The sequence below is a fragment of the Miniopterus natalensis genome, chromosome 12 (assembly GCF_054644295.1).
Source record: "Miniopterus natalensis isolate mMinNat1 chromosome 12, mMinNat1.hap1, whole genome shotgun sequence".
In the NCBI taxonomy this organism is placed as follows: domain Eukaryota; kingdom Metazoa; phylum Chordata; class Mammalia; order Chiroptera; family Miniopteridae; genus Miniopterus; species Miniopterus natalensis.
In genome coordinates this window covers 60,013,148-60,085,236 of record NC_142092.1, presented here as the reverse complement: position 1 = coordinate 60,085,236, position 72,089 = coordinate 60,013,148, and positions in this window count along the sequence as shown.

The window sequence follows — 72,089 nt, the reverse complement described above, 5'->3', positions numbered from 1 at the left end:
TTTGATCTGTAACACTTTTCATAAGATTTTTAGTAGAGGTGTGTTTTTTCCTATGGCTCACCTTCAAGAAATTCAGAGCCTATCTAAACCCTATAAAAATACACGGTGTAAGAAATGAACTGGCCCCCTCTCCTTTGCCCTGGATGATGGCTAAACCCATTTTCCGTCTTCTTCGGGGGGCTGGGCTGAAGTATGCAGCGCACAGCCCAGTTCTCAGTTTGACAGAGGGACCTCTCCTCCTACACTGAGCACTCGTCCTCCAGGCAGCTAAGACACGTGGAAGAACTGCAATTTCGGGCACGCCGCCTTCCTGTGGTCATCCCCCATTCATTCTTTGGCCTACAGCACCTCACTTGTGGGGCTTGAACTCTGTGGTTTGGAATATGGCACTGTTAGTGCACACACGCGTGTTTTCTGTTGGAAACTCAAGTGGCAGTTCCCGATTGAACACAGACAGGGGAGGGGGGAGTGAAGGCAACTCTGGTTGCCGCACTTGAGAAGGATGGCCACTTAATTTTCTGATTTCTAGGGTCCCAGGGACCAGGAGGCAGCACAAAATCCCTTGTTACTTCTCTTCAATGGTCTGTTTCATAAAACAGAAGTTAGGCAGGTTTCTCTTGGTCCATCTCCATCTGCTTTAGTTAGTGGAAATCCCTCTTTGAGTCTGTGGTAGGCTGGTTACCAATCCTAGTTTTGGGTGATTTTCTGAGCCTTCATTTCATGTTTCTATCGGTATTTAGTAAAGAATTTAAAGAAGCTGTATCCAGGGCTTGAGAGCCAGATGCCATTTTAATGAGCATTTTTCGCTCATTGTTATAATTTTGCTTGTGCAATAAATTCCAGTCTTGCTACCACCGAAATCCAGTCCCATCATTACTTGCTGGGAGTGTTGGGAATGTTTCCCGACTCCTTGCTGCCTCCAGGCCAATCATTCTTCACCCCAAACACCAAGAGCGATCTTTCTAAAGCCAAACCTATTTAGTTGGTTGGTTCAGTCCAATTCCTCAGCTCAGCCATTCAAACACTCACTGAGCACCTACTTGGTACAACAGATGGTTGCCAGTTCCCCTGGGACTATGGGGACAAGGGACCCAGCCTAATGCTTCCTTCTTGGGCCACCAGGCCACACAGTTCATCTGAGAACATGCAGGACAAAGAAAGTTGGTCTTCAACTTCTTCAGTTCATCCCCTCAAGAATAGTATTATCAAGATCAGCTTCATAATTTGGGGTCCCATTACAAAATGAAAATGCAGGTCCCCTCGTTGAAAAATTATGAAGAATTTCAAAGTGGCATTCACCCAAGGGTGGGGCCCTTCTGAGGGTGGGGCTCTGAGTGACTGCACAGGCCACACACCCGTGAAGCCAGCCCTGGTGTTGTTCTTAGACTAACAATCAGTTATCAGGTGGCTGGAGCTGGGAAAGTTGAAAGAGATTATTGAGACCAAATCTGAGCCCTTCACTACTCACTTGGAGAGTTAGGTCTGAAGCTCAGATAGGACAAGAACTTGGCCAAGAGCAAGTAAGACAGTGGGTTTCTTGTCACTAGATTAGGTCACTTCTTTCTTCCATGCTGCCCACAAAGCTATCTGTCAGTCATTCAACTGCACAGACACAGGGGAAAGACCTAGGACATGCCAAGCCCTGAGCTCTAGTATTATCTCCATTTCCTCATAGCACAGAGGCTGTGCAGTTTAAGGACAAAGTGTCCCAGATTTGGAGCCCTTATCCCACCAAAAACCTGCATGGAACAGGGCTTTAGTTCCCTCTTTTGCAATAGGAAGGCATTTAACCAGCTGGTCTTGAAGGTACCTCCCAGGCCCAAATGATGTGGAAGCTACAGGGAGGAAAGTATTCCTATGGAATACCAAGGGAACTCCACCCTCACCCAGGAGGTAGCCCTGGGCTAAGCAGTCCTTGGGTGAAATTAAACTCTGCTTTCAACTGAATTTGCCAGTTTTTCAGCCCAAAATAAATAATAATAGTAAGTATCACAACTACAAGCTGTTCCAAGCCAACCTGCCCTTAAACAGATAATAGGATTTGCATAAATTGGGTGCTGCTGAAGTTTAAATAATTCATCAACATGGCAGGCTCTTTTTAATAGCCAAACAGAACTGCCAGACTTCAAGAAAGGATCAATGGCAGCCCACGTCCCGGGGATGTGAGCTGCATGCTCAGGATGGCCGGGTGTGGGGTGAGGTCTGAAGACAGGACTCTCTGAGTCCTGGTTCTACATGGATTCAGACAAAGGGTGTGCTTCCCTTATTCCAAGGTACTGGTGTGTTCAGCAAAGCTTGTCGCAGAGTCAAGTGAAGGGAAACACCTGAGTCCCTTTGAAAAAAATACAAACGATCAGGGGAGATCTCAGATTCCACCAGACTCAGGAGAAATGAGCAGGGTAAAGCCCCGTGACAAATTGATGGGAGACAGAACCGGGGGAGTTTAAGCATAGAACATCTGCGTAATTGGAGACAATTTCATTGCCTTCAAATCTCTGAAGGGTTGTCATGCCGAGAGAACAGAATTGTTTTGGTAAGGCCCAAAGTAGGGGCCAACAGGAACCCCTGGGTAAGAGGTGGCAGGCTATCTGGAGATGCTGTCCCTCAATAGCTAGTGCTGCTTCAGGTATCAGTGTCACCCATCTAAAAGGTCACCAGGAACACACCTGTTGTCAAGTGAATTTGACTTCATGGCTCATTGCAATAAGGAAGAAAACATCCCAGGGGAACCATGAGGAATGCCAATGAGAGCGCGTGAGGATGACTTATTATAAGATTTGAGCCTCTGGTGGGTCATTTGAGAAGGGTTCAAGGACATAGGACATGGAATTCACTCGACTGGCTGCTCAGGAAGTAGGGGTAGTTCTACAACTGGGTACTTTATGTAAGATTTATATCTTACATAAAATGGAAAAACACAGCAAGGCTAAAGCTGAAACAGGTGAAGAACAGTCACTCATATCCGCTGAGCGTGAGGGCTGCCTGGCACTTTGAGATTAGGACAGTGACCTTGTTTGTGCCTCTGCCCGGATGAGATTATAAAGGGCTCTTGCTTTTTTTTTCACCTTATTACACTCTCATAGTGACCCCGCCTGATGCCCGTGTTCTGTGAGGATGCTTATGTCCAACAGAAAAGTGCCACGTCCCAATGGGAGGGCCAGGCCGGCCCCTAAGAGCCAGACCTAACCGTAAGTGGCAACCGGTTGGCAGGTATCAGAGGCTGCTCCTCTCTATCTCACAGTCACACAAGAAAATCAGTTTTGCAGATTGTCTCCTGTGCACTCTGACTCAGAAGGTTCGATGCTGACTTTGCTGCCTTCCCCTTAAACGTGTCCCTTCTCCAGAGCTCCCCGCCTTGCTAGGTGGGACCACCTCCCACACAGGGACCCAGGTGAGACTGTGGACATCATCCTAGCCCCTTCCCTCTTCTCATCTCCGCACCCAACAGTTAATCCCGTCACAAATCCTGTTGCTCTGCGTCAAGATTAAACTCAAAGTCCTAGAGGTCTCTTATCCTTGTTGGATCTTGACTGCCCAAGTCATGGTCCCGGGAGGAGACAGTGCAGATGGGAACAAGGGAGGTGATGGGAACAAGGGAGGTGATGGGAACAAGGGAGGTGATGGTGGAGCTTCTGCCCTCTTCCCCACTAGTGCCTTGGATGAGTCTGGACTTAGGCGAGAAGCCCAAGGAGGTGTTCAGGCTGAGTGGGACTTAGGGCGCAAGCAGCTGGGGCCTAGGGACCCTGTCTCTGTGTGTTGTACAGAATCAGAGGGAACTTTTCTTCCCCCATTCTCCCAAAGGCCGCCAAGTGCCTTGGCCACCCTCTTGGTGTGGGGTTGCCGAGGAAGCTGAAATCTCAAATGAGTCTGCGGGCTAAACTCAAGGTGCCAGCAGAACTAGTTTCCTTCGGTGGCTCCAGGGGAGAATTTATTATTTGCCTCCTTTCAACTTCTAGAGGTTGCAGCATTCCTTGGCTTCTGGGCACATCATTCCAACTTCTGCTTATATCATCACATCACTTTCTCCAGCCTTTGATGTTCTTGCCTCCCTCTTGTAAGAACCCTCTTGTTTACAGTTAGGGCCTAACAGATGAGGTCCCCACTGAAAATCCTTACCCTGATCCCATTGGCAAAGTCCCTTTTGCTACATAAGTAAGATTCACAGGTCCATAGGATTAGGACATGAACATCTTTGGGCTGGCCACCATTCAGCCTATCACATTCGGAAAAGCAAATTTTCTTCGTATTTTTCTTCCCACATCAGGGCTGACTCAGTGGGAAAAAAAAGAAATTGGTTTTAGTCCCTCATTGGCTTGTGTTCAGACCCCAGCTCAGACATCTCTTTGTTGGATGATCTGTGACATATCATTTCATCCTTCCTGGGTCTCAACTAGTCCATCTGTAAAATGGGTCATCATCCTACCTCACGGCTGCTATCAGGATAAATACAAATGTGTATTTTAAGGGTGGAGCCCCCAGTAGGTGCTCAGCAAATGTTACTTTGCTATTTTCTGGATGCAGTTCTATCCTTCCTCATCTGCCCACAAGTAATGTCCATGACTTGGGGCTTCTTTCTCTCTTGCACTCAAAGAGTCCACATTACTGTGATTTCACGCACCTATCCCCCCGTCTGTCTTTTATCTCCATGAAATCTTCCCCGGCACCATCCCCCAGCCAATGCCCATGGCAGCAAAGGCATATTTCCAGCCTTGGACCGAACAGAGCAGAGATGAGGGCAGCCACGGGACAACGGCCACACGAAGATCCACGCCAGGCCCCCCTCCCCCCGTCTGCTTTGAGGCCAGACATGAAAGGACTTTTTAGAGAGATGCAGAGAATTGTCATTAGAGCCTTTCTTCTCTTGATAATGATCCTGCCAGAACCAAAAGAAAGAAAAAAAAATTACAAAGTATGTTGTGCTATTCATTACAATACATGGGCTTCAGTGTATATATAATCATGAAAATCATTCTTCCACCAAAACTGCTACTGTCTTTGTGCTGGTTTTAATATTGTGTACTCTCTAAAATTTCCCTGTTGATGGTCTCAAAGGGAAAAAATCATAGAATTTTAGAGGAACCCAAAGCCATTTAATCTGTCCTCAAAAAGAAAAAAAAGCCAGTGCTAGTGACTCAGTCTCTACTTGCAGATGTCTAGTGACAGTAAGCTCACTATCGCCTTCCTCCCAAGTTCTTTTGTTGGGGCCTTGAAGAGATAAATAATCACACCCCTCTCCCCTCCTATTTTGAATCAATTATGAAAGAGACAGGCGAGTCAGCGGCGGATAATATATGAGCTTCATTTCTCACAAAGGAGGACTGGAGTAGGCAAATTGGACGTGAGACCAGAAGGGAGTTAATATCCTCCCTCAGCTCCAGGACGAGCTTACAGCAGAGGCGGGTCTCAGCAGCCTCCCACCCACCACGTCCTTGGGGTCCCTGCAGCCTCACACCCCAGAAGGGACAGGGATGTAGCACTGTGCTGCTCTCTCAGGACAGTGGTGTGGCTCTTGCTCCGCCCAGCACACAGGGACCAACAGATTCAGACGCTGCTGTAGGCCGTGGAACCAACAAGAGGGGAAAGCCCAGGGGGAGCTTTCTCCTTCAGACTGCTGAGAGGCGCTGTTGTGTGCACCCACAGTAACCCAGGAGGGAGAAGGGGTCCGCCCTAGGCTGTGGTTTGAACCAATCAGTTTGAATGCTTTTCTTGATTGACTGAAATCTGCTTCCATTCAAATCCACCCACTCTCCCCAGTTCTGGGCCATGCCAGTCCATAGGACAAGAAGCCAGGTACTGTACCCACCACCATGGGCTCCGTCGTCAGTAAACCTCAGCTCACACCTTGACTCTAGCACCGACTCATCAGGTCTCTGTGGACAAATTATGCTGTTTGTCTGAGTCTCCATTTCCTCATCTGTGAAATGGGTGTGATGACAGTCCCGCCTTCACAGGAGCTATGGCTATTCACCGAGATGGCCCAAATGAAGCAATTAGCCTGGAGTATGGTAATAGTGTTGTAAATACTCACTTCTGGTGTTTATTACTGCATGGAGTTAGTGTAAATAGCACAAAATATAATAAACAGAAGAGAGCTTAGCCCACCTGTGGGGCGCCTCCTGGTGGCTGCACCAGGGAATGCAAGAGGAAACAACAAGACCCAAACTTCACCCTTTACCAGCTACCCTGGGGGACATGTGGGAAAAGAGGACCATGCGGGAATTCCTGTGCTCATCCACTCACCTCCGTGGGACATGTTCATTCATTCATTCGATATTTTCCTCACTCCTTGCTCTCATTCAAGTCCTGTGCTAGGCCCTGAGGCCACAGAGTTAGTCAGACCCTGCTCAGGCCCTTGCAGAGCCCAGGGCTAGCCAAGGCTTCAGCACAGAGCTGCAGAAGAGAGCCCTTGGGACTCTGAGGAGGGAGAGCACTTCCAGATGGTGTTCTTGGGAAGGCTTCCTGGAGGAGCAGGAACTAGAACTGAGCTTTGAAGGCTGTCTAGAACTTGATGGGTGATGTATCAGTTAGGCCGCAGTAACTGCTGTGTAACGAACCACCCCAAAACCCAGTGGCTCAAAGCAATGAGCATGCACTGTTACTCAGGAGCCTGTGCCCTGCTGGGGGGCTCCGCTGGTCTGGGCTGGCATTTTCACATAGCTGGGTGTCGGCGGGCAGTCAGATGGTCCAGAATGGCCTCCACTGGGCCAAGAGCGGTAACTCGGCCCTTCTCCACCTTCTCCTATCCTCCAGCAAGATCATCTGGGGACAGTGTGCAGGGGAGCTCAGAGGAACAGAGTGCGAGCGAGCTGCAGTGCGCACGTGTGTTCCAGGACTCTGCTGTGTCACAGTCACTAACAGCCCGTTGGCCACCAGAAGTTACATGGCCAGGGCCAGGGCCAGGGCCAGGGTCAGGAGGGAGGACCCTGCTAAGCTACAGAGCACAGGGAAAGGAGAAGAACAGAGGCTTTTGATGCAATCAGTCCACACAGGGGGAGTGACGAGAACAGGGGGACGGCTGAACGAGTCACGAGGGGAGGGGACAAAGGAGCTCTTCCTCTCTACCTCAGCCACCACAACAGTGGCCATTTCCTGAGCATCCACCCTGTGCCAAGCACAGGGTCAGGCGTGCGGCACCATTATCTCATTTCTGCTGCACAACTGCCCTGCAGGCAGGTTTCCTATTTCACAGATGAGCCATCAAGGTGAAGGGATAGAAGAGCCAGGATTCAAACCCTGGTCTATAAGACACAAAACCCTGTATACTTTTTTACCTCCTCCTGTTACCTTTCACATCCATTAGGAAACAATCAGGGAATTAAAGGTTGAACCCAGATGGTGAAGAACCAGGAGTCTACCTGGATCCCCCTTTTGTAGGGGTGCATCCCTTTCTAGGGAGCCTCACTTTATTCCAGGGCTTGCTTTTCTCACCACCCCCAGCACCCTCCCTGCACTCGCCACCTTCACTGAGGCGGCCCTATTTGAGCTAATTAGTTTCCTGAGACTTAATGGGCTCTAAAGGGGAATAGAGCTCTCTCTCACCAGGTGTTTATTGCATCCCCAAGTTATCCCCCTGCACGCTCAGACTCATTTCCAAGTTCCATCTGGTTAATGGGCGCAGGTGAGCGGGAACAAGGTGCTGCGTGGCCTCCCCATGGGCCCCCACGCAGCCCCATCCACGCAGCACTCCAGCTGCTCCCAGTCCCCGGCAGCAAGAGGAATGAAATGAGGACCTTTCCAGACCAGCTTCATCCCCAAACAGGCCAAACCCATCCCTCACGCTTGTCCCTAGGCATCTTTGCAAAGGGCAGGATGGACGTGACATTCTTGAGTGCCTACTGTGCGCTAAGTGCCGCATCTACACTTACTCCCTCATCTCATCCGTTGAGCGAATCGGCAGAGTATGTTCACCCAACTAGGCTACCTGCTGGGGATCCCTTTTCACCTCCTTTTTCTCCCCTGAAGCTGGGGATAAAGGAGCATCCACCTCAAAGACTGTTGTGAGGGTTAAATTAGTTAAAACTTATGAAGTGCACAGAACAGTTCCTGGCTCATGATGAAGACTCAATAAACGTTTGCCACCAGTGTTACCATTTTTATTTCTATCACCCTCACAATTTTGTAAGACAGGCCCTTTCCTCAATTAGAACGAAGAAAATAGATTTGTAGGGTTAAAGCAATTTGCCCCGAATAACCTAACTTTACACATAACTAACAGTGAGGTTTAAATTTCCTCCGCCAGCAAAGCCCCTTGCCTGTCCCTGCAGCCACCCACCTCCCCTCTCTGAGGACAAGGTGAGCATACAGAACACGGTCATTAATGTGCCCCATCCAGCCTTCTGCAAGGCAGCGGCAAGGAGGGCTCCCAGGAGGTGGCCTCTGGAGGGTGGAGATGGCCACAGCCTGTGTTCCCTTCCCCTCGGCTCTCTTTGACCCCGGCAAGGCCACTCAGTGACCCCCAGTCCCAGGACATGACACACCCACCTGTCCTCAGTCTGGGTGAATAAAAGGTGACGCTCACCCTGGACCCCCGTCCCGGGCTGAGGTGGGAGCCGATCCTGCCGGGTGGATGAGGGGCCTGCTGAGTGGGCTTTCAAGGATGCAGCAGCTCACAGAGCACGGCGAGGAAGAGAGGGAGCCCCAAAGCAGCGAGTGCAAAGGACCAGAAATGTGAGAGATTTGGGCTTATCCCCAAGGGAGGTCAGGGATCTGGTTAGTTCAGGGGATAAAGTGATGAGAGCTGTGGAAATGGTGGACCATCTTAAAGGACCTGGAGTGTCAGGAAATGGCATTTGGGCTTCCTCCTGGGCTCAGCAGGGGGCCACGGGGCTTTTTAAGCAGATAAGGTGACAGAATCACAGCTGGGATTTAGAAAGCTCGGTCCATGGAGACTGATTTGAGGCTGCAGATAATAAGGGGAAATTCACTTTGGAGGGCCTATTATGGGTCAGGTAACAGATCGGGCACTACACACGTGTGTCCTGTTGAGCTTTCCCACTGCTGTTAGAACAGGAGTCTGCAAACTGCACAGACCATGGGCCAAATGCCCTCTGCTGCCTGTTTCTGTAAATAACATTTTTAACACAGTCACCATCCATTTATGTCTTGTCTATGGTTGCTTTCATACTATGATGGTGGAGCTGAGTGGTTGCAATAGGGAACGACTGGTCTGCAAATCCTAAAATATTTATTATCACAACCTTTAAAGAAAAAGTTTTCCAATACCTGTGTTATCAGGAACTACTATTATCCCCATTTTATGCATGAGGAAACTGAGGCTCTGGGGAGGTAGAGTGACTGACCCAAGGTCACACAGCTTATAAGTGGAAGCAGGGAGATGGCCAAGGAGGCTTGTGACAATGGTAATGTAAAACCAGGATGGTGGCCCCAGAATGCCCGACACCAAACCCATTGCAGCAGCCCTTTTGGCATCCTCCTGTCCCCATCTGTCTAGCCACCACTGCGGTCAGCCAAGGGGACTCAGGCGCCTCTTTGTCAGCCAGAGCCCTTGCTCTGGTCCCCAAACCAGCATCAAATGATTAATTTAAAACCTAATGCTTCCACCGTGTCCACCCGGCTGCCCCTTCTTTGGCTTATCGCATCCTGTTCAAATCCAAAATAAATTATTTCAGCTCTGCAGCCTTTGGATAAAGAAAAAAAAATGAAATTAAAAAATAAAAAGGGAAGAAGGAAAAGCTTTGAAGGGACAGCCTGCCGGCCTGCCTCCCTCACCCACAGTCCCGGCCTTTGTTCTAAGCCGGCACTGATAACCTCCAAGGGATGCTGTGCCCGGAGGCTGGAGGACAAGAGCCTCATGTCCTCTCAGACCCTGGTCCAGGCAACAGGACAGAGAGATGCAATGGTTTCAGGCACCGGGTGGTCCTCCATCTCCCTGCATTTTGACTTTGACAGAGCCCTGTCCTCTTCAGTAGACCAGAACCCCATGTTTTCAGGGGCGTAGGATTGCTGGGGAGAGGAATGAATGATACCAATTGATAATCCTTCATTTATTCCTTAAGGGTGTGTTATTTCCCTGCTGCACCTGCGCCAGGTACTGGGCTAGACACTTGGCGTGCAGAGAGGAGCAACCAAAAGGAACCCTGTTTGTGTGCCCATTCTCGTCAATCCATCAAACCCACTGCGCTTTACAGTTTGCAAAGCCCTTTCTCCACTCACACTATCTTGAGCTCTAGGTGCACAGTCCTTCTCTGCTCCTTCTGGCCCTAAATCCTGCCTTGGATGGCTGCCGTGTTGGGGGGCATGCCCTCCCCCATCCTCAACTGGGTGGACGAGCCTTCCTGGGCCTAAGGGTCTGTGAACAGAGCCTCCTGGCCCTCACACTGAGTCAGGAGGGGCCTCAGAGACCCCAGGAACATCCTCATCCATTCATCCAAACAATTCACGTCCACCCACCATCCGGCATGAGCAGGTCCCCATTCTCATCTAAAACCCACTTCGATGTACAATCCATCCCTCATATCGACCCCATGCTGTACATACATGTGCCCCCACCCTCCAAGCACCCAAAGCCACACGCCTCTTCCCTACAGTTCCTCCCCGACCTCCACTCCCGTGCCCCCTCGACGCGCCCCCGCACTTCTCAAGGCCTTGCTCCCACACCACCTAGGGTCTCACTGCAGGTCATCTCTCTGCCAAGACAGGCAAAACCAGGTCCTGTCACAAAGCAGTTTTGCCCAGCCCGCCAGACTTTTCACTCAGCTCCCAGATAGAAAACTAACAGGACTATCTTCCCAGCTAATGGGGGGGGGGGGGGGGCGATCTGCTGGGCTCAGTTGCTGCCAATATGCATTTAAATGGCCACATCTAGGAGGAAAATCTAAATGAGAGCTGAATGGAGGCTGGGACACAGGGGGAAATCTCGCTGTAATAACTGTGTGAGGCGAAGCAAATCAACAGAAAGCTGTACACTCGCTTGGGGAGAGAGAAGACTCGACTGTAACATGTGTGCTTAGAAACTTATTGGAATCTTTGCACTTTTAATATAATGGCATTAGTGTCACGGTTCCTTACGTATAGACTCACCCGCCACACGTAATGATCGGAGAGCTATTTCCCGGTGCGTGCGATGCCTGGATGTGGGTGCGGGGAGAGGCTATGTGCTCGGTGATCTCCTTGTGAATGTGGGCAATATCGGGCAGCCCTGAAATGCAGATGCAGAGATCATCTGAGGGCAGAGCAGACCTAGGTCAAAGCCAGGTGCCACCTCTTAGAAGCTAGGTGACCACGCTCCCATATCTCTGGGAACATCCACAAAATAGAGATGCATACCTCCCGGAGTTGGACTGAGGCTTCAAGAAGGTATATAAAAGTGCTTGGCAAATAATAAGCACTTAATAAATGTCCTTAATAGCCCTGGGTGTGACCCCTGCCTCTGATACTTACAAATGGAGTGGCCTTGAGGAAGCAGCCTACCTTAGTTTCCTCCTTGTAAGAGGGGATTTTGATGGCCGTCACCATGATGAGTGCACGCGAGGTGCTTAAAACAACGCCCACGCTTTGTATGCGCTCAGGTCATGTGAGTTTTATCAGCAGCAGCATCACCACCATAAGTCAAAGGTGCTGAAGTTTAGGAGAGGAGAAAGTCAAGTGTGGATCTGAAAAGGAGGAAGCCGGAGAGGTGGCAGGGGCCTGGGTACCACTGATGCGGCAGGTGAGAAAGCTTTGGGACAGAGCAGCTGCAAAGACTGAGTCAGAACAAGCGGATTTGGGGTGCTTTCTGGTCGCTGGCGTGGGCTGTCTGCCAGGTGCAACGCAAGGCAGCCGTTTCTGTAATCCTCAAAGGCCCTGCTGAACTCTGTGCCACGCCTGTACATATGTGTTTGCACTGGCAGGGACGACCAAGAAGAAGGCCCCACCCTCTTGGTGCATGACAGGAAGGCTTCTCCCAAAGATAAAGAAACAAAAGCAAATCCAAGAATAAAAATTTGTGAGAGACGAGACATCTAAGTCAGAGACGCTGGCAAAAATGTAAGCTCCCAGGGTATTGGCAGAAATCTTGAGTTGTCTGGACTGCTAAAAAGTATGGAATGAGCCAAATTTATCCAGATCCTAATTCCATCTCGTATCTGTGATATGAGTACATCTACAGAGAAGGAAAATATACCAAACTATTAAGATGTGGTCATATACTTATGGATTTTTTTTCTACTTTATTTTTCTCTAATGTTTCTAAATTGTCAGCAGCGAATATATTTTATAATCAGAAAAATATTCTGATTATAAAACTCCTTTCTTCATTCAGTTATAATGTCTAACATCCACTGAACACATTCCACGGGTGAGGCAGTGTTGTAAGAGCTTTGTGTGGTGCCAGGCTCTCTGGTATCTGTGCAGACACAGAGAGGAACAGGACTTCCTTGCGGGGAGCCTAGAGGGCACTGCGGGTAAATGTAGTCAGGGCTGTAGGTGCTATTCCTACTTGGGACCTTGGGCAACTTACCTCCCCACTCTACTCTCCAGTTTCCTCATCTATAAAAGGAAGCTGAAATAATACCTACTTGTGGGGCTATTGGGATGGCTGAATGAGTTAACACAAGTAAGGCACTTAAAAGAGTGCCTGGCACCTAATAAGTGCTCAATTAATGTTAACTGTTATTATTACAGTAGGCTATAACGGGACGCAAAGGAAGGCGGTCTTCGGAGAGGCGTTGAAGCCTTAGTTTAGGAGGAGCAGACCTTTCCTATAAGAAGCAGGGCAGCAGGAGCCAAGGCCCAGAGGCAGGAAAGCATGAAGCAGCGGGTGTCTTCACTCCCCACGGGCATTTAACCACAGAAGTGGGAGCAGCCTCCCCTGCTGACCCGTACAAACCTCCTTAATTTGTGGCCTCTGGGGTGGGACGGCACCTGAGACTCGCCAGGTTTTAGCTCTGTTTAGCGCTGGAAGAGCCCAAACTTCTGCTTCAAAGAGAAAAGGCATTTGAAAGGCTTATGAAAGGGCTTATGAGCCTTCTCGTACATCAAACACGTCTCACAAAGCAACATTTTGATGAGTTAAGTGCAAATGAATCAGAAACACAAGGATTAAATTTCCCTTGAAATACACATAGGTTTCAAGATTAAGGGGAAATTGCCTGGTAAAACGTGCTTTGGGTTAAACACCACAAAGCAGTTCGAGTAGGTTCCTGTCTCCCACTTCCCCTCTGTTATTAGTAGAAATAACAACAATAATAATAGTATCAAACTGTTTGATACATGTTTAGCTCACTTGAGGCCTATGTGGAGGGATCTAGGTCAGTGCATAAAAAATTGAAGTGTAGCCAGGCCGGTGTGGCTCAGCGGTTGAGCATCTACCTATGATCCAGATCACAGTTCAATTCCCGATAAGGGCACATGCCCGGGTTGCGGGCTCGATCCCCAGCAGGGGGCGTGCAGGAGGCAGCCGATCAATGACTCTCATCATTGATGTGTCAATCTCTCTCTCCCCCCCCTTCCTCTCTCTGAAATCAATAAAAATATATTTTAAAAAAATTAAAGTGTAATAATAGAAATAGAAACTCATGCAAGGAACCAAGAGGGCATGGCCAAGACTGGCAGTTGTCCATTAAACCAGCTCTGCTTCCCTCCGCCGCTCACAGCTGTGTGTCAGCCAGTGGAACATGGGCAGGAGCAGGCTGTGTCACCTCTAGGCCTGGCCCATAAAAAGCCCCATGTGTTGCGCTGTCCTCTCTCTCTCGCTGAGCACGCAACCGTGGAGGTCACATGTTGAAGACGGCAGTCTCTGTCAATCCCACGGCCAGAGGACTTGATGTGAGCACGAAATAAACTCCTATTGTGTGATGCCATTGAGGCCTCAGGACTTCTTGTTACAGCAGCTACAGCCACATGGTAGCATAGGAAGGAATTTGGATCACAAATCAGCACACCTTAGTTCTAGTCTTAGCCTCAGTCTGGGCAAGGCCCTTCCCACCCTCTGAGTCTCAGTTTTTCTGCTGATGAAATGAGGATATTAGATTAGAAGTCTAATCTAATAAGGTTAATTAGATTAGCTGTAATGTTTAGGAGTAAATGGTTCTAAAGGACCGATTTTAAACTGAATTCTATTTTAACCAACCAAGGTTTACTAAATACCTATTTGCCAGGCATGTGGGCTGCAGAGATAAGCCAGTCTAGGCACTTAGAATATCAGCTTGAAGATAAATGACTATAATATAAAATAGCAGACAGTAAATAGATAACAGATAGATGATATAGATGATAGATAGATAGATAGATAGATAGATAGATAGATAGATAGATAGATGATAGATAGATAGATAGATAGATAGATAGATAGATAGATAGATAGATAGATAGATGATAGATAGATAGATAGATATAGATAGATGATGATAGATAGATAGATGATAGATGATAGATAGATAGATAGATAGATAGATAGATAGATAGATAGATGATAGATAGATAGATAGATAGATAGATAGATAGATAGATAGATATAGATAGATGATGATAGATAGATAGATAGATAGATGATAGATAGATAGATAGATAGATAGATAGATAGATAGATAGATAGATAGATATAGATAGATAGATGATAGATAGATATAGATAGATGATGATAGATAGATAGATAGATAGATAGATGATAGATAGATAGATAGATAGATAGATAGATAGATAGATAGATAGATAGATAGATAGATGATAGATAGAAAGAAAGAACACAGTGGTATAAATGCAATGGTATAAATGAAGGCCACTAGAGACAATGACACTGGAACTAAACTTGGAGGAGAAAAGGCTACTGACAAGCTACCAAGGTAGGGGCCTATTCCAGACAGAGCCAGGGACTTCATGGCTGAAAGGGCTCTTATTTCACAGATGAAGAAACTAAGGCTCCAAAGGTTAATTAGACACATAGCTGATTAGTAGTAAACTTGGGCATCAATAACAAATTCCCTAAAGTTTCAGCCCATGGAGGCCGGCAGAGGGGTATCAGAAGGGGGCTGGGATTCCTGGAGCCAGTCCGTGGAAGGCACTTCTGCTCAGTAACATGAGCATATGATGAGTTGCAACTAGGAGAGGTCTTCTTTGTCTTCCACAGGTGAGTGTGTCCTGCCGGGGGTGTGGGTAGGTGCTGGCCCAGCATCGAGGGAACCTCTGGATTCTGGCAAAACCTTATTTTCTGGTTCAAATTGCCCTCTCTCTCTCTCTCTCTCTCTCTCTCTCTCTCTGTGTGTGTGTGTGTGTGTGTGTGTGTGCTCACACGTGTGTATCCATCTTTTGTCTTATTTATCACTGGTTTTCCAGCCATCATGTTTATTCCAAGGCGGGAAGGATGCATCAGGAAATCAGAGGCAGCTGCCATCAAGGCCACCACTGCGCAGAGGACCAATCCCTGCTTCTTCATATTGCTACTTTCTAGTTCAAATTCTGGGGTTAGTGTGAGCACTGGGGTCATGGGCCCATCACCTAGCTGCAAGGGAGACTGGGGAAGCAAGCATCCAGCAAGCCCAGCATCTGTCGTAGCATTCTATCTCGGCTCATAAGATAGGGGGCCCCCCAAAACAAAGAAAAGGGGGGCCAAAATCCATGGGTAGCCATAGCAGTTGGTAATGCTTTCAGCAGCAAGTTTCAGAATATCCAATGTTTTTAAGTGACTTAAACAATGAGAAAAATGTATTATTTCACATAACAAGATATCCAGAAGTAGGTGACTCAAGGCTTTGTCCAGAGGGTCAACCATAGCATCAAGAATTTCCCACCTTTCTGCTTTGTTATTCTCACTATATTAGCGTAGTCACCAGACTTGTCCCTTCATGCCTGCACACTCAAAGCATTGCATCCCCTTGGATTAGGTCATATACTCTGGTTGGGCGATTAAATAATTGCTCCAGTTCTTCTCTCCCTGTATTTACACCCTTGTACCTTTGTATGAAACTTTGTATTTTTCTTACCTAAAAGGCAGAGTCCATTTCCCCATCCTTCGTATCTAGGGTGAACTTGTGATTTATTTGGGCCAGTTGAATGTGGCCAAAGTGATGAGATGTTAGTTCTGAGCCTGGGCCCCAAGAAGCCATGTGTACTTCCACTCGTTAACCCGCCACAATTTCCATGAGGACGTGCCCAGGCTCTCCCAGTTGCTCCCGGTGGCAGCCGACTAACCAGCAGACATGTGAGTGTGCCCGCAAAGGCTGGAGGAAACACACAGCTGAGCTCCAACTAAACCGACAGTCCCAGGCCATGAGCTAAATAAGCGCTCACTGTATTAAGCCGCCGAGTTTGGAGAGGTTTGTTCCACAGCATTATTATGGTAATCTATAATTGATATACACATCCACGCTGCAAGGGAGGCTGGGAAAACACTATCTGGTCTTTTCAGCCTCAATAATGACAAAGAAAAGTGGCTACTGGATAGGCGACCAACAGCATCTGCCGCAGCAGCCAAGAGGAATGACAAGTGCCCACGAGGCCAGGGGAAGGGGGAGATGATGCCAAACGCTTCTGTATAATTCTTCAAAAGCGATCGGCCAGTGGGCGGAGGGTTAAGCGGGGAATGAGATCAAGGCAGCCAAGTCCTTACGCAGCCAAGATTTATCAGGTCTTCCTGCCGGAGTTGTGATGATAAATACATCAGGGACTGTATTATCAGCAAGACAATTGCAAAATCAGGGGACGACTCACTGTAATACAGAATTCATGAACCTCTGGAAATAATGTGTATTAAGGCACTTCTCCCAGGTTCCTTCAGCAAGTTTGAACGTTGACATTCTAACACACGGTCCATCTTTGAGCCGAGTCCCCCAAGAGAGCTCACACAACTCATCCCCGAGCACAGTCCACACCAACCCTACAGCACAGAGTGGAATTAACCCCATCTTTGGCTGGGTCTTCCACAATTCCTTGTATGTGTGTTGCATTTTCTATTTCCCAATCATCTTAGTGATCTCTTGGAATCCTTCCCTCCACCATAGGAGGTTAATATCAATCCTAATCTCAGATGAGAACACTGAGGGCTGAGAGGCTGTGCTTTCCCGAGGTCACAAGCAAGGTGAAGAGAAAGCTCTACTCTTTCCACCTAGGAGCTCTACCCCAGATCTTCCTGTGTCTTTCTCCTTCACTTAATTCAGCTCCCTGCTCAAACGCCACCTCCTGAAGGAGAACTTCCTGAATCTCCCTTTCTAAATTGTCGCCCCCATGTCTCTCCCTTACTATCTCTTTTATTTTTATTAATAACTCTTATTACTACCTGACACGGCATCACATATTTCTCTGCTGATTTTTAGTAGGTTTCCTTAATTATAATGCAAGTTCTCTAAGAGTAAGAACTTTGTTATGCTCACAGAGATATTCCCAGGCCTATGGCAGTGACTGACACATAGTAGGCAGTTAACAAATATTTGTTGAAGAGATGAGTGGATAAATGAATGAATGAACGAATGAAGATAATAACCAGGTTGACCTATCAGTCCACACCTGTGGAAGCACAGAGTCCCCCACAGTCATCCTAACCCTGACCTCTTGCTTGTGCAGAATTTACTCTATGAATGAAACATCTTCCTTCCGCTCATGTTCTACCTTTATCCCAAATCACCAAGACCCAAGGAGAAACTCAAATCCTTCCACATTCCTCACCAGAAACGTTTCATGCACATGAAGCATTCTTGGGCATCAACTTTACTGATCACTTAGGGTGGAGAGTTAGAGAAGGAATTTATAGTATACGAATATAAACAACTTTGTATCAAACATCAGATATCACAGTTTTTAATATGTCCTTTGGTCTTACCATACCAAGGAATTTTCACCAGCGCTTCTCCCAATCCCCCATCGCTTTCACCACTTACAGTTCCCCTAGGTCCTCCAAGCAGGGTTTGAAGATATTGAAGTCTTATTCTATGAAAATGTCTTTCAATGATGAATTAGCACTGCTAGAGAGGCTCTGTCTATAAAACTTGTAAAAATAGAGAGAGGAATGAAAGCAAAAAAAAAAAATTCTCATAACTCAAGGAGCCTCAAGAATATGTTTGCAGACCCCAAAGTCTCATGATGACCCCAGTTTGAGAAATACTGGACTAAGCTGTTTGAACTGTTAATAACCAAAGGCCACCTTGTCATACAGATGAGGAAACTAAGACCAGAGAGGGGCATGGCTTGCTCCAGGTCACACAGCAATGCAGATTTGAACCTGGAGCTCCTGGACTTAGTTCTTCTTGATTCTACTTTCTCTTCTGAGTTATCTCCATAGCTAATCTACATAATCACACTCTCTGTGTAGAATTACAACCTTCTTCTACTTCCTTTTTGGCTGGGTGGCTTGGTTTATTTGAAGAAAGTGGTTATAAAATTTTCCTCTGCAAAAAAATTATATATTTTTTCCTGAGGAATTTAATTCCCCAAACTCATTAATGTAGCAGGTTTCCAATGCCTTTCAAGAATCGATAGTCTCATCCCGCCAGGCATGGCTCTGTGGTTGAGCATCGACCTAGGATCCAGGAGATCACGGTTCGAATCCTGTTCAGGGCTCATACCCGGGTTGTGAGCTCGATTCTTAATCAGAGCCGTGCAGGAGGCTGCCGATCAATGACTCTCCCATCACTGATGTTTCTATGTCTCTCTCTCTTCTTTCCTCTCTCTGAAATCAATAAATATATATTTTTTAAAAAAATCGATAGTCTCTTCTTGCCGTTGAAGAAAAACAGCAGACTGGTACAAGAAGAGATGTTTCCATCTATCTCTTTCTGGCAGGTAACAGACAAGACTTTCACCAAGAGAAGCTTCCCTTGATATGATGCATGACCCTCCCAACCTAAACCTTCCCACAGCTAAACAAATGTCTTCACTCTCACGTTAGTCACCCATTTATTACTTTGACAAGTATTAATTGAGCACTTATTGTGTGCCAAAGTCCCTCTGAATCAGGAAACTGAGTCTCAGAGAGAGATAGTGACTTGCCCAAGGTCACAGATCCAGGAAGTGGCAGAGCCTAGACATAATTAGAATAAAGTGACTCCTTTTATTTGAATTCTCCAGGTTCTTGGAAGCAGTTTAGAGCAAAGATCCCATGCAAAACTAGTCAATGGATCTGAAGGGAGACATACCCTTTAAAATAATAAACAAGAAACCATTTATAAGGAAAGAAAAATCGAAGGGCAAGAAAGTAATGAATCAACATTGCAAGTCGGCACGAAAAGAAAAATTAGTTAATAAAAATGCAGTTGGATAAATAATAGGTTATTTCATCATGTAAATATATCCCAAAAATAACTTTATTGAAACGAAAACATCTATCCCAGTCTAAACTATTCATCACACTAACATATATGGAGAATCCTAACAAATTTATGAAAATGTTATGTTCCGTAATCTTCCTGATCCCATGCAAATAAATAGTTGTGCTTTGGCTGTCTCATTACGAAATGATTAATCACCATTGCCAAAAGCAGCCAAGAAGCTAATTTTGATTTCTCACATTGTGGGTGGCATTTGGGGGAGTCTCCAAGGACTGTATCTCTGAATATCAGACCTTCTGGAATGAAGAGCTCAGTATTCTGCTTCCCCCAATCTGGACCAACCTGGGAAAGAACCATCATTATCACTTTTAAACTGACTATAGCTTTTTCCAGCTAAAGAAATTCAAGAGCTTCTTATTGGACAGAATAAATCAGGAGAGGAAGGAAGGACAGAAACTCATATTCACTATAGTTCTTTTATTTTATTCTCCCAACACCCCAAGAGATGAACTATTATGACTAGCCACAAATGAGGAAACTGAGGCCCAAATTTCTCCAACCTAGGACAGTTGGTCGCCATACCCAGTGACTCAAATGTGGCTTTACTTGATTTCAAAGCCCTGTGCTCTTTGAATCTGTACACCATCAACTCCCCATAGAAATCTCATATTTTGGTTGTAAGAACCCTTTGGGCCTGGAGACAGAGGACAGGGCTTGAATCCCAGCTTGGCCTCTAATCCCAGAAGCGGTGTGCCCTTGGGCCTGGCTGCTAAATCTCAGGCCTTCTGTTTCCTCAACTGTAAAGCACAGGAGGGAGAAAGTGGAGAGCAGCCTGAATGATCTCAGCACCTTCCTCCAGCTCCAACATCCGAGTCTAACTGGGCTCTACCCGCCCTCTGCCCCCTGCCCCATACAGACCATCCTGGACCTCACAGGGGCGGCAATAAAACCACTTTCATCTGATTAAAATCCTGATTAACTACGGCGATAATTATAAAAAACTTCAAGTTTTACTTTAGAAATCCCTTTCCACTTTCCCATTTTTCAAGGAGTTTATTTTAGAAGAGAAGCTAGATCCTGTAAGAGAAAAAAAAAGTTTCTGGCTGAAACTGTGAATTTTGTAGCTGCAAGCTCTTTCAAAGGCAAGAAGACAGACTGTGAAATGGTGGTTGCTAAGGAGACAATTGTATTTAAATTATCAGCTCACAATAGGCCCAGCAAAGATATTGATTGGACGTGAGAGGGTAAAATTACGCTCTTCAAACTGGGGGGAAACTTGAGGGTCTGGCTGGAGGCTCACCCTCCCTGAGGTAGAGAAAGGCCCTGATTTTACTGTTTTTCTTTAATTGGAGATGCTAAAACCAGAAGAGAAGCTGCTTGCTTTACATTCGCCATCGTAGTCTCTCCCTCAAGTTAGCTGAAACTGAGAAGCAAGCACAAGGAAGGGAAGTTGTTGTGCTCGCTAAGCAACTAATGGTTCAGAGGGACCTTTTGCTAACAAGCCCGAGACCAGCACGTGGAAGAAACTAAGGGGAGAAATTCATACTACTTTCTAATAGGAGAGCTCTCTTCTAAGCGATTTCCTGTTTCAGCCCCGCAGCATGCCAGTGAGGTTAGTACGGTCATTTCCATTTTCCAGACAAGGAAACTGAAAGGATTAAATGAGTTGTTCAAGATCTCTTAAATAGCACGTGGCACAGCTGGGATTTGAACCCAGGCACCTGGCACCAGAATCCACGCTGCCATCTCTGCCTCAAGCTGCCTCTCCAAGGTTTTAAGCTCACGTTGGCATGAAAACCCTAGAGCCTATGGACAAGCTGCAGGAAAAGTGTCTTCAATTAAAAGTGTCCAGTAGAGATAGAAAGATATGTGTTTCTCAAGCCTAGAGAGAAAACCAGGATTATAGCATTTAAGGACTGGTGATCAATTTAGCACCTTATGTCTAGATGGGACTCCAGTCTCTTTCAACCTTGCAGGAAAGGAATCACGTTGTTATCTGCCATTTGACTTAGAGATTGTTTGATAGCTCAAGCAAGGAGAGGATTCAGCAGGCTCAGGGTAGCAGAGCAGGAATGGGCTGGGAACCAAGACTGCCAGCCACCTGCTTTCTGCTTCTCCCTGTGCCCTCTCTCAGCCAGGCTCCTCCACTTCTCCCCAGCCCAATGTGCCTGGCAGCTCCATGTCCTATAGGACTTATCTTCCAGTGCCCACTGTTGGTCCTCTTTGTTCAAATGGTCCTAAGAGAGTATTGGTCATAGGCCAGCCAATTAATGGACCAGAAGACCATAATTTGGTTCAAAACCTGTGAGGTCTTGAGTAGGGCTAAGGAATGGAGAGTAGGGATTGTGCCCACCCTGTGCTAGACTGTTATTAATCTATATGTTCAAGCATGTTAACACTTGCTTCTGTTGCTGCTACAGTAATGAGTTGAAACAAGATACCTGCAAGGTGACCTTAGATTTCATGTGTATATTTTTAAAAATCAGTTTAACTCCTTTCTGGCAATAAACAAACAAAAAAGGCATAAAAATAAAGGGGAGTAATCAGTTACCCCTCAAACCATCAATAAAGATCAAGCAAGCCAACAGATTCAATCTCGAGAAACAGAAAATTAGACCTATTTTGTGGTGTTTCATAGGTAACCAACAGAAGAACTCATTCTTTATGGTAGCAAATTGGGAAACAATTTATATGTTCATTAAAAGAAGATTGGTTAAAAATTTAAGATACATTCATATGAAAATGTGGTCTATTGGAAGAAACTGATGGGGACCGCTGGCCAGGGTATAAGTGAAAAAGTAAAAGTGCACAACAGTGCGTTTTAGGGAAAAGCACGGATTTATGAAAAAGCGTTGCTCGCGCAGAGTGCCTCTGAGGGCTGCAGAGGAAACAGTGCTGCTCTGTAGGTTTCACACCTGAGGGTCAGGGATGGGAAGGGGGAGCTTTATTTTTCACTGTTTCTATTATTTTTATCATTATCATGCATATCTCTTAAAATAAATTTTCCTCAATGGATTACAGATGATATAGAGATGCTAGAGACATATCCATGCATGCCATGTATATGCAGACATATATGTACGTGTGTACCCACTTGCACAGAGATAGCTATAGATGCGGGTTCGATACATCCCATGTGTTCCTAGAGTGTTCCTTCCCTTGTAGACCCCCCAGGAGGGCGGAGCATCCCTGGGTTTCCACTCTCATCTTCAGTCTTCCACTCAGATCTTCTGTCTGGTTGTGCGAAGCCCCTTGTGGTTTACAAGATCCTCCACATCTATCCGATCCTCGTAACAACCCTTTGAGAGGAGAAGCTTGGGTGTCATTTTCTCCGTTTTACAGAAAAGGAAACAGATGTGTCCTGGTGCAGCTGCGAGCCTAGAGAGTCTAAGGTCTCTAAATCCCAGCACCGTGCTCCTTCCACTGATCAGAGTACCTGCTTGGCAGGACCTTCATTTCACTCAGCCCTGGAGGCTCGGCCACCACCTGCCTCTCTCCTGCCCTCCCACAGCCCTGAGTCCCACCCCTGGGCTCCACGGACTCCCTACCCCAGCACGTAAGCAGATGGATGGCAACTGTGTCTATTTATTCCTCTGATGCCTCCCCCATTCCCAATGTGAGCCCCTCAGCCAATCACTTCCTACTCCCCTCTCTACCCCGTGCCCAGTGCCATGTCTGGCACCTAGAAAATGCTCAGTAGATATTTGTCAAATAAATGATTCAGGGAATGATCATTCCAGAGCCCGGTGGCTTCATATGATTTGAGTTACTGCATTTTTCCCTCCATCTAGAAAGAAAAGCTCCCAGACGACCCCTCAGCTCTGTTCAGATATTGTAAATAATTGATCATAAAGATGAAACACGCAAACTGGAAGGAGACCAGGGAACCTGTCAATATCGTGGGAATAAATTTCCATTCTCAGCGGCCCAGTGCCTGAGCTGGCTTCCCAAGGCCATTAAACTATCACCGCAGCTCAGGCATTAGTTGGAATAAAGTGTTTGTGTTTGTTTGTTATCATTTCTTAGTAAAACTAATTAAGGAACTAATTGATTGTTTTGTTGTTCTACTAATTAACTCCATATGGTGCCCATTTCCACAGAGATAGACTATGAGTTATGGGAAGGACTCTGATTCAACATCTCATTTCTGGGTTTGGGGACAATTCTTTAGAATTAAGTATCCTTTCCAATACCATTTCCCCTCATTGCCACAGCCATGTTCTTGGCCTTCTTGGCTCCTTAAGGATGGAGAGATGGGACAGCCAAGACCTGCCAGGAAAGCACTGGGTAGAGAAAAGAGCATCGGGCTGGAGCAGGTAGTAGAGAGAGCCCTGGCCTAAGATAATAATTATTATTATAGCAGAAGTTTCCACTTTTAGCACCTACTATGTACCTGGCTCCACGCTGGACATTGTACACACAGTACCCCAAGCCCTGTCAATTAGCGCCTACATTAGTGGTCCTATTTTGCAGGAGGAAACAAAACAAAACAAAAAAATGGAGTCCTCAGAGTCACTTGTGTAAGGTTAGTCAGCTAATTCATTTTTTTCATTCATTCAAATATTTATTCAACACCCCTATGAATGAGGCATTGTTTTAGCCTCCAGAAATAGCTCTGAGTCTGGGTCAAGCCTTTCCTTCACAAAACTTATTTTCTAAGGGGGAGATACATAATAAATAAGAAAACAAGATTACTTTTAATAATGACAAAAACAAGAAAGAAAATCAGACCAAGTGATAAGAGAGAATGGTGAGGGTGCAATTTTAAGTCAGGTGGGTGGGAAGGACCTCTGTGAACAGGTGGTATCTGAGCTGGAATCTACATGATTAGAAGGAACCAGCCGTGTGACTATTTCAGATGAGAACTTTCTGGACAAAGAAAATAGCAAGTAGAAAGCTGAGGCAGGAAGGGGCTTGCTGTGTCCCAGGAACCAGAGGAAGTCCAGGCTAAGGAAGGTGAGAGGCGGTGGGGGGGGGGGTGCTGAGGAGAGGTGAGGTCAGACAGGGGAGCAAAGCCAGGCCATGAGGCCCTTAGATGTCACAGGAGTGCCTAGATTCTCTTTCATGTGGATGATTCAGTCCATCTGACTCTAGAGCTCATCTTCTTCCCATAGCCCCTTGCTGCCCTCAGGTACAAACCTGAACAATCCCACGGACACATGCAAGGCACTCACCAAACATGGTCCTGAGAGAGTCCTTTGAAACTGACTTGCTCAGTGGCTCCTGACCTGTGACCCTCAGATTCTCAAGAATCAGAGAAATTAGTCTCTGGATGCCTGTTTTCCCGAATGGTGATGCCCTTTACCCAAAGCCAGGCCCCAAAGCTTAAAGTCAACCTTCTTTGAAGCCTAGGTCATAGTGTAGGTTAGTGTTCAATAAATATTCACTCTCCTCCCCCTCCCTACCAGTTGATGCTGGGCTGGGTCATGGGTCATGTGACTTGTTTTGGCCAAATGCTTGTTATTATAAGCTATTGAGATTTAGGGATGCTTGTTACACAGCATTATTGTAAGCAATAGCTTATTAGTACACCTACTATTTGCAAGCCCTTAACTAGATGCCCTGGTTTCTTTATCTATAATATGAGAAAATATGGCCAGGAAATTGCAGAAGGCCTCAACAAATTCTTAAAGGGACAAACATGCAATCTGTTGTGCCACTTCAGGTTCCAACAGTTGTTGAGACTTTCTGAGAATCAGGAATAATTAGCATGGGAAGGGGTTCTCTGCACCATCCTCTCCCCAAATGCTCAGGTCAAGCTCCAGCTCACCGCAAATGCAGCAGCCCACCCAATTTTCCCCCAATCCCCTCCCTGCCTTCTCCCCTCCAGTCCCTGTCTCTAACCTTTCCAGTTGTTTATTTCTCCTGAAGCTCCAGGATAATTGTTGCAGGAGAAGCAATCAGCTCAGCTTCAATAAGTCATAGAGACAGACAGGCAAGCTGGGGTATTAGGCTGTCAATTTTCAGGTCCTACCAAATGTTAGAACACTTTTGGTGAATTACAGGGAATAGAAAATCACTTTGGGTGCTCATTAGGCAGGAGGCAGGAGAGATGATGAATGCTTTGGAAAAGAACCCAGAAGCAGGCTTTCCTAGAGCCAAAAGCCCACCTTCCAGCATCTTCCAGGGATGGTTCCCTTAACCCTCACTCCTCTGGAGAAAGCCCAAGAAGCTCACCAGGTTTGGTGAATGGAGATGATTCCTTCAGGCCCTGGACAATTCACTGTGCATTTATAGAGCACCCACTACCTATGTTGGGTCCTAGGAATGAGCAAGACATACTTGCTATTCCATTGCTTGGTCCAGTAAGAGAGACTCACATAGAAATACTGTGGGGGAAAAGAGAACATAGGACTGTGGGAGTAAAGAGGAAAGAAAGACTGATTCTGACCAGCGGTGGGAGTGAGGGCACCTTACAGAAGAGGTGTCATTTGAGTGGGGTCTTCAAGAACATTAAAATACACTCTCACTCCATCATTAACAGTAATCGTAGTGATGGCTAACATATAGAATGCTGTTATGTTCAAGCCTTATACCTGTGTGTGTGTATATATATATATGAGACAGAGACCATATATATAATTACCTAGTAATTCACAATACTCATTAGATAGAGACTATTATTATCCTCATGTTATATATGAGGAAACTGAGTACAGAGAGGATAAGTACTTACCTAAAGAATTATCGCCAATAAGCATCCAAGTAGGGATGCACACAGGTAAAGCAGACCTGGGATAGTTCTCTAGCTTTTTAGGGGAGATGAGAGATGGTTGATGAACACAAGTACTGTCAGCCAAGAAGACCAGAGTTCACTTCCAGGCTCCACCACTTATGACTCAGGTAACTACTCAGGTGAATTTGGGGAGTTACTTAGACTTTCTGAGCCATAGGTTCTCAAGAGGAGTCAACATGGTCCCAGGTATCTAGGAGCAGCCTCCAGACATAGTGGCAGGTAGAAGTCAGAGCCAGAAAACTAGATCTGCATTCATCCCGTCACTCACAGCATTCATTGAACACCTGTCGTGGGCCTGGCACAGTTAAATGTTGTGGGGAGAAGCATAAATGAGTCCAAAGCCTGTTCTTATAGGAAATGCAGTGTGGTAGGGAGTACTTGTACATGTTAACCTATGTGCTTGATCCCGGACTCCGGGGCCACTGAATTCTTTCAGTGGGATCCCAAGGGTCTCTCCTCTCCTCTGCTCCTTAGACTGTACACAGAGAAATAAGTGTTCCTCAGTGGAATATAAAACAAAGATTGTTGTGAACACTGCCAAGTGCAATAAGAGATGCACACCAGCAGAGCTAGATTTTCTGACTACAGAGACCATGTAAAGGACAGAAGAATGAAGAGAGGGAGAGAAAAAGTTGGGAGGGGACCATGAGGACCAGAGAGGGTAGAGTTAAGGACTGTGTAAGAGTTGGGTTATACCAAGATGAGAGAGGTGCTGCTGTGAGAGGGAAAGAGCTCCCTGTCACAGGAGGCATGCAAGCAGTGGTCATCAGACCTTTTAGCCAACTGGCTGCAGAAGAGCAGATTAAAGCATTGAACTGGGGCAAAGCTTGGATCTACGAGGTCCGGGAACCATTTCAACCATTACTCCCCAGGGCTTGTGAACTGAGAGGAGGGAGGCTTAGCAGTCATGAGGATATTTGGGGTGTCCCCAAAAGCCTTGCATGTAGGTGGACCCCACTTTCCTCAGGCATCTAGCCATTACCATCTACCTGGACTAGAGGTGAATTCTGCCAGAGGTGCCCAGACCAACACTGAGCATAAACACCCCAGAAAGGCAGACTTTCTGCTCTTTAATCCCTTTTGAACTTGTCCTGCCTCCTTTGGTCTCCCATTTTAATGATTCCATTCGCTCCACTGCCCTTCCCCCACAGCCACCACGGTCAACCCCCACAGCAGGGAGCCCTTTAATTGGCAGCAACTTTGCCAAAGCTCAGCTGTGCGGGTGGAGAGGCATTTAGTGGTGTTTGTTCTGTAAGGCGGGAGAAGGGGGGGAGGCCTTTAAAACCAAGTAGCTCCAGTAGCTTGTTCAACACGATTTGAAGGTGATAAATCGGACCTGATTTTTTTTGTCATTTTTTTCTCCCGCTGGTTCTTCTGACAAGTGGCCACTGCTGAGATTGCTGGAGGGGACAGAATTACTTTTACCAACAGCTCCTGCCTCCCTGCGACCTCTCTCCCTTCACTTCTCCCTTCAGGGGCTGCCGCCACCCTCTACAAGGCCAGCCCCAGGGTGAGCGGTGCCAACAGAACCGGGGCAGCATCTCTGAGGATCCAGGTGCCCAGTCTGCTGAGTTCTGAAAAAAAAGACCTGGAAAGAAGGCAGGGCACATCCGTTCACTGGAACATGCCTGTGAGGCCCCAGGAACAGGCCCAGAAGCTCAGGCCCTGGGAATACCCTCCTTCATTCTCTCACTCTCTTGTCATGTGATTCATTCATTCCACAAGCATTTATTGAGCACCTGCTACGTGTCAGGGCACTATACTAGGGATACATAAATGAACAAAACTGACAAAAGTTACTGCCCTGGTGGATAAAGGGGAGACAGAGGCAATAAGCAATATATGAAATAAATCAGGAACTGATATATACTTAGAGGATGTTGAGTGCTATGGAAAAACAAAAAACTAAGCAAGAGTTAAAAAGGGATTGAGAGTGGGGAGACTGCAGTTTTCTATAGGTAAACAGGATAGCCCTTACTGAAGCAGTGCCTGCAAAGCAAAGCCCAGAGGCACTCACTCATTCTCCCAAAGCCTCATTCATTCATTCTTTCACTGCTCACTCATTCGGGTGTTCATGCACTCAATCACTCATTCTCCCATTCAACGATTCCTCCATTTACTCGCTCACTCTCCCATTTGCTTGCTTACTTGCTTACTCCCTCATTCAAACATTCATTCATGGGCTCACTCATCCAGCAGGTCTCAGACACCGAGCCCTTTCCATTTCCATCCAACCACGTGCCCCATGCGCCCTCTCTCCTGGACCTTTGCATCGGTGGTTCTCGTAGCCTGAAATGTTACTTCTGCTCACCTCCATCTGCAGCGCTGGGTTTACAATCAGCCCCTCCAGCAGGCATCTCTGACTTGCAGTCTGGGTAAGGGCCGCAGCTCAGGGTTTCCACACTCCAGGCCCCTCTCTCAGGGCCTTGTCACAGCAGCCGGTCCCTTAGCTCCTTGAATTTGGGGCAGTGTCTTATCCCTACACCTGGCATCATGCTTAGCACACAATAGTTATTCAGTAAATACTTGTAAAGTCAATCAATTGTCAGGAACCTTCTGGGCAGAGAATCAGAAGAATCGCTAGCCAACCAGGGACACACTGCAGGTCGGGAGGGGAGCACATCTGTGCTGAGCGCCAGGGGCTGGATAGACCTGAGTGAGCTCCACACCAACCCTATGGGGCCAACACTTTTAACTGCGCTTCATAGATGAAGACACTGAAGCACAAATAGGTCAAATGACCCGTCAAAGATCCCACGAGCAAAAGACGGCCCAGCTGGAATTTCCCCAAGTCTGCCTGTCTCCCAAATCCTGACCTTGCCATACTCCTGAGCTGCCTGCCTTCAGACAAGTAAAGTTCATCTGACCAGTTTGAGAATCAGCCTGGAGGTCTGAGGCCATATTCACAGGGTCCTGGGCCCCCACCTTAGCTAGCTGCTGCTGGCTGATATTTAGATTATTTTCCTGATTGTGCATTTAAATGGGGCCAGACCTCCCCAAGACCATGGAGCCCTGGCCTCGGACCTTCCAACTGGTAATTACTCTGCAACCACAGTGTGAGATCATCCATTAACCTAAGGCCAAAGTGCACCCCGCTAATCAGCCAGCTCTGATGCCATCAAGCAGCTGGGCTGATTGCAGACCTTAATCACGGAGGGATGGGCACAATCATACGGCTAGCCCTCCTCCAAGCCCGAGGGGGAAAGAAAGTTTTATTATAGTGGTGCTGACATTTGGCAGCCTCTGCAAAGAGAGGTTGCCATAGGCCATGTCACAGCCAAGACTCACTTAATAACCTTGCAAGACCAAAAGAAGGAGGAGCTGGTTGGGCCAGGCAGACAAGATGATGCAGGAGACAAAGATCAGGGGAAGAAAAGGAAGGGAAATGTTTGAGCGCCTCTGGCCCAAGCACTGCGCTGGGTGCTTCACTCTCATTGCCTTTAACCTCAAGTAATGTAGCAAGGGCGTTACTCATGAGCCCCATTTACAACAGGGAAGCTGAGATTCAAGGAAATTAAGAAAGTTTCCAAGGTCATACAGCTGGTAAGTGATAAAGCTAAGACTCAAAGGTAGGTTGAATTTTTCTGGCTCCAAAAATCGGTGCCCTTTCTACCATCTCGAGGTAATGAACTGTCAGCGCTGGCTGATTCCCTTGTATTAGGGATGGCAGCGGGTTGAGGTGTAAGTTGAGACTAATGTGCATGCCGATTCCAGACACATTTGCATTTGAAGAGAAGTGTGATTAACCTGAAGAGGAAGCTCAATGATAGTAGAATTTCAGGTGCTCTGTTAGATGACTGGGGAGCTCCATCAGCCAGGAGGACTCTTCAGGTCTCTCTGGGCCACTGCTTATAATAATCCGCACCCTCCTCATTTTCTTTAATCACTTTAGCCGTGAAAAAAACAGAAAGGAAAGCTTGAGACCCCGTATTCTTCTTTGGAGAATAAAAAATAAAAAAGAGGTATAAGTTTCTTGGGATCGAAGGTAAGAGACGTCCACCTTGGAGCAAGGTGGCCCAGTCTTGGGAAGGAGGCTTCAGCCTTGAAGAGAAGAGGGCATCTAGAGAGAGACAGTGTTTCATGGCCACCATGAGACAAGCCAGTAATGCCATTCCATTGCCCACACTGAGATGGTGGCCTGGGAACCTGAAAGTGGATGAAAGGACACCTACAAAGTGTCACCAGACAGGTGATCCCCACAGCTTGTCCATGGCTGAGGGGATTTCCTCTTCCCACAATCCCCCATATGTAATCCACACACCTGCCCCCTGGGTTCTCCACTCCTGTGCCCACTCCATGTCACATCACCCTATGTTATTACTGCGTTCATAGCACTTCTCTCTGAAATTACCTTCTTTTGTCTGTTCATTGATTGTCTTCTCATTAAAATGTTGGCAACCAGGAGGGTAGGATCTTGTCTGACTTGCTCACAGCCATAGATCCCAGTGGCTAGACCAGTCAGTACCTGGCACATAGGAAGTGCTTGGTAAATATTTTTTAATGAATAGTGCTGAAGTTAGGGTCACAGGATGGGTAAGGGATGGGGGTCCTCAGGGCAGAGAGCCTAGAGGCAGAATGAGTAGTGGGATCTGGTTAGTTGTCTAAAATGTTGGGTCTAGATTCTACATGTAAGGTACAAGGATATGGAAAACCACGTGACAACTCGTTCTAAAGGGTCATTCTTGACTAATCCTTCTGTACCTGTCCCTGTTCAATAATCTCTTCCTTCTAAAATATCTCATGTCTGCTCGTTCCTCTGCATCCCTTCCCCTGTGCCCATCTCGATTGGCCTCATCACTGACCCAGGCCTCTCTGCCTCCTCCTCTTCCACTCCCAGTGTGACCCCTTCCATGCAGTTCTCCACCATGCAGCCAGAGGTGCCCTCAGTTCTCATCAGCGATGCTCCAAAACCTTCAATGGCTCCAAATTACCTATGGGATCAAGTCCAAACTCCTCCATGTGTCCTCCAAAGTCCTCCAATATGTGGCCTTTCCCACCCCCCTAGAGTTTCCACTAGGATACTGCTCATCCCAAACATATCACAATAAGTCACCCGCCTCCTCAATGGACCTTCCATAAGCCAAGGAAACCCTGAGGTTAAGACTGCAGGATAGATCACAGAATCCATCCACTTACCAAATGTGATGCCCACAGTATCAGCAAGTATTGCCAAGCTCAAGGAGGAGGAGCTCTCTGCCCTGACTTCTCTTTCCTATCTTAGTTACAAATCCCATTAATTCAGGTCAACAGACATTCACTGAGCACCCACTTTGTGCCAGGTGCAGTAAGGAATCAGAGATGAACCAAATATGCTCCCTTAGAACCCAGAGTCTGGGGGAGGACTCATCCAAGACTGGATTTTGCCCATTTTTTTCCTGGACTCCTTGAACACCTGATGTATCAGAGGCCCGGCAAAAAACCAATGGCATACTCAAGCATGGTCACTGAGATGAGTTTAATAAAGTCTCTTATTTACAAAGGCAAGGGCAAGGCTAGGAACATCAGTAAGGACTAGTGCAGTATTTTAGAGTCACTGCTCCTAGGTCTGAGCTTAGCAAAAGTCTGTCTGGGGAGGGAGGAAAGGGAAGAAAATTCGTCTGATCTCTCTCTCCTCCTAAACTTTGATCCCCTGCTAGGGCCTCCCATTGAGGGAACCCAACAAGGATCCATAATGCAAAGGAGCCCACTGGTGTGGTCCCTAAGGGTTGGCCTTCCAAGAGGACAGAGGGAATCTGGAGGGGCACACCTGCCAGCTACAGAGAATTAGACATCACCCTGGGAAGGACATGACCTTCCCCCTTTCCACCCAGGAAATTCCCTCCTATGAGCCTGAGTTGTCATTTCCAGGAATGAGTCACAGAGGGGAGTTCAAGGCACAAAATGTTATTGTTGAAACACCTGAGCGTCTCCGAGGCCCATTGAAATTCCCTCCCACTCCCCAACTCTCCTGGTAGCATTGCAGGATTACTGCAGCTCATACTCAACTGTCTCCAAAAGATTAAACCGTCCCCTGGAAAAGGCCACTATTTCCCAAAGGAGGCAAGCCTGTTTATGCTCATTCCCTCAAGAAACTAACTTTTCAGAAAAAAAAATGTACAGGTTGATTTCTTCCCTGGCTTGGAAAGAAGCTGCTGTTTTTAGGGGGAAGGGAGGGAGGAAGTGGCAGTTGTGTGAATCTGAAGGACTTTTCTCTTTAACTAAAGCCACCCCCGAAGTTCTACTTGAGTGGGAATGTTGAGAAACCAACAAAAATAATAGCAACAATAATGACTGACATGCATTTACTAATCACTTACAGCTTGGCGCTCTGTTGTCAAGCACTGTAAACAAATTATCTGATTTGATTGTCATATCCTCATGTAGTAGCTATTAGTAACCCCTTTTTATAGATGAGGCAACTGAGGCACAGAAAGGTTGAGTGACCTACCAAAGGTCACACAACTAGCAAGAGGCAAAGTTGGGAGTGGACTCAAGTCCAGGTCTCTCTCAGCGTTTCTCAATGGGAGGCTATTTTGTTTCCCTGGAGGACATTTGAAAATGCCTAGAAACATTTTGATTGTCACATCTGGGGGGAAAGGGTACTAATGGCTTCTCATGGTAGAGCCCAGGGATATTTCTAAACATCCTACAATGCACTGGACAAACCCCCTGAACAAAATGTCCATAGTGCTGAGGTCAGAAACCCTTTTCTAGAGTCTCTCACTACCTACTATGCATCCATCCAATCACAGTGGCCCCTCAGCTGGGGAAAAGCTCGGGGGCCAAGATCACGCAATGCCTTGTTGAAAATGTTGGTCTTTGGTCTAAGAACATTGGGGAGACCCTGAAGAATTCTAAACAGGGAAGAGAAGTGGTGAATTTGAATTTCAAGAAGATAACTCTTACTGCTGTGGGGAGAGTGGATTGGAAGGCATGGCAGGAGACCAGCAGGCAGGCTGCTGAGGTAATCCAGATGACAAACTTGAACTTGAAGGACAGGATGATGGAGACAAGTAGGTGGATTAGTGATCTATTTGGAAGGAGGCAAACTCGACGGGACCGGGTGAAAAGAAGGAGGTATTAGAGATGACTGCCAGTGTTCTGGCCTGAGACACAAGTTTGATTTTATAGATCTTGTCTCTCTCTAGCTTTCCATAATGACCTCTCAAGCAAGCAACTGTGTGTTTCTGACCAAGGAACCATCATCTGCAAAGTTGCTGAGAAGAGGAGAGGTTGGGGTCTACCCTCAAGGCTGCCAGGTATGGTTGTGCAGGATGTCAGCGATGGGAATGGTGCCCCCTAGGGTTGAGAAGCCTACATGGCACCCTGCACTTTCCAGGATGTCAGGCTCTGTGGCCCCAGCTCTTGACTCTGGGTTGGCCATTACCTAGGAAGGCCCAAGCTTTGGGAACAAAACTGCCAGAAGTTAATTCAGTCCAAACAAGAGAAGACTCAAAGGAGCATGGAAAGCCACTACCTCTAGTTCTTCACAAGACTCCCTACAAATGGGGAGAGGAGATCAGAGGGGAACTAGGGTGGGAGTACAGTTAGAGCCCATGATTGAAACTGGGGGAAAGAAATATTTCAGCTTAGTAAAAGAACTATTTTTTTTAGTTGCCAAGCTTTATTCAGGTTGCAGTGGTTATAGATAACATATCTAGCCCTAATGCCACCCCACCCTACGCAGCCCCGAATAGGCTCAGCTCCCCTTTCCCTCCAATCTCATTTCTTGTCCTCCTGTTTCTTATCTGTCTTGTCATCCTTGGTGGCCTTGAGAGGCCAGGGAGCCCATGGCATTTGAATGGCCTCATTGTTGGGATCCACACCTGGAAGGCGCTGCAGGACACTCTGAGAAAGAGCAAATTGCCTATGCCATGCAGATGTCCCCACAGCGAGCAGAGTTTGGCCAGGCAGGATCAGCTGACACTGATACCAGTTCATGCGTGGGCACATCTGAGCCACCAAGGAGGAGGAAGATTATGACAAGATGCAGGACCCCTAAGTCCTTCAGAGAAAATGAACTATTTAACAATGAAAGCTGTTCAACCATTAAAATGGTCTACTTTGTAAAGGAATGAGGTCCTCATCACCAAGGGAACCCAAGCTCAGGCATAATAACCTTCAGTCAGAGGTGCTAACTGACTGAGCGATCCCAGCAGCTGTTGGGTAGGATGCTGACCAGACACCTTCAAAGACAGGTTCTGCTCTGAGAGTGTAGACAAGTTATGGTGATGTCTCCAGGTTGGCCGTTATGAAGCCCAAATGATTTCTCCAACAAACTCTTATCGTGTCTGCAGCAGCAGCTGAGAAAAATTACACCAACACTCCTGACCACATCACTTATTAAAAAACACTCCCTGCAGGGCAGGAAAAATCTTCCAGACATTTTTTTTGTAATGTACCAGCGATGTGCTCGCAGCTGCTGACAGAACTTCAATAAGTGAGCCCTCAATGTAAATGCGTTTCTGCTCTCTTCCCTCTAACAAGCATTTTCTTGGCTCCCACCCACCTAGACACCTTCTCTCCTTCCATCTGGGTAGGATCGGGCGAGAAAGATCAGGCATGAGTCAGGAAATGGTACAGGGATGGCCACGCACACACCATGAGGTGAGTCATAAACTGCCCTATGATTCTTACACGGGTTCTCTTCAACCCAGAACTTTCCTCTGAGCTCCAGACCACAGAGCCAACTCCCTGTGAAGCATCACCTCCGAGGTGTCCGATGGGCATCTCGGATTCATCAGGTCCTTAGCATAGCTCCCTGTGGCCTCCCACCCCCACCCAAATGTCCTCCTGCCCCAGAGTTCCACGTTTTGGGGAATGTCACCCAAGCCAGACACCTAAAGCTTCTGGAGTCTCTTTGACTCTTACCTTGTCTTCACTCCCCATGCCCACCTGCCCCTGCCTTGGTTTGGGTTCCCCTAGAAACAAACCTTGAAAAGAGTTTAAATACAAATTGTTTGTTTGGGAGGTGTAGGAAACCCAGGATAAAAGAGTGGGGAAGTGAGAGAGGGAAGGAAAGGAAATCAGCCAACCATGCATTTATCAAGCCATCTGTGCTGCGGGCAACTGAAGCGACATTCCACATGGACACTTGAGGAAACGGTGTAGACACAAGCCTCAGAGTCGCATCGTGTGTTGGTGGAGGGCATGCCTAGGGGGTGTTAATTCCCTGGCGCTTACATCTTGTCCTACCCACAGGCAGGCCCCAGCCTCAGAGAAAGCCTCCAGGCAAAGAGCTACAGATACTGCAGTTGGAAGTAGGCCAGGAAGTGGGGGGCCCCAGGGAGGCGGGCAGGGCCTCAGCCAGGTCAGCTATAACATCACCTTCTCTGGAGCCTATGGCCTAAATGACTCTCCAGTATTCTAGATCCTTCTTATTCTAGAGCCCTCCACCTCCATCCAGACTACCATCTGGCTTTCTCCAATCACTGAGTGGTCTCCCTGCCTCCAGCCTGGCACCCTACGAGCCTTCTCCAAACTGCAGTCTGACAGAGGTGACTTTCATAATGGGTACAGGGCAGACTTCCTGTCCCCCTTCCAGGTACACAACTTCAGTTGGAACACTTTGCGTCCCTGTACCTGGTTTTGCTTGGTTTTTGCTTTTTCAAGTGAAAACTTAGGCATGAAATGTGTACCTTCATCAAAGGATTATGGCAAAGATTACATGAGCTGATATATGTGAAGTGCTTAGAGCAGCACCTGGTACATAGTGATTGTCCAATAAATGTTAGCTATCAAGCTCTCTATAACAAAAATGTGATTGTGTGGCTCCTTCCAAGGCTTGCCTCTGAGAACTAGTCCCCGGGAAGGTAAGCTTTGATAATTGCTGGAAGATTCAGGGCCCAGAGAGTCCTAGTGATGGCCCTGAGGGAAACTTTGCACCCAAGGACTGAAGATGCTATCAGTGCCTTGGGAGCATTGGGATAAAGGAGCCACAAAAGTAGGAGGTGGCTCACCATGGGTGCTGAACCCAGGAACCAAGAAAATAGAGGATGCCTACAGCTAAGTCCTCCCGGTCAAGGGTGGGCTTGTGATCAGAAGGGTGCAATTAAAGAAGGAAAGTTGTCATGGCCCAGTGGCAGCCCCAGTCCTGCCAGTAGAGCAGAGTCTTCAGGATCAAAGTGATACAGGGTTAAAATCTGTCTCCAGCACCAACTCGCAGTGTTGTCTGTCCTTGGCCGGGTGACTTTCCCTCTCTGAACCTCAGTTTCCTGATCTATAAAATGAAAATAATACCACATACCTTATGGGCATGTTGGGAGCATTAAGTATTATCACATATATAAAAACCCAGGCATACAAGTAGGGTCTCAACAAAAGCTACATTCCGTCTTTCTCTCCACTCACAATTACTCTCCTGGTCCTGCTCTCTCTATGCGCACAATGGAAACTGTAGCACCGCCTCGGGGTATTTTGAGTGCCTCATCTCACATCCCCTCTTCCCATCTTTTTACTTCCATCATTGCTGCAGCAACGACCTGTGTGGCTGAAGGCTGACAACACCTCACATCTCCTGCACCATCCCCCTCTCAATATACACCCATGGCCTCCCGACAACTTCCTCCGAACCACTAAACTAAGGTCTGGTTCACAGCTATGTTGGTGTTATTTAAAATAAATAACTGTAGCTCAATTCCTCCCAGTAGTTAGGATTTTGAGCAGTATACTTGGTAGTTCACCTTATATGAAAGCACAAGGGGGCTGGAGTATGAATATACATAGACTCCTGGGCAATGACAAGTGGTTGATCAGGGCGTTAGAAGGAGCTCAATCAGACATTAGAGACAAAGAGTCATGGGGAAGGTGGAAGAGCATGTGAATGGATAGATAGATGATAGATAGATAGATGATAGATAGATAGATAGATAGATAGATAGATAGATAGATAGATAGATAGATAGATAGATAGATAGATGATAGATAGAGATAGATGATAGATAGATAGATAGATAGATAGATAGATAGATAGATAGATAGATAGATAGATAGATAGATAGATAGATAGATAGATGATAGATAGATAGATAGGTAGATAGATAGATGATAGATAGATAGATGATAGATAGATAGATAGATAGATAGATAGATAGATAGATAGATAGATAGATAGATAGAGATAGAGAGATAGATAATAGATAGATGATAGATAGAGAGAGAGATAATAGCTAGATAGATGATAGATAGAGAGAGAGAGATAATAGATAGATGATAGAGAGATAATGATGATAGATGATAGATAGATAGATAGATAGATGATAGATAGATAGATAGATGATAGATAGATAGATAGATAGATAGATAGATAGATAGATAGATAGATAGATAGATAGATAGATGATAGATAGATATAGATAGATAGATAGATAGATAGATAGATAGATAGATAGATAGATAGATAGATAGATAGATAGATGATAGATAGATAGAGATAGAGAGATAGATAATAGATAGATGATAGATAGAGAGATAATAGATAGATAGATGATAGAGAGAGAGATAATAGATAGATGATAGAGAGATAATGATGATAGATGATAGATAGATAGATAGATAGATAGATAGATAGATAGATAGATAGATAATAGATAGATAGATAGATAGATAGATAGATAGATAGATAGATAGATAGATAGATAGATAGATAGATATAGATAGATAGATGATAGATAGATGGATGGATGATAGGTGACAGATAAAGAAATTTGTTATAAGGAATTGGCTCATTAGCCTCCTGGAGGCTGAGAAGCCCGACGCTGTCACCTGCAAGCCGCAGGCCATGAAAGGCAGCAGTGCAGTTCCAGTCCGAGTCTGAAGGCCGGGGAACCAGGAGAAGCAATGGTGTCAAGCTCTAGCCCAAGTTCAAAGACCCAAGCACCAGGAGCACCAATGGGATTCATGCGTCGCATGTGGTCCTGCGCCCTCCACCACACGGCGTGTAGCTCCCAGCCTGGGAGCCGCAGGGACACCATGCGGCAGCTCAGCAGTCAGGCAAAGGTGAGTCCCCTTCCTCCACCTCTCCGATCCATTCGGGCCCTCAACTGATCGCTTGACGCCATCCACACTGCAGAGTGCCCTCTGCTTTCCTCAGTCTATTGATTCAAATGCTAATCTCTTCCAGAAACCCTCACAGGCACACCCAGAAATCATGTTTAGCCAGATACCTGGTCATCTGTGACCCAGTCAAGTTGACACAAAAAAATCAGCCACCACAACGCACAAACCTGGAAGTGTGAGGAAGTTAACAACCTCCAAGGCATCCTTTGGCCAACAGGGGACAGAAGCTAGAGCACAAATAGCCCCCTTCTGAGGGTCAAGCGAACAATTTTGAGGCACATTCTACATGACTCCTCAAGGATCCCCAGGAGAGCGGAGGCCTAGTTACTCAACGTACCAGCCAGGTCAGTCACACCCATGGACAGGCTTTCCTCACTTCACTGTTTCTACCCTGCCCTCTTCTATTCCCTGAGGTCATTTTCCAGAATAAGCAACCTCAGTGCACACTGGCTTGCGAAAATAACCTGACCTCTCTGAGCCTCAGTTTCCTCTCCTGTAAAGTGGGGATAATTTCCCTTTCCTCCCAAGGTTGCTGTGAGCATAAGTGCCAAGTGCTGAGCCTGGTGCCAAGAGCTGGCGAGGGCTCAGGCAGGTACTGGAAGAGTCGAAACGATGGACAAAGCACTGTTTGCCAACTTCTTTAATTAACTATTCAAATGGCTTGTTTTCACCTTGTCCCTGCTTCATCCTGCTTCAGTCCCACTAGGCGCCCTTTAAACAAACAACAATCGGTGTGTTTTTCTCTGGGGTGAGAACCAAGTCCAGGAGAGGGGCTAGCGTTCCTCTGCATTCATATTGGTTCTTGTTCATTTATTTATCAGCTCCTTTCCAAGAAGAACCCCCCTCCTCCTCCCTGCAATGAAGATTCAGTTGCAAATGCCACTCATGAAAAGGCCCAGCAGAGTTCCCTCAAAGCAGGCTCAGCAGTGACTCCTTCGTTTTAGGGTCACCTGACTGTGTCTCTTAGTTTGTTAGGAATGGGATTTGGCTTTTATTGGTTCTGGCACCCCTTTATCCAAAGCTTTGGGTGCTACATTCACAAAGGGCTCATAAATAATGCACTATGACCTGAAAACTCCAGGAGGGTAAATTAAAGATGAACATGAAAAGCCTGGATGCTCAGGCTGAGTTCAGCTGTGACCACAGCAGACGGTTCTGCTATACAGGATGGGCTCATGGTTACTTATCCGTGCTCTGCCTCGAAGGCCTGCCTCGCCTTCCCTGGGTCCTGCCCTGGAGGGTCCCCCGCATTGGCCTACTAACCTCTGCATTGCTCCAATTCTGACCATGACCCTCAGCAACCTTCAAAACTTACCCCTCCAAAGTCCCATTTCCTCTACAGTTTATCAGGAAGTTAAAATGAAACCTAAAAACAAATTCATGCAATACCAGGAATGAGGAATGATGCAATGCCACCCTTCCAAACCACACATTTGTGAGTTTTCCTAAAGGCTGTGCTTGCACAGAGGTGTCTGCAGACACCACTGAAGTTAGAGGGAGAAGAGTTATTGATATTATCAATCAGCAAGAGCAGTGATTCCTGGAACCCACAGGACAGGGACATAGGACAGGCCTGGTCTTGGTCTGGTCTCCTTGCTGTCATTGCCTGGCTGAATAACCCAGGGCCAAGGGCTTCCTTCCTCTGGTCTCAGTTTCCCATTCTACAGATGGGAGAACTGAGGCTCAGAGTGGAGAAGCTACTCTCCCAGGGTCACACAGTAAGTCAATAATAGAGCCACAGAAAGAACGAGAACCCCTTTCCCAGTGCAGCCCTCTTCCCCTGACTCTCGAATGCCCACCACCCAGGTGAGCCAGCGCAGGAAAGGAGGGGGGAACATATTTGCCGGTGATTTAAGGCAAGATGCTTCCAGGATGCCCTGCTCCCTCTGGGTAATTTATGGATGTGTGAACAGGATGATGGGCTCACTGCTTACACCGTGTAATTCAAGAAATGCTGCCGCCCCAGAAAGATGGGTGAGAGGTATAAAAATATGTACATTTGATGGAGCATATATATGTGTTTGTAAATACAGTCTGTTATTGCTCAGTGTTATTATATATCCATCATCTTTCTTTGGGTTATTGGAAACATAAAAATCTTAAAGCACTAAAAACACAAAGAACGATAAGTCACCCAGGAAAGTATATCTTCTCGGGGATGATTTTATGTCGGGAACAGTTTGTGCCTTCTGAAAATAAAGTCCTTGTACTGCCAGGGAGGGAAGAAGAAACAGAGGGCGGAGCTGGGAGATGGTCCCTACAAGCCCCCCGGCAAAAGCCCAGGGTGGTGGATGGTCGGTGGGTCAGGGGGAAAGGCAGTGGGCAGAGGGTCCAACCCAGCTGAGATTCCACCACTTGGGCAAGTTCTGACCTTGTGGCCCAGTTCTTTACTTATAAACAGGATCACAGTATCCACTGGCTCCACAAATATGAGATCCCTCCCCCTCAACCCACCCCATTCTGAGCAAGGGTCAAATGGAAGTACACAAGTAGAGACAGACTCACAGATAGAGAGCAGGCAGACAGCTCTGGGGGGATTGAGCAAAAAATAAAAAATAAATTAAATTAAATTAAAATAAGTGGATTTACCAAAAAAAAATAAAAAATGTGGCTGCACAAAAATGACTTTGATGTATCAGCCCCTCTCTCTCGCAGGCCAAGCATCCAAACCGTGAAGTGGAACCATAAACTAAATTCCAAGCAGCAGACATAGTCAATAACACAAACATGATTTTTAAGTGAAATTAATGATTTTTCGAATATAGATTTCCTCTCCATGCCCTTCCTTCCACGACTGGAGATTCATGCTTCTATGGGCACTTGGTAACGTTGCCGAGGCCTGGGGATCTGTTGTAAGTCAAATGTTAAGGAGGCCTGCAGGGGGTGCGAGGGTGGGGGGTGAGTGGCATGGGTCACCTGTGCAGGGGCCCCTTTCACAATCACGGTGGAGGACACGGAAGCGTGGAGGCCGAGAGCAGGGGCTAGAGTGATCAAACCCTGGCCTGCAGACCCACCGCTCCCCTCTGCCTCCACTCTGCTCACCTGAAGGGGGCTGGATGGGGTGCTCCTTCAGGACCCCAAAGGACTTCACTTCCAACGTGAAGTTGGATACACATTCTCTTTTGTTAACCTCCGAGTCTCCAGCATGTACAGTATCAGAAAAGGGGTGGGTCCACAGTAGAGGCTCAATAAACGTTTGTTTCATTCATTTCTTAATCTTCAGAAATTCACTGAAGTGACCCCAGAGGTAATAGGCTGATTGCATTCATGGCCCCAAATAATGGCCCCCCGTGTCCAGCCTTTGCAGTTGGTTCCCACTTGCACCCTGGACTCAGTCATGTGACTTGTCTCCACCAATGGGAGAGAAGCAGACACTTGAAAAGGCACTTGGACTTCACCTCTCTCTCACTTGGACCCTGCCACTGCCGTGGCTCAGCTGTTAGAGGGTGTGAGCAGCGGGTGGGGGAAAGATAAGCGCCCCAGCCCCAGCCACGCAGCCAGACAGCCCCCAGCTGCCCTGCCTGCTGACCCCAGCCAGGCAAGCAAGCTCAGCCCGTCAGCAGAGCCCGGCCCGCAGCAGCAGGACCTCCCAGCCAAAGCCATGGGAAATGCCAAATGCTTACCTGTCGTGCAGCAAATGCTAACTAATACACTAGGTTTTAAGTGATTTTATCTAAACATTAGCAGACCTGGGGAGAGCAGGCCAGCCAGGCCTCGGGGAGAGCAAATGAACTGTGCTCTGAGCTTGCAATGGTTTGGCTGTTTGCTCAGGTCTGCAGGCTCCTCCCTTCCCAGGCCACCCACACCCTCTATCTAGACAGGCTTCTTCTGCCCTCGATCCTTTAGCTTCCACCTGGACATAGGACCCGTCCCCACCACCCAGCCTCTGTCTGCACCTGGGTCTCTCAGCCTGGGCCCTGCTGCTAACGCCTGAGGCTGAATGGGTGCCACTGCATATATGTAACTATATGTGTAGGGGAGAGAGAGAGATGCTTAAGCCTCAGGACCATGATCGAACTAGATGGCTTAAGATTCTTAAGCTCTCTTCTGTGAGGGAAGCCCAGAGAGGACAAGTAATCTCGCCAAGTTCTTACTGCAAGTCTCAAACTCGGTTGTTATGACACGTCGCCCAAAGCTTTTCCCAATACATTATGTCGCATTTCCTCATGGTCCAAGCCCTGGGATCCCTGGGAATCGTGGGTGTGGCTTCAGTTAAAGCCAAGGCATTCATGCGAGAGAGCTCCATCGCCCCCTGAGTGTTCCTTCTTGGACATGCCTGGTCCTCACCAGCTGGAATGCGCCCAGCCAGTGTCAAATTATATACTGGATCTCCCTCACAGCTCTCAACATCAGGCCCGCTGGTGATAATAAACTCCATTCTGATGTGTCACCAGCTCAGAAGTTTTCTGCCACGATTTTCAGGACAAAATGAAAGATCCTGCAGGAGTAGGAGCTCCAAGGCTGTTTGGAGCAAACTGATTTCAAGGAGTTTATCAACAGAAGATGAAAAATGTAAATTACACAGTGAGCCTTACACCCTTTGGAAGACCAGGTGGGCTCATGCACACCCATGGGCTCAGGAAATGGAGAGGCTGCACTGAACCTGAGTCAGGGCAATCAACTTTCACGGGGTCCCTGCTGGGTGGCCAACTCTGACTGGCCACTGGGGTTACAAAAGCGACTCCGGCAGACTCTGGAAGAGGTGCTCACATTTACTGACCATGTGACCTTGGGAAAGGTCTCTGCCTATACTTCCTCATCTACAAAATCGAAATGATAACAGTATCTGTCTCTAGGGAGACTCTTCTTGTTATGAGGCTGAAACATGAAAATTCATGTTAAGTGTCTTGCCTTGGGCCTGGTACATAGAGTAGATGCTCAATAAATGCCAACTATCATTATGATTATTTTATAGAGGAACACTCCAGGCATGCACAAAGGTGGCATGAAAAGACAAAGAAGCAGGGAAGCTTTTCTGAAGGAGGATATGACAACTGAACTAGAGTAGGGGAAGAGAGTAAAAGGCATTCCAGCTAGAAGGCAAAAGCAAGGCTAAGAAGGCGTGGAAGATTTGCGTGGGTAAAAAAGAAAAAAAATGGGTTTATATGTTTGAAGAGTGAAGTTCAAAGTCATAGAAGCATGACAAAAAATACATCTGGAAATGCAAGAGGAGTCCAGAATATAAAAAACCTTACACTTCACATTAAGGATCTTAAAATTATTTTTTAGGCACCAAGGAGCCATAGAAGGATTTTGAGCCCCAAAATAACATCATTCATACACATTCATACTAAAGTGAGAGTGACTGATATGTCTTCAAATGTGTCCTGCCACTTTCCTAGCAGTATCTGCTACTTTACAAGGGCCAATTCCTTTGATGATAACAATAACAACTAATGCATAATATGTTTACAGTGTGAAAAAGACACCTTACTTTTAAACCTGTAACAACTCTAGGTCATAGGTTGATATCTTACTACCATCTTCCTCTTTCTGTTTTACAAATGAGAAAATTGGGGCACAGGAATACTAACTAACTAGCCCAACGTCATTTAAATAAGCAGTGGATTCAGAATTTTAAACTCAGGGACATTGGCTACCAAGCCTGTGGCCCCAATCATTACACTTCAGTGCTTCACAGAAAAAGTCAGTCTTTAATGATATACCTCAGGCAGAATAAAGAAAATGGACGTTTGATGATATGGTGGAAAGAATTTGGCTGGAATAAAGGAGACCTAAATTCCAGACCCAGCTCGACCTCTGAATCTCTGTGTGACATTGAGCAAGAGGCTTCCCCTCTCTGGGTCTCATTTCCCCACCTGATCAAAATCATTCTAGCTTTGCTATGCTCTGGTTCTGGAGCTTTCTTGGAGTGCAGAGAGTAAATGTCGTGATGTTAAATTATGCAAATAAGAGTCAATGCTCAAAGCTTGGGCAGGTTGATATAGTCTGGGATGGGGAGAAAGGGGGGTAGTCAGGATGGCTCTAGAGACCTAATATGAGGTTCAGTGTTGCAAGAAATGAGTAAACCAACCAGGGGAAATGCAAATATCTCCACCCCAATTCTAGCCTAGCTATGCAACAAACAACTTAGTTTCAGATAATACCAAAGCAGAGAGATCTCCTAGAGGTTATGTTACAAGTCAATGGTCTTCATACTTACTTTTAGCTATTTTTTAAATCTTGCATGGAATGCAATACACAAAGCTGATTTTTTAAAAGCAATGTTTTATTTGTGTGAATTTATTTTATAAATACAAGTTATAACCTTTACTTATTATAAAGTCAGTCGATAAGAACAAGGCTGTTTTGCTTAAATAAATTGGATGCTCAGGTTGATATAACACTGCAATTGTCATCTGTAACCCCTGACTTCACTTTTTTGTGTGTTTATCAAAAGAGCCTGATAATTTTCATTAGTTTTGGTTGTATAGTATCTTGAAAACAGTATTTACCCAGATGAGTAGCTACAAATGTGGACAGGTTAAAAAAAAAAAAAAAGTAAAGATGGCTTTGCAATCTTTGGCTATTCTTCAAAGTGATCCAGAGGCTTAAGAGGAAGCCAAAGATAGTATACAAAATATCCTACTCTGGATCATATCCACATGTAGAGTTCATTCATTCATCTGTTCATCCAACAGATACCCCATGAGTACCTACAGGAGATACAGCAGGGCGCAGAACAAAAGCACCCCTGCCCTCTTGAAGTTTAAAACTTCGGCATGTGAGCGACGGACAATCAATAAAATAAATAAGTGAAACCTGTAGTGTGGTCACTACACTGTGGTATAGTACAGGCACAGTGCTGTGGGAATAAATAAGCAGGAAGGGGTAGGGACTCTGGGATGGAGGGTAGTTCCATTTGAATTAGGTCAAGGTGGTGGCCTCACTTGGAAAGACTGAGCAAAAGTTTGAAGGAGTGAGGAAGCTCGCCTTGAGCCTGCGGGAGGGACATCCAGCCAGCGCCCCGCCCGGGCGAGAGGCCTGCTGGGCCAGCTGGAAACGAGGTGAGAAACAAGGAGGGTAAGATCACATTGGGCCTGGGAGGCCACTGTATTGACTTGGCCTTCCATATGTAATGAAAGGGAAGCCACTGGGGGTTTTTAGGCAGAGGGTACATTTTTAGACAGCACATTTTTACAGCATCACTTGGGATGCTGGGTTGGGAACAGAGTGTAGGCAATAAGGGTGAAAGGAGCGAGGAGAGGAGGTGTTTGCCATCGCCCAGGAGGGATGGTCAGTGGCTTAGACCACACGGCGGTGGAAACAGTGAGAAGGGATTGGATTCTGGACATGCTTTGAAAATAGAACTGATAGGCGTTCCTGAGCGATTGGATGTAGCTCATGAAAGAAAGAGGAGCCAAGGATGACTCCAAAGGGTTTGTTGGGCCCAAGCAACTGGTAGAGCGAAGCTGCCGCTCACCTCACCCGAGATGCGAAGCTAAGGAGGGAGTGGGTGTGGGGTGGCTGTGGATCAGGACTTCCGTGCGGGATGTGTTGCCTTCGAGATGCCGGTTAGAAATCTAAGTGAGGATGGACAGGTGAGTCTGGAGTCCAGAGAAGTGGTTCATCCTGGAAATACCCGGGGAGTTGTCTATTGAGAAGGTGCTTAGTGGGTGAGGGAGGGAGAATGGGATCAGCGAAGCAGTAGGTGTGGACAGGCAAGAGGTGTCAGGGCTGAGCCTGGGGCTCCCCAGCATCGGGAGGGCAGGGATTGAAAATGAACCAGCTAGGAGACTGAGAGGAGCAGGGGAGGGCTGGGGGAGCGGGGGTCGGGATGGCCAGATGCTGCAGAGACCAAGTGAGGCAAGTGCTGTCAGGAGGAGGGAGTATTCAGCTATGTCCAGCGCTAACAGGACGGGACTAAATGGAGGTGGCCTGAGGCTAGACTGCTGGCTTTAGCCAAGTAGCCGTCATGGGTCATGGGTGGCCTTGGTGAACTCATTTTGGATGGAGTGGTGGGAGCAGAAGCCCAGTCAGGTTATTGCAAGGGGGGCGCCGACGGGAGGGATCGGGGCAGTTATAAAGGCCCTTCTTGCCAGAATGTTTGTTATAAAGGAGAACAGAGAAATACAATGGCAGATAAAGGGGCAAGTGGAATTGGTTGTCTGTTGTCTGTTTTAACACAGGAGAGGTCTTGGCCTGTTTGCACATGGATGTCAGTGATCCAGGAAAGAAGGAACCTGCTGTGATATAGGCAAGGGGGTGGGAGGACCGTTGCTGAAGCCATGGCCTTGGAGTGTAGAGGAGGAGGGCTGTTCTCAGGAGTGGGGACCATGCCTCTGTCTCCTGATGGAAGGGCAGTAAGACATGAGCGCAGTGAGGCAGGGCAACTGTGGGTAATGGGAACCTGTGGAAATCCTCTTCTGATCGCTTTTATTGTCTCTGTGACATGGAAAATAGGCCATGAGGTGAGAGTGATGAAGGAGGAGGAGGTGTTGGAGGTTCAGGGAGCAGGGAGAAGGTGTGAGAAATATCATCTAGAAGAGAAGAGTGAATGGGCCAGGGAAATGGATGGTGGTTGCCAGGAGCATAGGGCCCCGTGGGAGATTCACGCTCGGGACTCTAAGGGAAGCAGTCAGCATAGCTTGGGGGCAGGCACGGGATAGGCAGAGTTAGTTACGAGCAGGTTCTGCCAAAAAAGCATGAAATGGACAAGAGGCAAGGGTGTGGACTCTGGAGACGAGATACCTGGTTACAAGTCCTTGACCCATCATTTATTAGCTGTGTGCCCTTGAGCCAGTTACCTAACCTCTCTGTGTTTCAGCTCTTTCATCAGGTTCTTAAGTAAAAGTTAAATGACCTAATATTCATGCAGTATTTGGAATAGTACCTGGCACATGAAAAGCTCTCAGTAAATGTTAGCTTTTATTATAATCAATACTATTTGAGGGAGCCAGCAAATGGGTTTCTCAGCCAGTGAAAATCCTCACTGTTTGTCAGAACATATTTGCGAAATGTATCTTGTAACATTAGGAGATATTAATATCATTTTAAAAATCTCATCCGGCCCATTTCTGTTGGAAACACTTCAGACTTCCCAGTCTAATTTCTCTCTTTTTTTTATGTTGAGACTAACCATTAAGTTTCCATTTCCCCACCGGCACTCTATCTGCTGTCAGCACTGTGACAACTAAAAAAGTCAGTCAAGAAGCACCCAAAATGTACAGTGACACAGTATCATCACCACAAGACAGGAAGCGAGCTGCACAACTGACTATCACAGTGTGAAGTCACGTACCTGAGACACACCTGAGCCTCACCTGGAATTCTCCTTGACCTTAAAATGCATTTTTTCTCAACTCTGCAATGCCACCGTGGTATCTACACTGACTTGCTTTCACACAAGCAGACATGCACAGGAGCAATTTTTTAAGAGACTTTTGCGCTACGATTTCACTAATGAAAGACCCATTTACAAATAGGTCCCAGCTTACTGACAGAGTAAAGGAGCTCCAGGGCAGGCTGGCGGTAGAGGGGAAACTTGCAAGGTCCTTTTCTAGTGCTTTTATCTCCTCAGCAGAAAAGGAAAGACGGTAATCGGCTGAGACGGAGGGTGGGGGAAAGGGGCAGGAGGAGACAAACACCCTCACTCACAGAAGCTGAGCACCGTAACACCCTGGATGTCTACCTCTGTGAAAGTTCAGAAAATGATGTGTTTGAATGTGTGTCACTTTGTACAGAGCTCAGGAGCACCCCCTCTGGAACCAGGTGTGTCTTGGGCATGTCAGGTAACCTCTCTCAGCCTCAGTTTCTTCATCTGAAAAATTGGGAATAATTATAGTACCTATTTTTAAGGTTTGAGAATTAAATGTGCAAAAATATGGGCAGCCTGTAGGACAGAATATGATAAAAATATTAGCTATCACTTACTGTTTTTTGAGAATTTAAATTACATTTCTGTTCTGAGTCAGGTTTCTGCAGCCTCTGAAACATCTTGGGACCAAGGGTTACCCTGACCCCCATGAAACAGGGATTCCTCTGATCCTCTATAAAACTAGAGTTCCTCTGCCCCCCATGTTCAGACCCAAATGGAATTTGCCACAGTGGCTCTGGGGAAGGAGAAATGAGCCCCAGGGGAGTGCAGCGGAAGGGTATTTCCCAGGGGCTCATTTAGAAACATCCAGGAAGGTCCAGTGGGCCAGCAAAGGGTAAAGGAAGGGAAAACACATTTGGGGGATTTATTCAGGGAGTAACATGGGCCATAAGCTCATGGACCAGCAGCAGCAGCATCACCTGGGAGACTGTTAGGAACGCAGATTCCCAGGCCCTGGCCCACACTTACTGAACCAGTCTCTGTATTTCAACTAGATCTCCAGGTAGCTCCCGTACATGTTAAAGTTTGAGAAGTGCCCGCTCGACTTGGTCCACCACATCATCACCTCATTTATTCTTTGCAACAGCTCTGCCCATTTTACAGATAAGGAATTCGGAGGCTTAGAAAAGTTAGCCCACTGCTCGGTGACAGTGCATGGCAAAGTGTGGGTCTAAGCCCAGATTGTCTGATGCCAAAGCCAGTGCCCTTTCCATGACCTTGAGCTGTGTGGCAGGACAGGAGGCTGCATGAGCTCAGTTTGGGAAGGGAAAGGAGAAAGGGGTAACCCCGGCCAGGAATCCCGTAGAACCTTCCCACGACACAGTACAGAAACCCAGCAGCACTACCTAAGTCACTCACTTTTTCCTTCAACAAACATTTTCCAAAAGCACCTACCCTATGCCGGAAACAGTGGCACAGAGAAGAATGTCACCATAGCTGGGCTTAAGATACTTAGATCTGACTGGGGAGCTGGACGCATGAGCCAACCATTCCCTGTCCGACGCCCTCCAACTCCCACCTCAATATCTTGCCAGTCCCTCACTTCTTTTCCTCTCCCCCCTGCCTTCTCGACCCCTTGTCCTGCCCTGTTCTCCCTTTGTTACAAGGACCCAACTGGACACCTCCAAAACAGAATAGCAACAATTGTCACCCGGATGATGGCTCTGCTGGGGACCAAAGCCAGCCACAAATGGTGACCCTAAGCCTCTCTATAAGCTGGATCTGTAAGCTGGATCTCTGGCGTTTCTGTTGGTGTCAGAAAGCTGAGCCTCTGACTCTTGGCACCTGAAGGATCACTGCCCGATTGAGTCCCTTCCAGCTGATTTTAACATTCTTTGGCTGAGACCTCCTGGCTCCCAGGAGGCAAACGGAGGCCTGTTCCCCATGCAAAGCCCCGCTAGCAGAAGCTCATGTGCAAATGAGCATGTTGAATGGCTTCAGACCCAGCCAACATCGGGCAAGGCTGGATTTTGAGTTTTAAAAGCAACAGCATCAGTTGGAGGGAAACAGGGTGGAAGGACCCAGAGGCTGGAATGAACGAGGTCAAGTTTACGGTGGCACTGGAAGTATTATGTTGGCAGCATGGCCCCGGGAGATAGCAGGAAAAATGACCCCAAAGATAGCACGTTCTGCCACAGAATTAAATGGAAAAAGCAGGTTACAAAGCAGAATGAGCCCCGTTAAAGTGACAGCAAGAACCTGTATACACACATGCACGCAAAACCGTCCGGGAGGAAATAAGTGCTCATCTGTGTAGACAGTGGTGGCTCGGCGCTGACTTAGAATGGAAGGGGCGGCTGCGCGACCAGGAGGGAGGGCGTCTCCCTGCCATCCACCGCCAGCAACTTGACATTAGCAATGAGTGGACGAGGCAGACACCTGCACGTGGACTTTCCCTTTGCTTCTCGCCCATTGCTTAAGAAAGTACCTATTTCTTTCCATACCTTCCTTCCTTGTGATTTTTATGACCTCCAACAGGATTATAAACTCCATCCCAACCAGCCCGAACCCCCAGCCTCATAGTTAGATCTCCTGCAGCTGCAGAGGCAAGACTGTTGGAGCCAGAAGGCGGCGGTGGGCTGTGTTGGAAAACAACTCTGCCACACAGTTTTGGCCAACGGAAAGAAAATACGACCCTGGGTACACGGACCTAAACTAAAAAACTTCCATTCTGCTCTAAATTTTTGGAGGAGTTTTTTTGATTCCTATCAAACTGGGACGTGCATCTCCCAGTATTTCTCGTTTTAGACTAGATTGAGACATCAGGCTCCTTTCTCTCCCAGGGTCCCTCAACATCACTGAGGTTGAAGAAAAAAAAAATGGCCTTGCTCCTGAAAGTGGTCTTCTTCCTTTCTGGGTTACCTTGGCCCCACAAGATGCCATCCCAGACAGGGGGAAGTGTCCCAGCGGTAAGACAGTAACAGTAAGAACAGCGTCATTCATGTAGTGCTTCCCAGTGTCCAGCACTGTTAGCATAAGTTATCTCAGTAAGTTCTCAAAGCTAAACTATTGTCATCCCCAATTTGCTGATGAGTAAACTGAGGCTCAGAAAAGATGAGCATCTTGCCCACCCAGCTACTCAGTGAAAGAACCAGAACTCAGTGCAGCTCTGCTGATGCCAGGGCCTGGTCATCTGCTCTGTGCCACCCACCCCCTTCCCAGATGTCAGCCCTAAAGCATTAACAGTGGTCCCCCTGGGTCACAGGGTGAGGGGCAAATTTGGTTTTCTTCTCTTGGCTTACATGTACTTCCTAGATATTCTACAATAAACATGTTAACTTTGAAATAAGGTTTAGAAAATGAATGTAGAATATTTTGTATAGAAAAGGAAAGTTGGACCCAGGCTTCCTCCAGAGAGAAAGGCTGTGGGCAAGGAACCTTCTCTTAGTTCTGGCCTTGAGCCCCCTTGCGCTGAGCTTGGAGAGGCACCCATGCCTGCAGCGGGTCCCCCCTCAGCCCCAAGGGGCTAAGAGCATTAATGAAAGTGACCCAAATAATCTCCTTCCTAAAGCACACAAATTGTTTATGTCTCAAATCCACAATCGGTTGCAAGAGTTAGCAACTTCTTTTAGATTCCCTGACAGTGTTCCTTGATGTGATCAGTGTCTCTCTAAGGAGGCTGCTTCTCGGGTAAGTTCTGCGGGCATTTTCCCTCTTCTGGGGAAGTCCTGGTCTGGCAGGTGACTGTGCTGTGTGTGCCTCACTCTCCCACTGCTGTTTTTTCATATCCTAGGCATCTGCCCAGGGAGGGGGGGAAGGAGGTACCCCTGGTGCTATGTGGTTGACACTGCACGAGACAAGGGCAGAGCAGGCAGAGCGTGCACTCGGTGACCACTTCACAGAGTCCCCACGTTGGTTCACCATGTCAGCAGGTAGGAGAAGTAGGTGGCCTTCAGGCCCTCAACCTTGCTGGCTACAGAATGCCTACAGTTCTCCAACTGTGGCCAGGAGATCAAAGATCCAGAAAGGACAAACCCACTGTCCAGTGGGAAAGCTGCCGTTGCCCTCAGCCCCTCTGGCATCAGAGTAAGTACCTCCCTGCCTGTGTTCTAGGCAGGAAGCTCCAAGAAAACCCGAGCAACTGAGTGTTCAGGTTTGCTGCAGGCCCAACTCCAGGCGGAGAGGTGAGTTCTAGGCAGCATCCGGGAGACAAAAACCCGAGCAGAGTTCTTTATGGCCCTTTAGTTGATAGGTTTTGGGGTTAAGCATTGCCCTCGGTGCTCTCTCAGATCACCCCACTACAGATGGGGTTTTACTCTACGCGATAAAACTATGCAATCACATGGCAACATATGGGTCTTTGTGCAGTCTCGTCCCCCCGCAGATCCGTGGCTGCCCAGCCAGCCTGCTATTTGCGTGTGTCAGTTTGCTACTCAGCGAAGGCAGATGGGACCTTTATGGGGATAAAAACCCATAAAGGAAAAAGAGGAATGTAGAAGAGGGTCACATGTCTTCACTCCAAGAATTTCATTTTTATTTTATCTTTTTATTGTTTTTCCTTTTTTGGGGGGGGGGGGAGACTGACTTACTGTTCACTTATCTATGCACTCATTCATTGATTCTTGTATGTGCCCTGACGGAAGATGAAACCCCGCAACCTTGACCTATTGGGATGGTGCTCTAACCAACCCCCTGGCCAGGCCACTCCAAGAATTTCAGGAGGACTTGGAGATCATCTGCTCCCACAGGCTCCACCCACTGCGGACCTCACCGACCACCACGCATGGAACGCCTTCCCCCTGAGCCCAAACCCGGCTCCCGAGTCCTGCTCAACATCACACGTCAGGCTGCGGCCACTGTCCAGCTGGAGCTGGCGTGCAAGACAAAACTTATTTGACATCCCCGATAAAATCCAAGTCTATCCTTTATACAGAGGGGAAAACCAGACTTAGATAAGGGGGCTGAGTTGGGCAGAATAATGCAGGGAGTCGTGACAGAGGCAGTTAGAAGCTAGGGCTATCTGACTCCCGTGCTTTCTCCTGCACCGGAATCAGTGTTCTCAAAACTGAGAATCAGGGTGAACAGAAGGTAAGGGGAAGGTGAAGTAAAGGATTGCCCACCGCAGGCTTGGCCTGGATTCAAATGTTACTTTGGGCAAGTGACTTCACTCTCTGGTCTTCAGTTTGTCCACCTGCAAAATGGGGCTAAGAATGCCCAGCTCAGAGAGCCACTGTGATGCACAAATGAGACGGTGCCTAGCACAGTGCCCAATGCCAAGTGGATGAACAGTATACACTACTTTTCTGCTTGCCAATATCAGGCTCCCAATGTCTGTCCCTTCCTTCCATGCCTCCTTTCCAGCCAAACCACCTCCTGTTCTCTTGATTGCCATCAGTGATAGATGAGGCTTCAGTTTCCATGGTTGCCCGGACCTGTTCATTGGACACATGACTTTCATTGCCTGTAGGTCTCCGCTCAGAGTTGGCAAATGCAGTCTGAAGCTACATTTCCAAGGCACCTGGGCTCTCTCCTCTCCAGAAGGTGCCTTGGGGATGCTCTCAGGCTCCCTTTGTCAATTCCCTGGTAAGGATGGTGATATTTTCAGGAAGCTCCACACCGAGTCAGTGTCAAGTGTCCACTGAGCAAATTATTACTTAAACTCCAAAGGCCTTCTCTGGCTCTTCCACTACCTTAAGAGCTCCCCAAGGGCAAAGCCTAGGTCTTATTCAGGTCTGGATCCCCTGTGTCTGCATCTCCTGGCATGTGGTCAGTGCTTGCGGTGCATTAGTGACCCAATTCTCCTCCCCTACTTGTACCCACACCCTTTATCTTGTGACTCTGCGGTGCTCTCTGACTATAGGCAGAGCATAACTCCCACCACAGGCCTGCCCATGTGATTTTTCATTTACCCTAAGGATGGGTATTAGTTATCTATTGCTACATAACAAATTACACCCAAACTTAGGAGCTTAAAGCAACACATATTTATCATCTCACAGTGTCTGTGGGTCAGAAATCTCAGCATGGCTTCACCAGGTCCTCTGCTTCCGGACCTCTCACGAGGCTGCAATGAAGGTGTCAGCTGGCCAGCATTCATTCAACTCAAGGCTCAACTGCAGAAGTCTCTGTTTCCAAGCTCATGTGGTTTGTTGGCAGCATTCAGTTCCATGCAGACTGCTGGCCAGAGGCTGCCCTCAGTTCCTTGCCATCTGGGCTACTTCAAAGTACATAAGCAAAGCAGATCATAGAGAGGATCTGCTAGCAAGAGAGAAGCAACAACTTCTTATAACCTAATCACAAAGCCTGTGGCCTTTGTTGTGTTCTATCAGTTAGAAGCGAACCACAAGCCCTGCCTGTCTCAGGGGAGGGCATGAATGCCAGGAGGTAAGGATCACTGAGGACCATCTTAGAAGTCTGCCTACCACACAATCTTTGCAGATGTTGTGAGTGAAGAAACGCATGTGCAATTGAGCTTGTTTTCTCTTGTACTTATGTCTCTTGCATGAGAACGACGTCCCCCAGGTAACTCGCTAGTCCCAGAAGGAGGACAAGAGACATACGGTGCACAGCTAAGATCCCCCTACCAACCACAGCCTGCGGCAGAGTCCCCAAAGTGTAGCCACATGAGTGAGCCCACCTGAGACGGGCAGAGTCACCGGTGAAGCACAATCCAGATCAATTGAACCTAGCAGAAGCCGCTGAGGTTTTGTGGCTGTTTGTGGTGTGGCAAAAGCTAATGGACAGTGTGAGCAATAATTATTAGTATAATATATAATAATTTATTTGGCCTCTCAGTTTCCTCATCTGTAGTAAAGGCATAATGATATTTATACATCACAGGGTCATTATGAAAACTAAATGAGTTAGTCTTTTCAAAATACTTAGAACAGTACCAGGTGCATAGTAAGCAAGCATAAGTGCTTGTGGAATTAAAATAAATCAATCAATAACAGCTCATTTGTTTGAGTGTTTACCAAAATGTTAAACACTTTATATGCATTATCTCATTTACTCATTACAACAGTCCTGTGAGGTTGGTACAATTATTGTCTTCATTTTACAAATGGGGTTTAGAAAGTATAGGAAATTTGCGCGGATCACACAGCTAGTGTATGAGGAAGCCAGGATTCATATTAATGATTGGCTAAATGAATTCTAAGATCCGAAAGCTAAGAAAGCAGTCAGTGATGATGGGGCTGGGAGTGTTCTGAGAGCTACAAGCAGGTGAACTGGGTTGTTTTAGGACTAAGGCTGCAGAAGTGGGGCAGGTATCGGGCATTCCTTTTTTTGTCCCTGTGTGCCCATGGGAGCCAAAGGGATGAGCCAAGGATGACATAACAGAGACATGTAACTAAGAGAATCCTTAAGGGGTATCATGAGAGTTTCAAATAAAAGCCAATTGGAAATGCGCATTGGATAGTTCATTGTGACACCAGGGGAAAGACCTACTATGTCAGTGGGGTAGAAGTTCAGAAAGGGATCAATGTAAGGAAGAAGTAGGTAAGAATTCCAGCTCCTAAACCATGAATAGAATGCCCAAGGAGGCCACGAGCTCCACCAGAGGTGTGCAAGCAGATTGCGGATTGCTGTAGAGATTTCGGCTCTGGGTGAGGAGCCACATTATGTACCCTGCAAGACCTCTTCCAGCTCGCGGAGTCTGAGCTTCCAAGAAAACTACTGCATCGATGGGTGCACAGCCAAGACACTGCTGACGGGGAACCGTCACCTGCTTCGTTTCTGATTCCATGGCAGGAAACAAAGACAATTTATAATGAAGCTCTGCTTTTTTCTTTCCAAAAATATAGGAGTGAAAATTTGATTCTAATCCCAAGCACTGAAAACACTCAAATTAATCTTCATTGCAGTCTTCCACAGACTGCTTGGATATCACTACCCCTCACCTGGATTGGTGATGGGCACAGACGCTGCCCAAGCTCCTACTTAGACCTGACCAAACCCTGCTCCTGACTTAACCTTCTTCCCTTTCCCTCCCTTCTCCAGGCTTCTCCAAAGCTCATTCCTTTTGCGATGGAAAGCTCAGTTTTCTTCCGGAAGCCCCTTCCTCCCCTCGTTTTCTGCTGGTGTCTCCATCTCCTTCTGGAGGCTCCTCAATGGCCATCGTCTCTGCTCTCTCCTTACATGTTGGTGACTCCTAAGACTCTGCCAGCCTTACTTTCTTACCAATCCTCACATGTCCATGAGTGATTTCAGCCACCCTGTGGGGTTTGGACCACTCGTGTGCCAGCAACACCTTGCTCTCATGCTCTAGCCCAGATCTCCCTTGAGCTGAAACCTATACGTCCAACTGCTACTAAGCATCTCCACTGAATGTCCTCCAGGCATCTCTGACTCAATCTTTGCAAAATTTCCTGTTTACCCAAATCAGTTCTTTTTGATGATATCATCTACCCACTCACCAAGCTGTGTGTCCTTGGATAACTTTCCTTCTCTGGCCTCAATTTTTCCACCTGTAGAATATGGAGGTTAGATTGGATTCTTTCCAAAGTCCCTTTCTTTCCATTCTGAAATCTTGTTACTCTAAGGCTTTAGGATTTTAAATGGTGCTATGTTTTATTGGTTTAGAAGACAATACAATGGCAGATAATAATAATAATAATAATATCTGTATTTTATTGAGCAATTACATGTGCTAGAAATTTCTGTAGTTACTACCTATGAGTCACTTCCATAAGGTGGCCCCAACCAACCATTATCTCAATTTTGAAGATAAAGGAAGTTATAAGATTTTGCCAAGACACACATCTGGGAAGTAGCTACACTAAGCTTCATACCACCATGATCTAGCTCACATTGTTGGGTTCTAGAGCTCAGTCAGAGTCTTGAGTTTGAGTCTTGGCTTCAGGTTTTGTTAACTCTGTGTCTTTTGGAAAATCTTCTTACCTTTTCTGGCTCAGCTTTCCTATCTTCCAAATGAGAATGCTAATAGCAGCTAATATTAACTGACTTGTAGACCTGTAGGATTAAATGAGATAATGCTTTGGATATAATCCTTGTTCCCCATGATGCTTAGCCTTCCCACCCAGGGAGAAATGTGGCTAGTCCCTGGCACTCACTGCTTAATGAAGGAGCTATCAGGTGGGAATGCAAAGAAAAGGCTGAAAAGATTTGGAGTTTTCCTAAGAAAGAGTCCAGGTCTCCATGTGTGCTAGAGTAGGAGTTGGGGGGTGGTGGCAAAAGTTCTAGGTTCAGGTATCTGAGAGTAAAGGGGACTTGGGCCACCAAGTTCAGCTCAGAAGACCCCTCTGTCAAAGTAACTGTCTCAGGTCTGGGCAGAAGGTCCTGATACCACCTCCCAGCATTCTTTGCTCCCATGAACTGGGGGATCAGAAGAAGAAACACGAAACTCACAGTAAGAAATATATTTTGCGACATGGTCCTGTGCATATAAAAACAGATATAACGAAAAACATAAGGTGCAAACAAAATATCCCCAAACTGAAAGCAACCCAAACACCCGTTAGCAAAAGAATGAATAAACTGTGGCCTAGTCATACAATGATACAGCGCACAGCAACAAAAACAAAAAACTACCGATCCACACAGTGTGAAACTCATACATTATGCTGAGCAAAGGAAGCCAGACACAGAAGAGCACGTGCTGGGTGCTTCCGTTTATATGAAGCTCAAAAAGGCGAAGCTAAGGGATCCTGATCAAAGTCAGCAGAGTAATTACCTGAGAGGGATTCTCACTGCGGAAAGACCAAAGGGATTCTAACTGGGGTGCTGGGAATAGCCTATGTCTTGAGATAGGGGGTGGTCACATGGAGCACACTTATGCAAACATCCGCCAAAGTGTAGCCTTGATGTTGATCCAGCAAGTGCACCTGACTAGATATACATCGCACCTCAATTGCAAAAATATTTTAAATACATCAGTACAGCAGCAAAAGGGAAATGGAGGCCTGGGCAGCTAGGTTAGCATGGTTCTTAGCACGAGTAAGGATTCAATATGCGTTTGGTAGATCTGATTAGCACCCAGTGGCTTTCAGGAACCCCAGGGTGTGCTTCTGGAAGCAGAGCCCCTCTCTCCCCTCTTTGGGCATCTCTGATTTTGGTTCCCCCTTCTAGTCCCGGGAGCCCGATGCCTCTCTTGGAACCCATCGGGAAGGCTGCTCTTCAGGTGCATTACCGCCGCCAGGACACGAACGGGCCTGAAAAGTTCCCGGCAGGACAGTGCTGGTCTGCTCTGCACCGTAAATCCTAATCTCTTGCCCCGAGATTGCGGTGACAAAGACGTATAACATTTTCCTATGCAATGGGCCTGAATTATCCCAGGGATAATGGAAAGGTATTTTTCATCTTTAGGGTGTTAATGAATATAAATGGGATTCCTAGCCCATTTCTCTGCTTTTTGTTCCCTGTGGGAAGAGAGCTCATGGGAGGAAAACTGGCAGAGGCGGAATCGGAGCGGAATGCCGCGCTCGACCCTCCCCACGGGGCACCCCAGGGGTGGGAGCGACTCAGCAACACCAGTGCCTTCCCTTCCTGCCCTTCCCTTGCTGCGCCTCCGAGCAGAAAGCAATTGATTTATCAAGTTACGGTACTTTTTAGCTACAAAGAATTGCTAACCAATAAACTTTTCCAAGTGAATCAGGACCCATGAAATCAATGCTTAAAACTCTTTCTTTTTTTTCAATTGCAGTTGACATTCAGTATTACATCACTTTCAGGTGTACAGCATAGTAGACATTTATATAATTTATGAAGTGATCCCCCTGAATAAGTCCAGTACCCACCTGGCACATGCATAGTTATTACAATATTATTGATATATCCCCTGTGCTGTACTTTATCTCTTCATGACTATTTTGTAACCGCCAATTTGTACTTTTTAATCCCTTCGCCTTTTTCACCCAGCCTCTCAACCTCCCTCCCATCTGGCAACCATCAGTCTGCTCTCTGTATCTATGAATGTGTTTCTGTTTTGTTTGTTTGTTTTTTAGATTCCACATGTAAGTGAAATCATATGGTTTCAACCTCTTTCCTAAGATGGGATACTTCCCTCTGTGCCCGTGGCTTTCTTCTGGGCAGTAGGAAAGGTGTCTTCTTGATCTGAATTGGCCCCCATCTCTCAGGGAAATAATTCTGCCACCTCCCCACCACTTGTGCTTTGTTCTGTGCTGGATTAATTAAGTACAGGACCCAGAAAGCTATCTTTCCCCTCGGGTCACTTACATGTCATTTGCTGTGCCTGGAATAGGTCTCTCTTCTCTGGTTGGCCAGGGAGTGTTGAGAGTGGCTGAAAAGGGGGCATCAGGAGGGATCCCTGTGACGAACTGTTCTGGCCTGACTCTATCAATGTCAGTATCCTAGTTTTGATATTTTATTAATGTATTACAAGATGGTGCCACTGGGGGGAAAGTGAGTGAAGGGTATACAGGATCTCTTGTAACTATTTCTTATAACTTCATGTGAACATGTGATTTTTTTAAATCTCCTTGGATAATCTAATATGCAATCAGGGTTCAGAATGCTCATTCCAGCCCAACACTGGCCAAGAGAAATTTCTGTGATGATGGAACTGTTTCTTATCTGCATTTTTAATATAGAAGCCGCTAGCCTTAATAGTCATGTAAAGTTATTAAGCTCTTGAAAGGTGACTAGCATGACTGAGGAACTAAATTGTAATGCTGATTAATGTAAAGTTAAACAGCTACACGTGGTATATGGGTTTGTTAGGACTGCCTTAACAAAGACCACAAATGGGGCTGCTTAAATAATAGAAATGTATTGTCTCACAGCTCTGGAGAAGTCCAAGATCAAGGTCTCAGTAGGGTTGCTTCCAGTGAGGGCTGTGAGAGAGAATCTGAACTTGGCAATACATTTTCAAATGGAGAACATCTAGAACAGAGGATTGGGAAAGATGAGCAGAGATAAAACAGGAAAGATCAGTTGAGGCTAGACCATTCCTAAATAATTAAGGGTTCATTTAGGAAGCTACTTGAAAAATGCCTTTTTTCCACAGTGCCATGGGCCATCCCTAGATCTAGATCCACGTGAGATTCACCATCACCATCATCATCTTTGTCATCATCAGCATTACAGTCATTAACACCATCACCATCACCTTCATCATATAAAATCATCATTGTCATTATCAATCAGCAGCAGCATCACCATTAGTGTCATTGTCAACACCATCATCAACATCATCATTGTTATTATCACCATAATCATCATCACACAGTTTCTTCTAAAGGGCTGTGTCTAAAAAGAGCACTGGGCTTGGGCTGGGCGGGGGGGGGGGGGGGGGGGGGGGGTCAGACACATACATTTGAGTCCCAACTTTGTCACTAACTGTCTGTGTATATGTGTATAGATTTCAGAAGTCATTTAGTCTCTATAAGCCTCAGTTTCCTCATCTGGATAATAATATGTGAAGCTTAAATTAAAATAATGAATGAGAAAATGTTCCATCAATACTAAGTAATAGGGATATTCTGTTCTTATTAATATTATTCTGTGTCTTCCCTGATCTACCTTGTGCCCAACTTCCCAGGAATATTACCCTAAAGTCAGACCTCAACTCCTGTGACACATTTACAATCTCAACTTCCCACTGTCCCAGTGTGGAATGAAAATACATTATTGAATCCTCCTAAGCTCTGTGACCTCAAGTGAGTTACCTTCCCTCTCTGAACCTGTTTCCTTGTATAGAAAATGAGATCATAAGGTTGTTGTGAGTTTTCAATGAGATACTAAATGTTAAGTGCTCAGCACGTGGAAGGTACTCCATGGATGTCCATGCTGTCTCCCTTTACTCCTTTAAGGGTGGCAGTAACATGGGACACGCAATGTACTGGGAAAACTATAACCTAAAGAGGGAAACTGACTTGTGCTGTTTGCTCAGGGAGGCCCTGGAGGAACTTAGACTGGGATACAGGTCTCCTGACTTCATACCAGGGAACTCTGAATTAGACCACAGCAATCCAAGAGGACAGCAATCTTAGATTTCCTCATTTGCATTGTTTGAATGAGCAAGAATTCCTGAAAGAAAGCTACCAGTACATACAGCTCTTAGGAAAGAGAAGGGCTCCCAAAAGCTAGAGAAATGGGAGGAGGAGAAATAGTGTTATCTACCCAAATACACATCTGAAAGCATCATTTCATCTGTACTTGCCCCGATTACAAATAGAACTTTCCTTTCCAAGGAAAGTTACTTCAATAGTCAGCCTAATGTCCTGTGGAAGGAATATGTGTCTTGCATGCATGAGTTGTTAGTGATTTTCCCACAAAGGCCAATTTGGGGATGCCAGACAGCGTGCACAGAAAAGTTAAAACAAAATGCTAAGCTAAACTGCTCTACACAAGGGAGCATGTTTCCATCCATTGGTGAGTGAATGGGTGGCTAGAGCACTGATTGCTGGTTAATCCTCTCAGGCAGAGAGGCAGGGTTCCAAGCCCACCATGTAAACTGTGCCTCTGGAAGGGCACATGGGGGACCAGTGCTGTGAGCAGAGAAGAGCACCAGTCTGGAAATGGGGAGGCCGGAATTCGAGCCCCAGATCTGTCAGCAGCTTACCCAGAACTTTTAAATCAATTCGGTTCCCCAATACATCATGCAAATAGCAAAAGAAGCTGTATAGGACAAAAATGGTCCCAATCACTGCTAACTGCTAATTGCTTTCATTCATTTATTGAGCTCCTACTCTGTGCCAGACACTGTGCTAGGGGCAGACCTGGTGCAGGCCCTCTCAACATGCAGAACCTATTAGAAGAAGCTGGGAGTAAACATTTAATTACATTTACTATAAAATATATATTTATATCACTTCAAATTGAATGGTGGTTACCAAAGTCTGGGGGTGGGGAAATAGGAAGAGATTGATAAAAGGGACACAAACTTCCATTTATAAGACAACTAAGGCCTGAGGATCTCAAGTATGTAACAGTGACTACAGTGAATACTATATTGTGTAACTGAAATTTGGTAAAAGAATAAAACCTAAGTGTTCTCACACATACGAAAAGGTAAATATGTGAGATGATGGATGTGCTAATTAACTCAACTGTGAGTCTATTTTCACAATGTATTTATATATCAAGCCATCATATTGTACACTTTTAAGATATTATAATTTTATTTGTCAGTTATACCTCAATAAACTGAAATATAAAAGTGTTAACCAGGCCAAAAGATTGGTGGGAGTCCACAGGGAGAAAAATGAGATGAGAATTTCTAAGTAGAGGGAATATAAGTTAGACCCTATGTTGAGCACTTTATTAATGTAATCACATTTTATTCTTGCAACAATCCTGTGAAGTTGACTTTACGGTTATCTTCAACTTACAAATGAAAAGCTGGGCAAAGATGGTTAGGCCAATCTGTCCCAAATCACGGGAAACGGAGACCTGAACCCAGGAATGTTGAACTCCAAAGCCGATTGTCTTGGTTGCTGCCTTCTGCTATCTCCCAGACCACTTAGATCGCCCTCCCACTCTGGTGGCCCTCACACGGAAATTCTCTCTGGAATTAGCTATTGTGATATTAACTTAACTCTGCGTAACAAGCAACCTCAGAATGCTGGTGGCTTATAACCCTTGCAGGACCTCTGGTCTAGGCTGGGCTTGACTGAATTCAAAGCTGAGGGGTGAATTCAAGTATCCTCTATATGCCTTCCTTCTGCAATCAGAGGCGACCCGGGGCATATTATTTACAAGAGTGGATTACAGGAGTGCTGTACTCCTGGAAGTAATATAATACTGAATGACAGAGAGAGAAGCGTCAATGTGAGAGAGAAACATGGATCAGTTGCCTTCGTACCTGCCCCAATTGGGGATCGAACCGGCGACCTTTTGGTGCCTAGGATGATGCTGAGCCGAATGAGCCACTCCGGCCGGGCCCACCACTTCTTTCTTTTACACTGAAAAAAGTCAAAAAGAACTATCTGTTTGAAAAGACATCTGTTTATAGACAGAAAAAAAGAAAAGGGAGGAAAAAAAGACAGAATGGCACCCATCTCCCTGTCCTCAAGCACCTGGCACAGTGCCTGACGAATACACGCGCAAGTACAGGCCTGTGAGCACGTGTGGAGGAAGGGCCGCACTCCGTGAGAAACTTCCCGATGCACAGTCCCACAGCTGCTTTCTCTTCCCGTGTTCTTGAAGGGTAGGTGAATCGTGTGAAATCATGTGACATGGCCCTGCCCCCCAAGACACTGACAGCCTCCCAGGAAGGGGGGCAGCTGAACGGCTCCAGTTCAGAGCGCTTCTCTCACACTGGAGTTACACGTCATGGGCAAGAACACCGGGGACCGGCGCCTGAATTCTGCCTGAGCCACCAGAACAGGCTTAGAGGAGGCGACACCATTGCAGCTCAGGTTTTACTGATGGCACAGGCGTTATCCACGTGAGTGGTGGAAAGGGCTCTTAATTCCAGCTGCAGCGAGGTCTAGCATGGCTCTAAGGAAGGTGAGAGCCAGAGGCATGGGTCCATGAGCCTGGGCATCCTCAGGGGAAACTGAAGCCCAGAGAGGTTAAGGGTCTGGCTTAGTGTCACACAAGTAAACAGCCGAGCCAACAGCGCAGGTAAAGGCACAGTGGGGAGTAAACGCTCCAAGCAACCAAGGCGAAAATGCAGCGGGAGGGGGGGCGGACACGTGGTAGATGTGGCCAGAAAGGCTCCTAAATCCCTTCAGCTGTATTTCCTACAATTTTGTGACTTTTAACAGCATCTTCATAAGAGCCCAATCACTAATAGAGTTGCTGCACTAAAAAAGCATGTCACCAGGGGTCTAAGGAGGTAGTTAGCAAGAAAATCTATATGACCCTGGTGAAGTCACACGCAGAATATTGCATTTCCTCGGGGGGCACAGCATTACCAGGCCAAAGAAGACAAATTGGAGGGAATTCAAAAGCGAAGAAGGAAAAATAATTAGGGGAATGGAGAAATTGATCTAGGCAGAAAGATTAAAGGAAATAAATGTGTGTAAGTGCGTGTGTGTGAATGTGTGTGTGTAAGTGGAAACCAGGAGGGGCCGGGGCAGCAACCTTCAGCACGCGTGCAGGGGAGAAGGGCTGGGGTGAGGGGGTCGGGATGGGGCCAAGCAGGGGGCAGAGGCAGGGGTTAAGACAGGAAAGTGGGCTTCCAGCTTGAGAATGGCGCTGGATTGGGGCTATGTGCCTATTACAGAGGAGCCCTCCATCTTAGGCTGCCAGGATCTGCCTGGGGATTTGCCCTTGAACCAAAGGCCCTGGCTTGGCTCCTTCAAAGACTCCCCAGTTGTGAGAAATATGCCTGGAGAGCATAAAACTCGAGAGGACAGGTTTAGGAACTTGAATCCACTTTTTGCCACATTCCACCTGTGTGACTCTAAGCAAGACCCTTAACCTCTCTGGGCTTTCGTTTACCCTGAGGATGTTCAGCATTCATGGACCCGTGTCTCTGGCTCTTACCTTCCTTAGAGCCATGCTTGACCGCGCTGCAGTTGGAGTTAAGGGCCCATTTCTGTCCTCGCCTGACCCAGCATGAGGCTCCCCTAGGTTCTAACATGAGGTCCTTACTCCTTTCATTGACCTCATCTCTCTTGACTCCAATCCTTGACTCCTGTTAGGACCTGAACCTGGGCCCTGGAGAGGAACTTGACTCCCATCAAGGATCCACCATTTACTAATTGCATGAACACAGTCACATCTCTTAAGCTCCCTGGGCCTCAGCTATCCATCTGCACAGTGAGCACAGTAAGAGGCACCACCCTGGGTATTGTGAAGACTGAATAAGCCAGGGCTTGGGGGACAGTGAGCACAGAGCTGACACACACATGAAACTACGTAACAGCAGCTGCTCTCATTGGAAGATCTCTGTTCCTTTTCTCAACTAATGGCTCACCTGGTCTACCAGGCTCAGGCTAGACACCTCCAAGGCACTGAACCCTCCCCTGTTCGTGTTGACATGAGTCAATGTGTTAGTCCCAGCTTCTGAGGACTGCATCTCCTCTCCCATCCCCATTTACCATCTCCTAAGCCTGGACCACTGCTCTAAGTCAATGACACATTTCCATCCAGTTGGGCCTCTGTGCCCACTGTGTGCCCACAGGTTAGTTTTTCTGAAGCACAAGGTCGAACCACATCACACTTTCAATCGCTCCCCAGAGACAGTAATAAATGTAAAGGCTTCAGCCTGGCATCCTGACCTGTGTCTCCTCCCATCTACTCCACCCCCTGCCCACCCCCCACACAAACAGGTGGTCCATTCTCTAACCACAGCTAATATCCCACTGGTTCCTGAACATGCCACAGGCCCTTACACTTCCTGGCTTTAGCTCACACTGTTCCCATTGCCTGGAATGCCCCTACTTCCCACACAGACTCCGTAACAGGCTCCCTCAGCTCTTTGCTTATATCATAATCATTTATTCTCTTATTCAAAAAATACTGGAACATCTAGCTTGTGTCACTTGAAGTTTGGAGATGATGCATGTCTCATCAACTAAGCTGTGAGCTCTGTGAGGTCAGGAATCCACTGAGTTTCTTCATCTTTGGGTCCTAGAATGGATATTCCATAAAATGAAAGCAAGAACTTTGTCAAATCCACGACTGTGGTGTGACGGGGTGTCAGGCAGTAGACAGAGGTGGATCTGAAGCCAGAACTTGAAGAGCTTTGAATGCCATATTCAGAAGTTTCATTTTTATGCTTCAGGCATCAGGAGCCTCACTGAGTGCCTTCCAGAGCCCACTGGTGCTACTTCCTCTCTGCATCTTTGCACATGCTGTTCCCTTTGGCCGGAATGCTTTTCCCATCTCCTTACCTGGATAACTCCGCATCGTCCACAGAATTCAAAGGAAACATCACTTCCTCAGGAGGTCCTTCCTAACCCTTCACCTGAGTTGGCACTGATGCTCCGTCTGATCATGGATGGCTATTAGTGCTAGTTTCATGCTGGTGTGCTTGACAAGTAAGACCCACTGAGTCATGTCCATTTTGTTCCCCATTGGACCCCAGTGCGGCCAATGCCTGGCCCGTGATAAAGGGAGAAAGAAAAGATGGAAAGGAAGGAAGGATGGGAAGAAAGATGGGGTGTCAGGCCTGTGCTTTGAAAACACTTGGGAGCTGTGGGGAGGGTGGATTGAAGCAGGTGAGCCTGGAGACAGGGGCCTGGTTAGGAGGCCTTTGCAGGAATCACAGTGGGAAACGTGTCCGGGGCTGTGTGGGGTTGAATCTTGATCCCGCAGTACCAGTATTTTGGTAGCCATCTGTACTTCATAATGTGATCTTAATTGAAAATAGGGTTTTTGCAGATGTAATTAGTTAAGTTAAAGTGAGGTCACACTGGAATAGAGTGGGCTCCTAATCCAATGTGACTGGCATTCATCTAAAAGGGGGAAATTCACATAGGTAACATGGGGAGAGTAGGAGCCCCCCTCGTAGGGCTGTTGTGGGTATTATAAAGTGCTTAGCTCAACGCCCAACAGAGAAGAGAGCAACAGAGAGAGAAAAACAAAGAGAGGCAGAGACGGAGACTCCAACAAATGCCAGGTGCCACTGCCTCCCAGGTCCACCACATGCGCTTCTGGGTTTTAAGCCCCTCAAAGCTGCCTCCGCCTTTGGGCTCTCTTTTCTTCCCCCAAACCAGCCTCCCTCCCATTCATTCCCACCCTCTGAAATGCGGGCTCCTAGCTCTGCACCCATTCCCTACACACTGCCACTCCATCCAGAAAAGGTTAAAGCAGCAGCCTCCGCGTGCGGCCGCCCTGCCGGCTCTGGGAGCGAGCTCTTCTGACAGCAAGGCCTGAAATTCTTTTGGAAGTTTGACAGGATGAAGGGGATTAATACATTAAAGCATTATTACAGCATTCACAGGGGATTTTCAAAGACTTTACACCATGATCTATTTGTCCTGTTACATAAAACTCGCATTAATAGTCTGATGGCAAAGGGGGGAAAAAACCTAGCTGTGGAATCAATAAACTTATTTTTTGATAAACACATTTAGCAGGCGAGCCGGTCATTAAAGCCCACGCACCCTCCCGTGGCGTGCATCAATGAAATTACCCCCTCAAGAAACCACTTGCCAATTAAGTCCAGGGTTTGTTTGTGTCCTTCAATCCACTAATAGCAGGAGGCAGGAGAGAGAGTGGTGATTGCCCTGCTCCCCAGCTCACCCGAGTCCTGCTGACCCAGCACACGCAGCATCCCCAAGTCCCCGGTGCTGTGCTGGGGGGCACTGAGGGGCTCTGGGCGGCAGTGCATTGTGGGTACCCTGGACCACAGGAGCGAGCCTAGAGAGAGCAGAGCGCACAGCCTGGATCATTCTATAGAAACAGATACAGGGGCTCTTTTCTTTGTGCTGATGCCCTCTGAGGGATGATAAAGAGCCTTCCATTCTGCTGCCCAAGAACATGGCTCATTTCTCCTGTTGGTTCCTGCCCATTCCGTGCAAACTGCAAAGAATAAAGTAGCATCGTAAAAAATAACAGCTTACACATACAGAGCACTTGCTGATTATCAGGCACGCACTAAGCACGTCACATACGTTAAGTCAGGCAACTCTTACAGCAGCCTTTCGAGGGAGGTTCTCATGATTCCCATTTTGCAAAGGAGGAAGCTAAGAGGCAATGAGCGTAAATGCTTGCCCAAGGTCGTAGAGCTGTGAGGTAACAGAACTGAAGTTGAAGCCAGGTTAGGTTCTCGAGTCCCAGCATCTAACCAGGATGCATCGAGGTCTCCTGCTAACAGATACAAAGATTGCCTTCACACACTGAGCAGTTACTGAGCATCTAAGGACTTGTATTGCGCTTACTTCTCACAGAAACTCTTTGACATGGATGTAGTTACATATTCCCATTTTTCATGTAAAGAAACCAAGACTGAGAGACATGAAAAAGCAACTGACTATGGTCAACTGGAAAATGCTGGAGATGAGATTTAAATCCAGACAGTCTGACAGCAGAGCCCAGATATGTAACCAGATTCAAAGCACAGGGCCCGTCTAAACTCAAAGCATAGCCATTAGGCGAGCATATTAGCAACACGCTCAGTAGGCCTGTCTGAGGCCCTGGGTATGAGAAGGGGGAGAAGACGGCCCCAGAAGAATGTTGGCCAAAGGGCAGAACACTGAGGCCTGGCACAGGGCAAGGACACTACGCTCAGCTCCAGGCTCCTGGACAGCAAGGCGTTCTGGTCACCATCACTGTATTCCCAGACTTAGCCCAGAGCCTCGCATAGATCTTTGTTAAATAAATTATTGAATGAATTCTTGATTTAGAAACCAGGAGGCCAAAGCTCAGAGAGGGGAGGTGACCTGTCTGAAATCACACACCTAGGACATGCTAAGCTAAGATTGGGTCTTATTTTTACCGTGCTCCTTAGGTCTGCTTATCTCTTGTCACAATCCTCCCTGCTCATGTTTCTACCCTCCACACACAGCTGCAAGCACACAACACATACGCGTCCCTGAGCTTTGGCCACGTCAAACCAATTTACACTTCTGGAAGGTAATGTCCTCTCTTTCACCACCAAGCTTTTGCATAAAGAGTTGCCCCAAGCTCCTCTTCACCTGGCTGATTCATACTCATCCTCGGATTCTCACAATAGCTGTCGCCACCTCTAGGAAACCTTCCTTGGCCTTGAAGTTGGGTCGGGTAATGGGCCCCTTCCCTCGGCTTCCTCAGCCCCTGTGCTCTCCTGTCTGTTGATACCCCCACATTGTAATTTCCTGCTCCCTCAAGACTGGGCCTCCTAGACAGTGGGTCTGTGATTTGCCCACGCATGCCTAGCTTTGGGCTTTAACAAGTAGGTTCTGCCCTGGCCTGGTGGCTCAGTTGGTTGGAGAGTCATCCAATATACCAAGGTTGCAGGTTCAATCCCCAGTCAGGGCGCATACCGTAATTAATCAATGAGTGTAATTTAGGCAGTATTTTAATTAAACAAAAACAAAAAGCACGAGTGAGGAGGAAACAGAACTAATTTTTACTTAAGCCCTACTGTGTGCCAGGAAATGGACTTAATCCTCATGGTAGGGTCCTTACTCCCATTTTACAGATGGAAAAGGAACTGGAGATTTATCAAATGCCTTCTCCGGGTCAAGAATTGGCCTGCAGCTGTGGGATCTCCCTAACAACTCTGCAATGAGGAATCATCATCCACAGGCTACAGAGGAGGAAGGGGAGGCTCAGAGGCGTTGACAACCAGCCAGGACCACACAGCGAGTGGCAGTGGGCAGCCCACCGCACAGCTGACCGTGCTGGGCTGCCTCCTTGCTGAGAAGGACTCCACAGAGAATCCTTTGTTAGCCTGTCATCATCTTCTTGAAAAGAACGTGGGGGAGAGACAACAAGGTGGCAGCGCAGGTAACCGCGGTCCCCGCCGCCTCCCGCAGCCACACCAAAATCACAACTCAAATACAGAACCACCGTCACTCAGAGCCTCCTGAGATCTGGCTGCACAGAAGCCCCACAACCAGGGAGCTAAAGAAGCACCGAGAGCGGGAGGAGGGGCGGAGACGCGGGCGGATCGGGGCTGAATCCCAGAGACGCGGCCGCGGGCCCACACCCAGTGCTGCAGGTTAAACCCGGGAGGGAATCTCGGCGGCTGAGGTTTCCCGGAGGAATGAGGGGTCCCAGCCCCACAGCAGGCCCCAGCCCAGGGCTCCAGGGCAGGGAAGAGACACCCCCACAACTCCAGACTGTGAAACCAGAAGGGACTGTCCCTGAGGGTCGCGGAGGCTGCGGGAGCCCCAGCAGCTCCTCCTAAAGGGCCCGGCACGGACTCACTCAGACGCTCCCTCTGAGCCCAGTGCCGGGGGCAGCCTGAAAGGACCTGGGACACTCGGGGAGGAACTAACCTGCCTGAGATCCGGGCGAGAGGCGGAGGGCGGCTTCCTCCCAGGCAGAAGGGCTGGCGGAGGCCATGGCTCCTGTGGCGAGTCCTCCCCGCACACAGCCGGCAGGCGCCATGTTTGAGTCGCCAGCACCTGACTCGAACCTTTGGCCCCGCCCCGTGATTCCCGGAGGCCCCACCCCTCCCCACCTGCAGCTCATCCAGGCCATTTCCAGGGGCTTTTCTATGCAAGTGGCCTCTCGAGCCCCATGCTTAGGACTTTCCTAAAATCTCTCAAACAAGCAGTAGCTGACCTCAGCGTGCCCTAAACTTCTGGATAAGTGGCCCAGGCCTGACACTAGCAGCACCCTATATTGGTTCATAGCTTGGCCTCTCCTGGGCACCTCCAAGCCCAACACAAGAGCAGCCATCTACAGATTGCTGTGTAGCTCACTCTGGGTAGCCCAGGGCAGGGCACAGGCAGATGATGACTTTATACCTCCTGGGGGACCCCAGAGACAGTGTACCCAGTGGTCAGCTTTGACCATGCTGGATTACAACCCTACCACATCCATTAGTGATACACTCAAGGGACACACTAGGTGAACACCAAAGCTCCACTGAAGTAAATCCTGCTCCATAGGGGTGTCTCCAGCACAGCAGCTCTTTGGCTGTAGTTGCATCTGGTCCTCACAGCTGATTGGCTGGGGGGTCAATTCCTCCCAGTGACGCCAACAGCAACCAAGGCTCAGCTACAACAGGACAGTGCACACAGAGCACACAGGGGAGCACCTGAAAGGCCCAGCTCAGGTGACTGAGGAGGCTGAACTACTGGACACTACAGGACACCTAATATACAAAGCCACTCTACAAATTCCAGGAGGCACAGCATCTCTACCTAATACATAGAAACAAACACCTGGAAGCAGCCAAAATGTGGAGGCAAAGAAACATGTCATAAAGGAAAGAACAGAAGAAATCTCCAGAAAAGGAACTAAATGAAATGGAACCAAGCAAGCTGCTAGATACAGCGTTCAAAACAATGGTTAGAAAGATGCTCAAGGAACTTAATGAGAATGTCAAGGATCTTAGTAAGACTTTTAAGGAAACTAGTGAGGTCATCAATGACATAATAAAGAACCAGTCAGAAATGAAGGCTACACTATCTGAAATAAATCATTTACAGGAAATCAACAGTAGAGTAGATTCTCTTGCTGAGAATCACATCAGCAAGCTGGATTATGAGGAAGCAAAAAACACCCAATCAGAAGAGCAAAAAGAAAAAAGATCCAGAAATATGAAGACAGTGTAAGGAATCTCTGGGACAACTTCAAGAGGCCAAACATTCATATTATGGGGGTGCCAAAAGGAGAAAAAAGAGACCAAGAAATTGAAAACCTATTTGAAAAAATGATGACAGAAGACTTCCCCTGTCTGGTGAAAGAAATAGACTTACAGGTCCAGGAAGCATAGAGAGTCCCAAACAAGAGGAACTCCTAAAATGGGACACCTGTAATACTTTCAACTGCTTGGCTCAGTGGTTGAGCATTGACCTAGAATCCAGAAGAACTCGGTTTGATTCCCGGTCAGGGCACATGCCTGGGTTGTGGGCTCGATCCCTAGTCGGGGATGTGCAGGAGGCAGCCCATCAATGACAACTCTCTCATCATTGATGTTTCTATCTCTCTCTCCCTCTCCCTTCCTTTCTCTGAAATCAATAAAGATATATTTTTAAAAAGATGAATTTTAAAAAAAGAAGAATCTGTATTTTTGCCCCATGGGAAGTCATCTACCACCATCTTTGAAGCCCCTCACAGCTTCCTGGGGGGGGGGGGGGGTGAAGGGAAGTGAGAGAGGAACTGAAATCCACTGTGGGCTCCAAGGAGTGAGTCTGTGGTAATTGGACAGGATTAAGGGGATTAATACATTAATGCATTATTAGTGCTTTTATAGGAGATTTCAAAGAGTGGAGCGCTGTGATCCCTCTGTCCTGTTGTATAAACCAGCAGTAATTGCCTTAATTGGCCCATTGTTGCTGATGGGAGCAGACAAGGAACAGGCCCCTTTGTCTCAGGGCCTGTGGTTCTCAGTCTTGCCACAGCTCCAGGCAAAGCCAGGAAGATTCAGGGAAACTGAGTCTGGGCGTGAACTTCCAAACACCCTGCTCTGTGGGAGGTCCAGTCCAGCATCTCTGATCTCCACATCATGGAGCAGAAGACCCTGCCTCCAGCCCCAATGGTGCTGCTTACTGGCCAGTGACCTTACCTCCCTGAGCCTCGGTTTCCACATCTGCCAATGTGAGTGACAATTTTATCCGGCCCACGGTGTTGCTGAGATGATGCAAAGAGCCAGCGCTGAGGAACATGCTTTGTCAACCAGACAGGCCTGCGCTGGTGGGAGAAAGGGTGAGTTTTTGGATGGACTCAGTTGGTGAATTTGTCTCTTGGTGTTTATCTGTTGAGAGACAATAACATCTCCTGGAGGGAGAGTAGGCGGGTGTGCAGAAGGGCCTGGGAGATGTCCCTGGGGACAGCCAGGCACGCTGAGGGTGGTGGGTGGTGATCTGTGAAGGAAGCCAGCATGCTCCAGCACTAAGGCCCGGGACACTCAGCGCCCCTCCCACTAGCTGAGTAGCAGGTCACCCAGGAAGTCCCCAGCAACTGTGGATCATGGTTCCTCACAGTTTAATTGTCTTTGCTAATTAAGTGCCCAAGTTGAACCCCCTACAGGAGGTGTGTGTCTGCAACTTCATAGATGAGAATAATCATAGAATCTTAGAATTGCAGCTTCAGAGGGGTCCTAGGTCTTTTTCCTAGAAACAAGCCAACAGAATTTCTGTATCTTCCTCTCTACAAACCAACAGGAAAGATGGGTTGCAGGAAAGATGGTGCCACTGAGCCCAAGCTTTGCATCTGGGAGGGAATGACCTGGGTGGACTGGGACTTCAGAGCAATCACTCGGAGATGCCAAGGATGAATTATAAGGAGCCACACTGGCAAAGAGCCAAGGTTGGAGGTGTATGCAACAGTTAGATGAGAGATTGTGAAGCCTGAGTGGAGGCAGGGGTCAAAGTGCTGTGGAGCAAAGGGA